Source organism: Bidens hawaiensis, unplaced genomic scaffold (assembly GCF_021521415.1).
Source record: "Bidens hawaiensis isolate Kalapana, Puna unplaced genomic scaffold, B.hawaiensis_p1.1 tig00037936_1, whole genome shotgun sequence".
Taxonomy (NCBI): Eukaryota; Viridiplantae; Streptophyta; class Magnoliopsida; order Asterales; family Asteraceae; genus Bidens; species Bidens hawaiensis.
The window spans coordinates 1-72089 of record NW_027496635.1 but is presented as its reverse complement, the minus strand read 5'-3'; the positions used below and the strand labels follow the sequence as shown (position 1 = coordinate 72089).

General features: G+C 34.7%; 5 protein-coding genes, 1 long non-coding RNA gene and 3 pseudogenes across 9 annotated transcripts in view; 5 read left to right on the top strand and 4 right to left on the bottom strand.

Annotated features, from left to right (window-relative positions):
• The window catches only part of LOC143589849 (beta-glucosidase 4-like), a 7919-nt gene extending 7498 nt beyond the window's left edge, over positions 1-421 (top strand). Inside the window, exon 13 of the mRNA XM_077070489.1 lies at positions 83-421. Coding sequence (XP_076926604.1) covers positions 83-278 — 196 coding nt within the window. The 3' untranslated portion in view covers positions 279-421. The remainder of the gene's footprint in view (positions 1-82) is intronic.
• Positions 422-14961: 14540 nt separating this feature from the next.
• LOC143589847 (putative serine/threonine-protein kinase PBL8 pseudogene) lies at positions 14962-15516 on the bottom strand (annotated as a pseudogene).
• A 7704-nt stretch (positions 15517-23220) lies between these two features.
• On the bottom strand, positions 23221-27566 carry LOC143589857 (uncharacterized). Of its 3 annotated transcripts, XM_077070498.1 has the most exons (8): positions 27457-27566; positions 26140-26596; positions 25383-25500; positions 24953-25077; positions 24721-24806; positions 24107-24216; positions 23988-24017; positions 23221-23389 (listed from the first exon to the last, which is right to left on the bottom strand). In XM_077070498.1, exons 1-8 carry the CDS (start codon positions 27548-27550, stop codon positions 23333-23335), a joined length of 1077 nt encoding a protein of 358 aa, XP_076926613.1. In that variant the 5' UTR covers positions 27551-27566; the 3' UTR covers positions 23221-23332. The 3 variants fall into 3 exon arrangements, with proteins under 3 accessions (XP_076926613.1, XP_076926611.1, XP_076926610.1); XM_077070496.1 differs by having other exon boundaries at positions 23988-24216; XM_077070495.1 differs by lacking the exon at positions 23221-23389 and having other exon boundaries at positions 23863-24216.
• Positions 27567-30383: 2817 nt separating this feature from the next.
• Positions 30384-36180, top strand: LOC143589846 (WRKY transcription factor SUSIBA2-like). The gene is made up of 5 exons (XM_077070487.1): positions 30384-30597; positions 32971-33105; positions 34125-34702; positions 35443-35601; positions 35679-36180. The coding sequence occupies exons 1-5, from the start codon at positions 30388-30390 to the stop codon at positions 36178-36180; spliced, it is 1584 nt and encodes a 527-aa protein (XP_076926602.1). The 5' UTR covers positions 30384-30387.
• A 952-nt stretch (positions 36181-37132) lies between these two features.
• LOC143589845 (inositol diphosphatase DSP3-like) lies at positions 37133-38732 on the bottom strand (annotated as a pseudogene). Its single transcript, XR_013145359.1, has 5 exons — positions 38578-38732; positions 38154-38247; positions 37747-37804; positions 37611-37654; positions 37133-37519 (listed from the first exon to the last, which is right to left on the bottom strand). The product of XR_013145359.1 is annotated as an inositol diphosphatase DSP3-like (transcript).
• A 2670-nt stretch (positions 38733-41402) lies between these two features.
• Positions 41403-44148, bottom strand: LOC143589856 (CRIB domain-containing protein RIC4-like). Its single transcript, XM_077070494.1, has 3 exons — positions 43991-44148; positions 43288-43443; positions 41403-41818 (listed from the first exon to the last, which is right to left on the bottom strand). The coding sequence occupies exons 1-3, from the start codon at positions 44115-44117 to the stop codon at positions 41556-41558; spliced, it is 546 nt and encodes a 181-aa protein (XP_076926609.1). The 5' UTR covers positions 44118-44148; the 3' UTR covers positions 41403-41555.
• Positions 44149-50125: 5977 nt separating this feature from the next.
• LOC143589855 (uncharacterized) lies at positions 50126-52864 on the top strand. The gene is made up of 2 exons (XR_013145362.1): positions 50126-50314; positions 52670-52864. It is a non-coding gene; the product is annotated as an uncharacterized LOC143589855 (long non-coding RNA).
• Positions 52865-64383: 11519 nt separating this feature from the next.
• Positions 64384-67275, top strand: LOC143589844 (putative receptor-like protein kinase At5g39000). The gene is made up of 2 exons (XM_077070486.1): positions 64384-65328; positions 67045-67275. The coding sequence occupies exons 1-2, from the start codon at positions 64384-64386 to the stop codon at positions 67273-67275; spliced, it is 1176 nt and encodes a 391-aa protein (XP_076926601.1).
• A 3885-nt stretch (positions 67276-71160) lies between these two features.
• LOC143589853 (putative serine/threonine-protein kinase PBL1 pseudogene) lies at positions 71161-71904 on the top strand (annotated as a pseudogene).
• Positions 71905-72089: the final 185 nt, after the last annotated feature.

Here is a 72089-nt window from a genome sequence, read left to right as displayed (position 1 = left end):
GGTTGAAATTGCCACCTATACAATTTATGCATACACAATATGTTACCTCATTCTTACACTATACAAAATTTTATTGTTAAAGGGATGGAGCTAATGTGAAGGGATACTTTGCGTGGTCATTAGTGGATAATTTTGAGTGGGCTGAAGGTTATACAAAGCGGTTCGGTTTGATTTATGTTGATTACAAGAACGGTCTCGCTCGTCATCCAAAATCATCTGCATATTGGTTCTTGAAGTTCTTGAAAGGTGAAGATGGGAAAAATGGCAAAGAAGACTAATTGAAAGATACATATAAACATCATTTGTGATCCAGTTTTTGGATGTAAACACAACCAAAATTTAGTATTTATATACAATGTCTCAAAGTTCATTGACTGATATTGTACTATGCTGTACCTTAAAAGACGTTTAAAAGTTGTTTTCGCATATCATACGAGTTTTAATCATTATGAATCCGATTATTTAAAGACGAAGTCCTGAGCTGGTAATCGAAAGATGATGGCTAATTGTGCTAACTAGCCATGCATAAAGCGCTATAAACGAACCGAACGTTTGGTGAACAGTTCATGAACCGTTCGGCGGAAAGTTCGTTTAATAAACGAGCGATCATGAACAAGAAATCTCGTACGATTAGTTAAACAAACGAACATGAACAAAGCCCCCGTTTGTTCAATTATGTTAGTGAATGTTCGGTAATGTGTTCATGAATGTTCATCTTGGTTTGTATGTTTTTAGATGTATTTTATCTAAATGTTTTATATTCTTTAACTTATTACCCTAATATAAAAATAAGAAGCCGTATTCTCATATGTTTTTTGCATTGGTTTCGATTCTCATTTCCTTCTCATTATTCACATTGTTGAATACATTGATCACAATATCTTGGCTCCGCCGATTTCATTTGTGTTTGTTTATTTTCAAAATGAAAACATTCATTTTCATAATAAACGAACACAAACATGAAATCTCATTCGATAAGTGTTCGCAAACACACTATTTTCTTAATAAACGAACATTTACAAGGCCTTGTTCGTGTTCGTTTTCAGCCTTACATGCATCTATTCTTTCTAAGAACATATGTAGTGAGAAAACCCCCAAAAACGTCCCCATCTCTCTCTCCATCAACTGTTTTATACAAAACGCTGTGAGATGTTTTGAAGGCCAAAACGCCCCTGGAGGTGATGTTCCCGGGCGTTTCGAAGGAAAACGCCCCTTAGACAACGACCACTGCATTTGGTCACATTTCATCGAACACCTAACAGGAAAAAAAGCCAAATGAGTTTCAGTATAGAAAGTCTCTTAGACATTTCATCAAACACCTAACGTGCATTACATATCCATAAACATTCAAAACCATCATCACACGCCATAATTATAATAAATCCCAAAACAACAAATAAGCCAACAATCGATTTCCAAAATGCAAAATCTCTCAATTCTCTTGATCTAAGCTTCCATCATTTATAAAGTTACCAGTAATAATGTTATCCGTTGGTGGATTAATATTATCAACAGCTGAAGAAGAAGAAGAGTCTTCAGATGCATTGATGACCTTGTTCATGTTACGTACTCTACTTGTGGCCACATTTGCCACAAGTACTAAATCAATCAAAAACACACACACAAAGGTGTGAGATTAGAGAATAATAATAATAATAATAATACTGGAGAGATTAGTATTAGTATTAGTTACCGGCGGCGGTGGTGATGGTCCATACCCAAAGGATCTTTACTCCGGGGCTCTTGTCTTTCCACATAGTGATTGTGGGTTTGTTTTGGGTTTGAGTTGAAGTGGCTAGCGTGGGATGCTGCTGATGCTAGTATTCATGTTGACCGAAAGATTTACTTCAATATTGTCGTGTCGGTAAAAATCATTAATCGGGCGGTAGGGTGGAGACTAGGATTAATCGGGATTAATTGGATTGAACTTTAATGTATAATTTTTAATTTTATATATACATGCACACATTTGTATATGTAATTTTCATCTTTATACTTACATAAACACATTTTGGATGGAAATTGACTGGAATCTCGTTGGAAAATGTTGGCTTTTTATGGAATCTTGTTGAAAAACCGTTGATTTTGGTTGGAATCTCGCTGGAAAATGTCGATTTTGGTTGGGCTTGACCATTGACCAATTGATTGGTCGATTAGCCCGAAATTAATCAGTGAAGTAAGGATTATCGATTAGTCAGGGATTAATTGACGACTAGTCGGGATTTTTGCAACACTGGTTATAAGGGCTATTTGGGATTCATTTTGGACCAACAGTTTTAACTTTTGGAAAAAGTTATAAGACGTTTGATAGTAAAAAGTCAAGTGGGGAAAACAAAATTTTTGATAGTGAAAATTGTCAAAGTTTCAAAAGTCATAACATTATGAATTTACCAACTTTTGCCAGAAATAAAAGGAGACTTCTGCCGTAATGTACGGTTCAATTATATTTGGCTATTAGCCGAACCAAAGGGGAATTTTTTTTGAAGAGAGGGTTTCCTAAAATGACCATCTATTTTGAAAAATTCTCAAATAACCCATCCCAACTTCATCTTCATACATAAATTTGGAAGTCAATGATGAAGATTCAAATGACCCAATTAGACACTGACACGTAGTTCCCCAATCAAATCTTGATGAAGAGATTTGAGCTCAATCACATTGTGACGATAAAATTTGAAGCCACATGACAGTCCCTCACTCACCGAATCTCATCGTGAAAATGAGATTGAGGAGGGGTTTTCCTTGGGATTTTTCAAAAGGGGCAGGTCATTTTAGGAACCTCTTTCTTCAAATGGGTTATTTTAGGAATTTTCGTTGGTTAATTGAGTTTATCGATTTTATTAATCAATTGGTTTTCGGTTAATTTGACGATTTTAGTTTGGTTCTCATAGAACGATTGTATTTTATGAGTTTATATTTGTTTATGATTGTAGTATATTATCTTTAAATAAGAGAGATACTTGTCATACTTGTAAAAACCCGTTAAATAGGGAAAAGATCAATGGAAACTGCCCCCCCACCCCCACCCCCACCCAACTCCTATCGACTGCTATGATCCTGAAATTTTCTTCTCTTTCAGTTAATTTCGATTTTAGAGGGTACACAAAAATATAATCGTTATGTGTTAGTTTGTTTTCGGTTCAGTTTAGATTAATGGTTCGGTTATAGGTCACACAACAGTTCTACCATTCATTTTCATTATTAAGACAAACTCATTCCGAATGAGCAATTGGAAGCGGGTAGAATCACATCGGCAATATTAACTAGAGGTGCACAAACTGGTTTAAAACTCAAAACCGGTGTGGGTTAAAACCGGTTCAGTTTAGTCAACATAAGTCAAAAACGGGTTATGATCGGTTTCTGTTCGGGTTTAAACCGGTTTCTTATCATGTTACGATCGGTTTCGGTTCGGGTTTTGACCGGTTTTGGCCGGTTCGGTTCAATTAACCGGTTTTGGTGAAGAAAATTACAAATCGGTTATGAACGGTTTCAATCTGTTCCAAACCGGGTTCTACATTATTGGTTTCAAACCGGTTCGGTTTCGGTTCGATTTTCAAGTTGATCCGGTTAACCGATTTATTTGCCCACCTCTAATATTAACCATTAGTCATAATTTAGAATATTAAAATTCAATTTGCAAAGTAGTTCAAATAATGAAATTACCATATTTATTGGCAGGTTCTAATTAAAGCAGCTTTTAAGGCCATGTGTAATGGGGCTACACTTTGGGCGATTTTGGGCGCGAAGGGGCGCGAACACCGCCCCCTGGGCGATTTTTGGGCGAGGTCTTCTCGTCGCCTGGAAGAAGGGGGGTGGTGGGGCCGGCATGTATGGATGTGTGTGTGTGTTATATACATATGTACATATATATTATATTACTAGTTGTAGCCCCTACACCATTACACCCAAAAAAAAATTCTCACCCCTTGCTGACTGGGCGCCACACGGCGCAAAACGCCCCAAATTGTAGCCCCTCCACTACGCATAGCCTAATTAAAGAGTACATAGATACCCACGCCATGTGATATTTTACTAAGAGATTGTGTATGTGTACAGGAATATTTTACAACAATTATCACTCCCCACTTAATAATTTGTCTAAGGTTACCAGCTACCTAAGAGCATACATTTGTTCCAAATTCTGCAAGACTTCTTCACTTGAAGGCCTATCCTTGGGAATCATTGCAACGCATCTTAATACCAATGCAACGCATTCTAAAGCACCTTGTACTGGGTAGTTGTGTTTTAGACGCGGATCCATTATTTCCTTAAGATATTTTCTGTTTGATAGGTACGGTTTTGCCCATTCCAACAACCGCGCCCCTGTTGGCCGAATTTTATCTGTTGCCTTTCGGCCTGTTATACTTTCCAACAACACCACTCAAACCCAAAGATGTCATACTTGGTAGTCAACTGCCCTATGAAATTAAAAAGGTATTTAGAATCACAAGATTATGATGTTCAAAGTTTATAAAGGTTTAAGGTTTCATCTTTGACCAATAGGTTTCAAATTGAAGCATTAACCTTTATATCATGAAAATCAAACGATTGTTCTTCTAATTTAAATTTTCAGACAAAGGGTAAAGTTAAGATACAAAGTGAGACAAAATTGAGAAGTGTGAGAAGAATTTGTGGCCACACAAAAAACCCCTAAAAGAAATTCACAAAAAAAATAAAAAATCATAACTCAATATATAAATAAAAAACGAAAAAAAATTAAAAACCAAAATGTTTCCCCTGTCATTCCCGTCCAAAAAAACCGGCGAAAAGACACTATAAACAAAAAAAGACACAATCGATCGCAAAACATAACACAATGCCGAACAAAATATAACACAATGTTGAGTAATATAACACAATATCAAGAAAGAAAAATAGACACAATCAATGACGAAAACAAACACAAAACACAATGATAAACAATAAGACACAATGATCTTTTTCACTCAACATTGTGCCATTTTCAAGTTTTTTTTTAAAACGAGGAAGACGGTGGAAACAATTTTGTGTTTTTACATTTTTAGTTTTTTTATTAAAATTTGAATTATGTTTTTTATTAATTTTTCATTATTTTTAGGGGTTTTTTTTGCGGCTACAAATCCTTCTCATTTTTACCCCCATTTGTAGAATAACTTGACCATTCAGACAAAATGTGATAAGCAATTGCTAATATATCTTAAAATACAAATTACAAACACACCAGTTGAAAAGATACTCTGGGGCTGCATATCCATAATTTCCCATAACGCTTGTAGTAACATGTGTTTCCCCGGTGTCGGTGCCATATTTCACAAACCCCAAATCTCCTAGTTTTGCTTTAAAATTCTGGTATAAGAAAGAGTAAAATAAGTTGTTAATTTGATATATGACATAAATAGCAAAATATTATTGTGATTTGATCACTGTAAAGAAATGGTTGTAGTGAAGTAATGTTTATTACTTGAAGGTGTAAGAAATACATAAGCAACTACATCTATATATACACAACTAAACCCTAGCTAACAACCCATAAAAGGCCCATGGGCTTTAGCCAACTATATGGGCTAAAACACTAACTAAATACAATTAACACTCCTCCTCAAGTTGGAGCATAGATGTTAATCATGCCCAACTTGTTACAAATAAAATCTATCTGAGCTTTCCGAAGCGGTTTAGTTAGAATGTCTGCTAGCTGAAAATTTGTCTTCACATGAACTGGTTGAATGGAATGAGGATCAATTTGTGTGCCTACTACCCGATCTCTGATAAGGTGGCAGTCGACCTCAATATGTTTTGTCCTCTCATGAAATACTTGATTCTTGGCTATGCGACGTAGTCTGCAAACTTTCGAGGCCTCCTCCTCAACGACGAACCCTGGGGGTTGCTCCATATATACCTCCTCCTCAAGAACACCATTAAGAAAGGCGTTCTTGACATCAAGCTGGTGAAGCGGCCAATGATTAATGGCAGCAAGAGCGATACAAATACGGACATATGGAATTTTAGCAACCGGAGAGAAAGTTTCATCGTAATCAATGCCATATGCCTGAGAATACCCTTTTGCAACCAACCGAGCCTTTAAGCGGTGTAGGGAGCCATCCGGGTGTAGTTTAACCATAAATACCCAACGACAACCAACAATACGCTTCCCTTTAGGAAGTGTTTCAAGATCCCATGTATGATTGGACTTTAGAGCCCCAATTTCATCTTCCATAGCCTGTCTCCATCCTGGGTGAGCGAGAGCGCTCGTCACATTTTTGGGAATCGGGTAGGAATCAAGGGTAGTGGTGTACGCATGAGATTCAGGAAATAGGTGGGTGTAGGCAACATAGTCCTGAATTGGGTAACGAGTACATGTCCGGGGTTCCTTGCGAAAGAAAATAGGTATATCGGGAAGTGGGGCACCAGTAGGATCATAAACGGGTGTATCAGAGGTTGGTGGATCGGGTAAGGATGTAGTAGTGAGAGGTGTGGATTGCTCAGATGTAGGCGGAGTATCGGAGGGTATTTCGGGGTCGTGGCCAGGGTGTGATTCAAGAGTCGCTGATGTTTGACCCCTACCTCGCCTAGCATATGTGAAAAGCAGTGGCGGAGATTCTGTCGGTGGGTCAGAATCAGTAGAGATTGGATCGGTAGAAGGAACTGACACAGGAATGGTGGGGATGAAGGGAGATGTGGGTATATCGAGGTCAGGAAATGGGTCAGAAACAGGAGTGGAACACTCAGGAAAGTAAGGACAGGGCTCATTAAAAGTGACATCGGCACTAGTAAAGTATCGGTGAAGAGATGGGCTATAGCACCGATACCCTTTTTGAACCCGTGAGTAACCAACAAAGATACAACGAAGGGCTCGGGGATCAAGTTTGATTGTTTTCGGACGATAGTCATGAACATAGGCAACGCAACCAAAGACTTTAGGTGCGAGAGGAAAAGGAGTACCAGTGGGATATAGTACAGAAAACGGTGTTTTACCATGAAGAACAGGTGTGAGCATACGGTTAATCAGATATGCAGCAGTGAGAACGGCATCTCCCCAAAAACGATGAGGGACACGTGATTGGATCATGAGTGTGCGAGCAACATCCAATAAGTGACGATTTTTGCGTTCGGACACACCATTTTGTTGAGATGTATATGCACATGATGATTCATGAATAATACCGTTGTTTTTCAAGTACGAAGAAAAGTCGGTGGAAAAATATTCCTTAGCATTATCGGATCGGAAAGATTTAATGGTGGTGTTAAATTGGTTTTGAACATAAGCATTAAATTCTTGAAATATGGAAAAAATTTCACTACGAGATTTCATCAAATAAATCCAAGTAGTGCGAGAATAGTCATCAATAAAGCTAACAAAATATTTAAAACCCAAAGTAGATTTGGTAGGGCAAGGCCCCCATACATCAGAATGCAAAAGTTCAAAACAAAAACTGACTCGATTAGACACTCTAGGGGGATAGGGACGCCTGGTATGTTTACCAAGTTGACACGACTCACAATGAAAATTAAAAGACGAAAGTGATAAATCTGGACGCATTTGCCTCATAACCGCTGTAGAGGGATGACCTAACCGACAGTGGTCCTCCTTGACTGAAGCAGTTGCTGTAGAACATGTAGGACCTGACGGGAAGATTAAGCGGTAGAGGCCTCCAGATTCAAAACCTGTGCCAATCAGACGGTTCGTCCCTAGTTCCTGAAAGATACAGTAAGTAGGATAAAATTTAGCAGAGCAATTGTGTTGTTTAGTAAGTTGGCTTACCGAACAAAGGTTATCGGGAAATTTAGGAACATATAGAATAGACGAGAGGTTTAAGTTGGATGAGGTGTTAATGGATCCAACCCCCAGTACAGGACAGAAAGACCCATCAGCCAGTCGAACAGGTTGGTGGGAGATTTTATTAAGGTTGGACAGAATACCCGAGTTCCCAGTCATGTGATGAGTGGCACCCGAATCAATAATCCAAGATGAAGAAGGACTAGGAAGCGTACCTGAATTGGCCGTATTGGCACATGGAGCAGGAACAGGAGCCTGAGAGGCTAGAAGCTGCTGGAGACGACAATAGTCTTCTTCGCTAACTGTGTAGGTGGGAGTGGCGGTTGGACCTGAAGTCTCACCAGCGGCAGCCAAACGAGCTTTGGGACGAGGAGGTGGCTGACTTCCAGGAGGGCGGTTCGGGCAGTCCCATTTCGTATGACCTGGTTCCTTGCAATAGTGACAAACAAGACCACCGCCCCGTCCAATACTCTTTTTGTGGGTCATATGAGAACCTCGACCAGTACCCCGACCAGTAGATGTATACATAGCCGATGTATCAGTAGGAGGTAGAGTTGCACCAGGACCATACATTTCCCGTAACAGGTGAAAGGTTGATGCAACTGAAGATGTAGCAGCGGAGTTGCTCAACAGTAGGGGTCGGGCGCTTGAATACTTAGGTGATATCCCGGCAATGAAGGTCATGACATCCATCTTGGCGTTTCGCTCCTCCTGAATCTTCAAATCAGTAGTGGGTGGAAACATAGTGCGAAGCTCATCCCGGAGTTTGCAAAATCGTGTGAAATAGTCGGTAAATGTAGAATCACCTTGCTCGGCCCGACCATAGGCTTGAACCACAGAATAAGCATGAGAGATAGACTCCTTAGCCGAAAAGGATGAAGAGAGGTGATCCCACATTTCTTTTACGGTGGAAAAGTTCTGAGCAATGGTAAGGATTTGTGTATCCATAGCATTCCATAGGGCCATTAAGATTCCGCTATCATCAATTTTCCATTCTTTGGTAATCGGGTCCGGGGGTGGTTTAGTGAGATGATCGTCTTTGTCCATACTTTCAAGACCCTTTTGGACAAAGAGACTCCACGAACCCCAATTTTTGAGTCAAGTTTGATCGGAATGCGAAGAACAGCTGAATAATTAATAATACCTGGAGCAATCTGATTTTCTGAAGCCTTTTTATCAGCCATTGGATCTGAAAGTTTCTTATCCGAACAAATACACACGCGAACTGAGACTGAAAAACTAAACGATCCCGAATTGAAAAACTAACAACACAGGGTGGTGCGGAAGCAAAAGATAAGTAACCTGGAAAAAATACGGCGGCCGAAGGATGGTACACGCGCCGTCACGCGGCGGCGCGTGGGTGGCAGCGGCGGTCTTCAGGTGGCGCGTGGGGGCGCGTGCGGCGGCGGATCGGCGTCGGATTTTCAGGGTTTGCTAGTCGGAGGGTGGTGGTGACAGTGGGAGAGGCGGTGACGGCGGAATATTTCTCGAAAAAGGATTACGAGATCTGGACAGGAGGTAGACGGGTTCGGTTTCAGATCTAGGGCCGGCTGGTTCGGTTCAGATTAAGTGGCGGCTAGGGTTTGGATCGAGAGCCGTAGCTCTGATACCATGTAAAGAAATGGTTGTAGTGAAGTAATGTTTATTACTTGAAGGTGTAAGAAATACATAAGCAACTACATCTATATATACACAACTAAACCCTAGCTAACAACCCATAAAAGGCCCATGGGCTTTAGCCAACTATATGGGCTAAAACCCTAACTAAATACAATTAACAATCACCAACATCAATAGTAAATGGCTTAAGAGTACATACATCATCTAGAAGTATATTAGAAGATGTTAACCCACGATATATGACATTTTCCGAATGCAAATATGTCAGCCCACGGGCAATTCCTATCATTATCGAAAGTCGTGTTCCCCATGAAAGTCGTTTAGCAATATCTGATGCATATATGTACAAAAACTATTAATTTCACCCAACTAATCAATTAGAATAATTTAACAATCAAGAGAAAATTTATTGAATATGGTTTAAAAAGATGCTAATATACTTTACCTGTAAATAAAAGGTGATCAAAACTTTTGTTGGCCATGTACTCGTAAACAAGCAAGCGCTCGTGTTCATCTCTGCAGTATCCCAAGAGTCTAATTATATTAGGATGGGCCAGATGTGCTAGAGTGTTCACCTCTGCCTGAAACTACATAATTTAAAGCTAAATTTAGCAAAAGGATTAAAAATCGTTCTATCTACGGAAAAGACTCCTAAGATGCATTCACAAATTAACACCCAGTAACGAAATCATCATGTTACTATGTAGAATATTTCTTTTCGTTTTGCAAATTTATGATTTGTGGGGAAATGCATCACTCCAACACTGAATCACATTGGGCTTAAACCAAAATAGTATAAACAGATTAGTTTGTAGTTCGAGCATTTATGTGGCTGAAAACACTTACACTTCGATTTTTCGTCAAATAGGATGTTCGGTATTAAGGTATGTTTACTCGAACAATATACATGTTAGTGGAACCCGCAAGTAAATTGGTTACAAGATGGTGCTTTAGGTACGTACCGACTAGAAGTTGAGTACTTGGAATATCATGTTTTTCTGTCAGATATATCAAATTTATGGCCTTCATAGTAGAAAGGAGATTGATGAACATTTGGTGATACTTACAAGCAATTCAGCATGCTCTTTTAAGGCTTCTTCATTGAACCTTTTGACCGCAATAGCAATTCCTACACCTTGTTTTGAAGGGGCTAACGTGTTCTGCTCAACCCAACCTAAGAACACCTTCCAAAACCTCCCTCGCCCAATAACAAATCCGGACTAAACTTTTTTGTAGCTTTTTCTAAATCATCAAACGTATACTCTTTCAGACTTGGGTTTGGACTTTGGAAATGAGCATGAACTTCTTTCATCGTTGGAAGCATACTATTGTTCACACGAACAATATTACTAGCAATTCTATTGTTGTCGTTGTTGTTACTTGATAACTTCGAAATGACATCGACTGAAACACATGAACACAAAGAGATTATATACATGAAAGTTTAAGTTTTTGACCGCCACAAAAAGTAACGTTTGTCCAAATATGCATGATTGTTGGAAACTAACTGGATCGAGCAAAAAGAGCAAACAACTGGTTCTTGACCCAATTGTAGGTTATTATTGACCGAGAACCACACAAAAAACATATTGATACTAATTAAAAACCCTATTTATACTATTCCTACCCTTGCAAAACAAGCATTTATTTAACTCAAATACTTACTACTAAATTACCACAACCTATCCCTATTATCTCTATAATTCACTAAGAATTATCTCTTTTTTTTCTTTAGTTCCATTCACCTCCAACTCCTCGGTTCCATTCTTACTAACACGCTTCATATGTGAACAATAAGAATTAACACCTTCATTAACATGTAAAGAAAACACAACGAGCAATATGCTATAGGTAACTATTGTGATTTGTGAATATCATTATACTACACAATGCAATTGAAAGTTATATAACTTTTGTAGGTAATGCAGAGTCTCTATACTAGCATACATCTAACATCCACCTACACTCTAGGCAAACCAAACAGAATGAATCACTAAATTCCGTTACCACGTCCACTAGTTTTTGTATGAGAATTATGCATAAATAGAACACTAAAAGAAAGCATGCCTCTAGAACGTCTTAAGCAAGCATCTCACTGCAAATGATTGCCATATTAATTTGGTTCAATGTTGTAACGAATGAAAATGAGTCTCCAATTGTAAACGCTAACTAGCAACCTCTAAATGCTATTGCATCCTATATTTGGGTAAATCTACAAACCATCACATCCCAAGAAACATAAACATAAAAAATATTTTCACTGATATACAACTAATATTTGCAAAGAGGGCTACACCTAAGTATAAATTTAATGTCAAAGCTATTCAAGAAATACCATAGGTTTCTGCGTTGGAATGAAATGGAAGCATATCAACCATTTTACCAAATATTGTTCTATTTTCTACAAGTCGCATAATGATTCTCTCTTGTATGTTTAGTGCATTCTTAAGACTGGCGACAACCTCGACCATGGTAGGTCGTTGTTTTGGATTGTCTTGCAAACATCTATCAGCAAGTTTAACAAACTCCTTCAAACATTTAGGGGATATTTCGCCCCTTATATCTGAATCAATTATATGCTTTAATTTCCCTTCTTTAATAGAATCTTGAACCCATGCCACTAAACTCCATTGGTCCTCATCAAGAGTTTTATCCACTGCACGCTTCCTGCACAACACTTCCAACAACACCACCCCAAAAGCGTACACATCAGACTTACTTGTCAGCATTCCAGTTTGGTAATAACTGGGATCAAAGTACCCAAAACTGCCTTTAACACGTGTTTTGACGTAAGTAGATGGTTGATTCGTTGGGCATGTTTTTGACAACCCAAAATCTGAAATTTTTGCTGCCCAGTTTTCATGTAATAAAATATTTGAACTCTTAACATCTCGATGTATAATACCAGAGTCAATTCCGGTTTCATTGTGCAGGAAGCGTAACCCGTAACCCGCATCTATGCATATATTGAGCCGTAGAACCCAGGAAAGAGGGGTACGGAGCTTATGGAGATGATCATCAAGTGTTCCATGGGGCATATACTCATAAACAAGTATCTTCTCCTTCTCATAATTACAATAACCGATCAATGGCACAATATTATAGTGGCGCAACGTGGAAAGTATTTCAACCTCCAACCAAAACTCTTCTACCCCTTGACTTGATTCCGGATCCAAACGTTTAATCGCAGCAACCACAAGATTTGCTCCATAGATTACGTTACCTTTGTAAACTTTTCCAAAACCTCCTTTCCCAATTACTAATCATTCGTTAAAGTTTTCTGTTGCAATCAGGATTTCGGGAAATTCGAAGTGACGGCATTGTCCAAACCGGGAGGTGGAGGGTTCAAAGTCCTTGCCAACACCGTTAGCAGAGACAGGTTGTTGTGGTGCCGGTGCCGGTGCCGGAGCTGCCATTGTTGAATGTATCTAAAACCTAACATAAATAAATAAGCAAAACAACGAGTCATTACATACTCAGAAAGCACAAATCTAACAGAAGCTGTATAGCAAATGAATACATAACAAGTATGACTGAATCTGCACCTGGATTTTGTGTAGAAATTAAGCGAATGATTAAGACAGAATCGGTGAGCCGCTTGTTGGATTCGAAATTTTTGTGTTGACTTGACTCGAAGTAAAACTAGAATCTGAAATAGGGCGTAATGGTCAACACTCAACACCTTTTATTGTGGTGAGCAGAGGTGGGCAAACAAATCGGTTAACTGAACCGAAACCGAACCGGTTTGAAACCGATTATATAGAAAATGGTTTGTAACCGATTGAAACCGGTGATCCGCTTGTTGGATTCGAAATTTGTGTGTTGCTAGGGTTTGTGTGTGTACTCATAAAAATCATCTATGAGTTGTATGTATCGGTTTTGGATTATGTGATTAGTAGATTTATGGTCAACTGAACCTGATTGAATCGCATCGGCAACGCAACGGCGTCGGTGAAGATCTCACCGGCGGTAAGTAGTGGCGGTGGTCGTGACAGCTGCTGGTGTTAGTAAAAGTAAAAACTAAGTCAACGCCAGGACAGAGAAGAGGCTTTCAAACGGAGAGAACCACAGCAGGGGTGTTATTTGCATTGTTTTAAAAACCGGTTCAAACCGATTGATAGAACCGGTTAAACCGGATTTCGCACAACATGTCGGTACTTTGAGTCCGGCATTTTTGGCCGGTTAGTTAGTACATTGTACCGACGGTTTTTGTCTAAAATACCGGTTTTACCGGTAAACCGGCTTTATGTCCGAGAAATTTTGATATTTACGGCCCATATTTTTTCAAAATTACTTTTAACCTAACAATTAATATTCAAACATGTAAACTTTATGACTACTTTTAAAAAATTTGAGTGCTTTTGTATTATTTTTTAATATGGATTAACTTTAGATTATTTTTTTGTTATGGAATCATTTACTTTTGGGTTATTTTTTGGAATGAAGTTACATTATAGGAGATTATAAAGTAAACTATTCACCCGGTTGAACCTTACGGCATAACCCGGTTCAACCATTTGTACCATTTTTTAGCCCAGTCCGGTACAAGTAAAATACCGGTTTTTAAAACATTGCCACAACAACAAACCTTTACAAACCTCATTAAAATATTATTATTACCATATATATATAACTAGCTTTTGAACCCGTGTATTACACGGGATTTCTCAAATTACCGAAATTTAGGTATTTAATCATACGTAATTTATGGATTTTCTTTTTAATTTATAGAATAATTTTAATATTATCACACACACACGTACTTCAAATGCTACATATTTAAATTTTTTTATTTTTCTAAGATTGAAATAATGTTTTAAGGTGGTATAAAATAAAATATTGGTGATTAACTAAATATATTAAAGATGTTTTATTTGACCAATACGAATGTAAGTTAAATAGTGTTTTACAAATTATAAGATTATAATTATAAATATTGTGTTTATTCAACGGAATTTGAAGTACACACATAATTAAATATATATTATAAACATAGGTCACCAATTATTATACGATAACAGTTCGTAAGTTATTACTTAACTAATTTAATATTACTTAACTAATTTAATAATTCACTCTTTGATTTTAAACTTATTACATATATTTAATGGTTTACAAATAGCATTAAACTTATTACTTCAAGGACCCATGACCCATGGATAACATGGATTAAGGAGAATTGAGATTAGAAAATAGCATTAAAATTAAAGTTAGGATTGAATGTGGTTATGACAAATCATCATTATTATTTTTGTTTATTAGTATAGGTAGATATATAAGTATATATCCATGTGAGAGGGTGGGGAAATAGACCCACCATCTCTTGTTTGTTTGAAGTTTGCATAAACAAACAAACTTCACCATTCAAACTTTACTTCACAACAATAAATTAAGTCCATATTTGTTTTCCTTTCTTGACACATCTTCCAACTCTTGGGCATTGCACCCTGTTGTGAATGCCCTAGCTTTATATTAGAAAGTACATGCATACCCTGTCACGTCATGTGATATTTTACAAAGAGATTGTGTGTAGAAATATTTTACAACAATTATCACTCCCCACTTAATAATTTGTCTAAGGTTACCAGCTACTGAAGAGCATATATTTGTTCCAAATTCTGCAAGACTTCTTCACTTGAAGGCCTATCCGTGGGTTTCTTTGCAGTGCATCTTAATGCCAATGCGGCGCATTCTAAATCACCTTGTATGGGGTAGTTGTGTTCTAGACGTGGATCCATTATCTCCTTAAGTTTTTTTCTATCTGATAGGCTCAGAAGTGCCCAATCCAGATACCCCTCTTCTGGCCGTATGAGATCTATTACCTTTTGGCCTGTTATACTTTCCAACAACACCACTCCAAACGCATAGATGTCATTCTTGGTAGTCAAATGCCCTGTAAATTGAAGGGTGTTTAGAATCACATGATTATGATGTTCAAAGTTTATAAACATTTTGTCTTTAACCAATAGTTGAAGGTAAAAGGTGACGAGCAATAAAATAAACATATTTGCTTTTATATCTAAAAATACAAATCACTAACGCACCAGCTGAAAGATACTCTGGGGCTATATAACCTAAAGTTCCCGCAAACAGCGTAGTAGTAGTAGTAGCAGTAACAGGTGTTTCCTCGGCGTCATCGCCATATCTAACCAACCTAAACCCCCCTAATTTTGCATTAAAATTCTGGAATAAGAAAGAGTAAAATAAGTGGTTTAACTTTGATATATGGCATAAACATATTATAGTGATTTGATCACCAACATCAATCTTAAATGGCTTATAAGAGTACATACATCATCCAGAAATATATGAGAGGAGTGTAAGTCACGATGTATGAGATTTGCTGAATGCATATATGTCAGTCCACGGGCAATTCCTATCACTATCGAAAGTCGTGTTCCCCATGAAAGTCGTTCGGCAATATCTGGTGCATGTGTACAACTATTAATCATACTTAACTAATCAATTAGAGAAATGTAACAATTAAATAAAAATTTAATGAATAATGGTTTAGAAAGATCCTAATATAGTTTACCTTTGAATAAAAAGTGATACAATGTTTTGTTGGGCATGTACTCGTAAACAAGCAAGCACTCAAGAGGTTCATCTCTGCAGAATCCCAAGAGTCTAATTATATTAGGATGAGCCAGATGTCCTAGGAAGTTCACCTGTGCCTGTGCCTGTGCCTGAACTCACATAATTTTAAGTTACAGTTAGCAAGATTAAAAACTGTTCTATCTATGAAAAAGACTCCTAAGATGCATTCACAAAATAAAATCCAGAAACGAAATAATCATGTTACTATGTCAGCTTTTTTTTTTTTTATAGTTTTTCCATTGTGTTTTACATTAAGACATATACAAGGAGAAAGTTTTCAATGAAATTTCATGAATACTTTGCATGACAGTAGATTTTAGCTATAATTGGAAAATTAGCCAACAAGTTGATGAAACTTGCAAATATATGATTTTATGGGGAGATGCATCACTCCAACACTGAATTACATTAGGCTTAAACCAAAATAACAGATACATACTAGTTTGTAGTTCGAGTTTCTCTGTGGCTGAAAACACACTTCGATTTCCTAGTATATAATATATATGTCTCTCAACTAGGATGTTCAGTATTAAGGTACTTTTTCTCGAACAGTATACACGCTAGTGGAACCCACAAGTAAATTGGTTACAAGATGGTGCTTAAGGTACCCCCCTATAACTAGAGTACTATTTAGAATATTGTGTTTTTCTGTTAAAGATTAAATTTATGGCATTCATAGTAGAGTTGTAAATTGATGAACATTTGGTGATACTTACTAGCCTTTGTGCATATGATCCATTGTGCCAGCAATCGAGCGTTTTGACCGCAATAGCAATTCCTACACCTTGTTTTGAAGGGGCTAACGTGTTCTGCTCAACCCAACCTAATAACACCTTCCCAAAACCTCCCTCGCCCAATAACAAATCCGGACTAAACTTTTTTGTAGCTTTTTCTAAATCATCAAACGTATACTCTTTCAGACTTGGGTTTGGACTTTGGAAATGAGCATGAACTTCTTTCATCGTTGGAAGCATACTATTGTTCACACGAACAATATTACTAGCAATTCTATTGTTGTCGTTGTTGTTACTTGATAACTTCGAAATGACATCGACTGAAACACATGAACACAAAGAGATAATATACATGAAAGTTTAAGTTTTTGACCGCCACAAAAAGTAACGTTTGTCCAAATATGCATGATTGTTGGAAACTAACTGGATCGAGCAAAAAGAGCAAACAACTGGTTCTTGACCCAATTGTAGGTCGTCTCTTTTATTATTATTGACCGAGAACCACACAAAAAACATATTGATACTAATTAAAAACCCTATTTATACTATTCCTAACCTTGCAAAACAAGCATTTATTTAACTCAAATACTTACTACTAAATTACCACAACCTATCCCTATTATCTCTATAATTCACTAAGAATTATCTCTTTTTTTTTCTTTAGTTCCATTCACCTCCAACTCCTCGGTTCCATTCTTACTAACACGCTTCATATATGAACAATAAGAATTAACACCTTCATTAACATGTAAAGAAAACACAACGAGCAATATGCTATAGGTAACTATTGTGATTTGTGAAAATCATTATACTACACAATGCAATTGAAAGTTATATAACTTTTGTAGGTAATGCAGAGTCTCTATACTAGCATACATCTAACATCCACCTACACTCTAGGCAAACCAAACAGAATGAATCACTAAATTCCGTTACCACGTCCACTAGTTTTTGTATGAGAATTATGCATAAATAGAACACTAAAAGAAAGCATGCCTCTAGAACGTCTTAAGCAAGCATCTCACTGCAAATGATTGCCATATTAATTTGGTCCAATGTTGTAACGAATGAAAATGAGTCTCCAATTGTAAACGCTAACTAGCAACCTCTTAATGCTATTGCATCCTATATTTGGGTAAATCTACAAACCATCACATCCCAAGAAACATAAACATAAAAAATATTTTCACTGATATACAACTAATATTTGCAAAGAGGGCTACACCTAAGTATAAATTTAATGTCAAAGCTATTCAAGAAATACCATAGGTTTCTGCGTTGGAATGAAATGGAAGCATATCAACCATTTTACCAAATATTGTTCTATTTTCTACAAGTCGCATAATGATTCTCTCTTGTATGTTTAGTGCATTCTTAAGACTGGCGACAACCTCGACCATGGTAGGTCGTTGTTTTGGATTGTCTTGCAAACATCTATCAGCAAGTTTAACAAACTCCTTCAAACATTTAGGGGATATTTCGCCCCTTATATCTGAATCAATTATATGCTTTAATTTCCCTTCTTTAATAGAATCTTGAACCCATGCCACTAAACTCCATTGGTCCTCATCAAGAGTTTTATCCACTGCACGCTTCCTGCACAACACTTCCAACACCACCACCCCAAAAGCGTACACATCAGACTTACTTGTCAGCATTCCAGTTTGGTAATAACTGGGATCAAAGTACCCAAAACTGCCTTTAACACGTGTTTTGACGTAAGTAGATGGTTGATTCGTTGGGCATGTTTTTGACAACCCAAAATCTGAAATTTTAGCTGCCCAATTTTCATGCAATAAAATATTTGAACTCTTTATATCTCGATGTATAATACCAGAGTCAATTCCAGTTTCATTGTGCAGGAAGCGTAACCCACAACCCGCATGTATGCTGATCTTGAGTCGCATAAACCAAGAAAGAGGGGTACGAAATTTATGGAGATGATCATCAAGTGTTCCATAGGGCATATACTCATAAACAAGTATCTTCTCCTTCTCATAATTACAATAACCGATCAAGGACACAATATTATAGTGGAAAGTATTTCAACTTCCAACCAAAACTCTTTGACCCCTTGACTTGAATCTGGATCCAAACGTTTAATCGCAGCAACCACAGGACTTGCTCCATAGATTACGTTACCTTTGTAAACTTTTACAAAACCTCCCTTCCCGATTACTAATGATTCGTCAAAGCTTTTTGTTGCAATCAGGATTTCGGGAAATTCAAAGTGACAGCATGGTGAGACAGGTCGCTGCGATGCCGGTGCCGGAGCTGCCATTGTTGAATGTATCAAAATCCTAACACAAATAAATAATTAGCAAAACAACGAGTCATTACGGGAGCACAAATCTAATAGCATATGAATACACAACGAGTATGAGTGAATCTGCACCTGGATTTTGTGTAGAAATTATACGAATGATTAAGACAGAATCGGTGATCCGCTTGTTGGATTCGAAATTTGTGTGTTGACTTGACTCCAAGTAAAAGTATAAAACTAAATGGCCAACATCTTTTATAGTGGTGGGGGCAGAAAAAGAATAAAATATTACTATTTAAATACTTATTTATTTTTTTTGGTTGTTTATATCTCATTAAATAAAATATCCAATATAAATTGGATGTGGCTCAATGGCAGAGCACTTACACTTACTAGTGAGAGGTAGGAGGTTCAAACATCACAATCACCAATATATATGGGAGATATGAGGGATGACCTTGACTTGCCAGGGTTCGAGTCTTGATCTCACCCGGTTTACCGGCTCCTCGCTGTCGTGCCGTTTGGCGAGCGTGGGAGTCGGGTTTTATCCAGTGAATCCCTCAATAGGTGGATCGCTAGGGGCTCCGTCCGTCCGGACTAGTGGCCGGCTCGGGCTACCTTTAGCCAATGGGGGTCGCGTACGGAGTACCCGACGTTACTTAGTTGGCCGTTCAAAAAAAAAAAAATCCAATTATAATAGAGGGGTGGATAAGTAGGCAACAAGTTGCGCCGTCATCCTCTTTTGAATGGAAAACTCGATCCTACTGAAAACAAAGTTATAGTCCTTTGGCTGTGCACGACCCGTTGAACCCTTTTAAGAAATGTAATAGTTTCGGGGCCAGGACCCAAATATATCAAAAGCAAAAGGAATGAAGACATGTTGATTTTCGACACGTGTTTCTCATGCTTAGTAATTTTTCCTGATTCCGCCTTCAACACGGTCTGCCTAACAACAAACCCGGTATCCCTAAGGCCAACAAGAAGGATACCCCAGTAGGTCAATACAATCGTGTTTCCCTCTGCCCATCCAAACACAAGACGTCTGTTGGTCGGAGAGTAGACCTCCCTTCAAGAGATTTGACAGGAAACTCACATGAGCTTCTTTTTTGCCGAGATCCCCGCTCGTTTCAACACATCACAAAGGACATCAGTGACCAAATCATGTCTAATAATAAATGTATATTATTAACGAAATTTTGTGATGGTCTAGTATTTTGTTAGTTTTTTTTACACCTTACTTGTGGCCTAGTGGTAGGAGGCTTAAAGACTCAAGTTTGAATTTCACTTACGTCACTTTTGAATGAATATTGGTAATGAATGATTTGAGCTATGCCTTGTGTAAATGTGTCATTTCGAACTTTGAGCTCTTCGCGTTTTTGTCCCACCGTGTGTTACGCTAGAAAGTTATACACTTGTGGTGGCACAACGATTGTCGAATAGCAGTCGGCCGTATGGCTTCCAGGGAAACACCCAAGCCAAACTTTGAAGCCAGCGTGGGCCCGATTAAGACAATATAGTCTGACCAGAGTGAGGCATGAGGGCTCTCCAAATGTGGAGAGTGTGATAACCTAAATACAAAAAAACTGTGGTTCTAAAAAAAATATTTCTAGTTTTTTAATGAAATCTTTTGTGGCCATTCAAATAATAATAATAAATGCATAGAAAAATTTTGTTTAATTGATAAAGAGAGACATTTGCATTAATTTTAGTGTATATTTGAAGATATGAGAAGGTATGTGAATGCTCTGAAACACTTCCTTTACATATTCTGAGTGAGGTTTTTATAATTTTGGGTGTGGTTATGAGTTGTGATTGAAGTTATGAGTTGTGAATGGAGTCTAGAAAATGTTATTCTTCATCTGTTAAACCTTATTAATTTTTTTAAATTGGTTGTGGGTAGAGCAAAGAGTAAATGTAATGATAAAGATATTATAAAAATAAGATTTTTAGTGTAATTATAGGAATAAGGATAGGTGAAAGATTATGAATACTCTTAGAGCATCCATGATAAGGAGGTATAAAAACATGAAAAAAAACATGCCTGGTTAGTTGTCACTTCATAAAATTATCATTTTTATCAACATCCAAAACCACCATATAAAGAATTATAAAAACACCAAAAAACCACATCATCATATTTTAAACCCAAAACCTTCACCTGGGCCACTATTTGCAAAAGGCCCCGCCTCCATCACAATTTTCTAGTTTTTACCCAAGAACTTCTTCTAAAAATGAGTCACAAAAATGATGTCTACAACAGGTAAAAAACTGATGAAATGTAAAAACACCCAAAAATAACCCTTAAAAACTCTTTAGTGTGGATGCTCTTAGTTTATTGGTAACTTGTTTTTATTAATCCCAACTATCATCTTTTGATCGTTGTCGGTCTCAACTAACGAATTGGTTGTTGACGGTCCTATGTTTCAACGTATTTGTTCCTAACGATTTGCCGGAAAACACCACCTGAACACCGCTACCACCACCAATTGACTTACCACCAACCAACCACCATCACTTGAGCACCACCAACCGATTCCGACGATGGTTCTAGGGCTCCAACGACTTCCATAATTAGGGTTTTTGATAGAAAATGTTGAGTTCTTCGGAAAAATATGAGTTTTCCGGAAAAAAAAACGTTTTTCTGGCAACCAACCAACCACCATCATTTGAGCACCACCAACCGATTCCGACGATGGTTCTAGGGCTTCAACGACTTCCATAATTAGGGTTTTTGATAGAAAATGTTGAGTTCTTCGAAAAAATATGAGTTTTCCGGAAAAAAAAACGTTTTTCTGGCGACCTGCAACTAACGGCGTTGGGATTATGTTAGTCGTAGCCGTCTGGACAAATATGTTGAAAGTTGGAACCATCAGCATCCAATTCATTAGTTAAGACCGAAAGCGACCGAAAGATGATAATTGCGATTAATAAAAATAATACACCTATTTAAAAAAACTTTCATTTGTGTTTTAGAGAAGCCATTTTAGTAACCTGTTTCTTATTATTATTAATTATTATTTTATTTCTTTGATCAATGTTGTTGAGCTCTAGAAATACTAGCAAATTTGTAAAATTATCAAATTATTTATCATATAATTAAAAACATGATTTTAATATCTTTTTTTTCACTCGTCACGTCTTAAAATTTTAAGTGATTCACGATTCTCGGGATAGATATGGAATAGGGGATGTGGGAGTTTCAAATAGATGAGTAACATTTAAGAATAAATGTGTTCTGTTTTTAGCAAAATTATAATAAACTAATGCGAATGCTCTAATATGCATGCAAAACACCTCTCCAGTCTCCACATTAACCAACCATATGAAACACAGATCTATTGTCTTGACTTTTATTTTGTTGTCTGTCTCTTCCTATTACATATTTGTATTTTGCAAATCTTATCTTATCTTATCTTACTATACTAATAAATGAAAATATTGAAGCTTAGATGTCAAGCTTACATTTCTTCTAATTTCTAATCTCTCATCTCACTCATTTTAGCTATCCATGGGTCATGGATCAAAACCATTTCGTCAATTGGGTTATAACATAATAATGCCATTTTCATACATAAAGTTTGACTAACTATGCAACTTTAGTACATTTTTTAAGTTTCTTGCAAATCAACACCCGAGTTTCCAAAATCATGCTATTTTAGTACTTTTCGTTAACCTGTTTGTTTTTTCCATTAAGTCTACATTAAATTAATTCATATATTATTTGAGAATCACAATTGAAATAACGCGACCTTATTTACTTTTATCATTTGACAAATCCCGTGTAATACACGAGTTCTAAAGCTTATATGATATACAATAAAATCCTATGATACATGTGCAGATGATACATATTATACCAAGACCAGTGCAAGGAGTGCCCTAAGTGTAGAGGCACACCAGACCGATCAAGATTAAAAACCAATCCTTAAATCGGTTTGGGTGAAACTGGCATAACTGAATCTGATCCGTTGGTTTGTAATTTGGTCGGGGTATATACTTGGAATCCGTCTTTAAACCAGTTTGGGGATGAAACCAGTTTTTAATCCGGTTTGAAACCGATCTGGTCTGATATTCTTTAAAAACGGTTTCTAAAACGATCCAGTTTGGGTCAAAACCTGTTTTAACTTTGTTTGACGTGACCCCAACCGGTTCCAAACTAATTCGGGTTGGCCAAAACCCAGTTTGCCCATAAGGGTATATCTAATTTTCTATAACATTTCAGACAAAATATCTCAACTAAAAAAAAGTGAGTATGTCATAACTACAATAGTCTCATAAATAGAATTATCATATTGTTCAACTCTACACCTTACAAGAACTTTGAAACCAAAGTAAAAAAATAATATTGCTCTAATTATACATTACTTACAAAAATGATTTGACAGAGTGGCCTTCAAGCTTTGCCATCTTCAAGACTTCCTCCTACCAATTAGAGTTACAGTTAAAAAACGGGTCGGTTTGGTTTGCATTATATTTATAACGGGTCAAATGAGTTTAACAGGTCGAAAGTAGGCTTATGTAGGGGTGTGCACGGTTCGGTTATTACTAATTAGCCCCAACCAAATTAACCAACTGACTTTCGGTTAACCAGTTCGGTTTATTCGGTTAACTTTTCAGTTTGGTTAATAACCAAAATCAAACATGGGCTAACAATCTTACTTAGAAATACATGAAACTGATGCATAAATGCATGAAATGGAAAAAAAAAAAAAAAAGAGGGGGGGGGGGGTTGTAAAACATGAAATACATAAAAATGAGGTATAAAAGCTAGAAATATATGGAAATATTAAATGTTCGGTTAACCAGGGATACAAAAAATACACGATAACCGATTCTCGGTTAATTCGGTTCGGTTTCGTCGTTTTTTGGTTCGATTTAGTTCTTGCTCACCCCTAGCCTTAAGTGTACTAAATGCTTACCAGCCATCGACCTATCATATCGTCTTTTTTATTTACAAATTTATAGCTTTCAAAAACCAACAAATTATACATGCCTAAAAACAATAAGCAATATACTTTACCTGGATTATAGCAGTTATGCCTCCAGGGCCCTATTAATATAATAATAAATAAATTTTTCATGAGCAAGAAAGCCTACATGCATCATTAATAAAATAAAATAAAATAATAAATTACAAACCTCAAATTGTTTCTCCTCCCATGTTTCCTCCTTCCAGGTTTTAGAACTCAGTGAGTCCCACGAACTCGGAACTCGAATTGTTTCCACATGCTGCAAAAGCCTTAAGCTGTCTGTAAAAAAGGTATAATTCTTTACTATGTGTAATAATAATAAACACAAAAGGTAGATATTGTATGCTAGTTTTAACTGAAAACTTCAACCCGTTTACGGTTAGATGAGTAGACTCAGGTTATGTTTTATATTTCATTTCAAACGCGTATAATAAAAAAATTGCTAAAAAGAAAACAAGTCAAAGGTAGTTTTAATGCATAAAACCTCCCACGTAATTTTATTTGAAAAGAAAAATTATTACTAATATAATATATATTTGTGTTCAAACCTTGGTTATAAAAACCGCGAGGCGAGAGCTTCACATATGATTTGTTGGAAAATATTATGAATACCAATTGTGTTTTAGAAGTTTCCCATCCCCCCCCCCCCCTGCGTTTTATTTTATCTTTCCACAAAACAATATCATTACATCTATCGTGTTCTACATCATATGTTTTTCAATGCATAACTTTGTGATATATTTTCCCACTTCACAATTAGAACCTATGGAGTAAAGGGCGTACTTGTAATAAACGCTTCTTGCCACAAATGGCGTTTGGACCATGATGGAGCAACTTCTCGTATCGGGATCCCAATTCTCAAACATGCCCTGTAAAACAAAAGTAACATATTCACACGGCCCGTAATGTCAACATATCAAGAAAAAAAACTCATCCGGCTTTAAGTTAAGTTGGAATTATAACATGTTAAAGTTGTAAAACGAAAATTTGTTGATTAAATTAGAAATTAACTTACTCGATGACCACTTCCTGCACTACTCCTGGAAGAACACCATCACTAATGGGAGCTGTTTGTAATTCAAGGGAATAACCATATTTGTTTTTTAGCAGTTTATTTTCTGCAGATTCTTCTATATTATCCTGCATGACAAAAAAATCAGCTAGAAAATAATTTAATAAAAGTTAAATAAGATACCAAATGACCGAAGTCAAAGATGCAGCTTACATTTAGCATGATAACGTGATCTCTAAAGAAATTAAAAAACAGCACAAGCATATATAATAATCTAACTTTTTGATAAAATGATTTAGGAGGTTTAACCCATTTGCTTTTTAGCTTTTTTTTTTTTTTAATTTGGCATGTATGCCCTAGAAAGACCGAAAAACATAGCTCGATTCCTCTCATTTACTTAGAAAGACCGAAATTACCAGTTTTAACATTATACCTTACGAGAAAGAACAAAAAAATTTGTCAAACAACCTTCAAGAATCTGATCTCCATCATTTGATAGCAGGAGCTCGGTAGTTGATGGAGGCCTCAATTTTTCCAAAGGTTTCCTAATCCTGCATAATAATCATATTTTCATATCCTTCACGTCTTAGAAAGTAACACATAAGCTGTGCATGAATCTTACTGCTAAAGGTAGCAATTTCGACCCGTTTACTTATAAATGGGTCATTTTCAGTTATGTAAATGGGCTGAAAATGTATTTTTTAATGCATAAAGTCTCCTAATTTATTTTATTACAAAAAGCAGATAAATATTAAAAATATATAATGGTAGTAGTTTTATCTCACAGTTTTTTTAGTTATTTAGAAAGTTAAGATTTTGTACAGAAAGTGTTTTATGTCACCCGACCCAACCTGTTCATCGAAAATGTTAACATTTGACTTGAACCCATTTCGACCCATTTACATGGGTCGATTCAAGTCGTGTTTTTTTTTCTCTTAACGGGTCAAATGGATAAATTTAATAAAAAAATAACTATACGGAAAACGGATCAAAAACCTTAATAAGTGTATTATTTAAGCATAAACCTTCAAAACCATTTTACTATAATAAAAATATTAAGCTTTTGGACAAAAAGCGTCTCAGATCAAACCGAAAACTACATATTTGACCCGAACCCATATTGACCCGTTACAAAACCGACCCAACCCGCCCGTTCTGCCACATGTACTTACTAGCTAACTTACACTTACCTAACCCAATCCGAGTACTTTGCATTTGCAACATCCCGCCCACGACCCACAACAGCCAGACGAGCACCATTTTTCTTGACCCCAAATACAACCGGAGCATATAAACTAACATGTAAATACACATCAAACCGCCTATAATTATCTTCTTCATCTCCTGTCACGAGAGACGTGAACGCCAACTCTGTTTCACCTTTTCTCTCTTTGAGTGCAAGGGGCATTGCTTTGGTCATTGAGTCGTTAACAAAAGACGGGATCTTTGATTCCCATTCTAGAAACTTCATTTGTTGCAGTGATGATGATGATGATGATGATAATGTTGAACTGGTTTCGGGCTTGAATAGAAGATTTGGTGATGATTCATAAAGAATCTTTGCGGATGTAGCTAGCCTGCGCAAATGTCTTTCGTAGAACACTAATTCTGAACCGTTGTTTTGAGTTCTAAAGATTGTGTATGCACCTGAAATGTGCACGGTTCGATTATTAGCCATACAATTTTTAACTCAGGTATCTATCAATTTGTCGATTCGGATGCAAAAACCAAACAAAAACATCCACCAACGGCTTGGTTTTATGTTTTTGTAAAAACCGAACTATTAATTTGTCGATTTGGGATAAGGGTGTGCGTGAAAACCAAAAAAAATATAAAAATCCACAAACCAAAAAAAAAAACAAACCGAAACATAAACCGACGGTTTAATTTTATGTTTTTGTAAAAACGGAATTTACGATTTGGTTTTAAATGTAATAATTATAACCAAAACGAAACAAATTTTTAGTTTTTATTTTAAGTAATTTATAGGAATTTAATAAATATGTAACTAAAATATTTTAGTCTGTATGTATAATAATCAATTACTTATTACTAAAAAAATGATTTATATTGTTGGTGGGATTTTTTGTTGTTGTGACAAAATGATTTATGCCCAAATTCATTATTTTAACCATTTTTTCGGCCTAAAATGTTCAAACGTTTATGACAAAACCGAACCGAACTCAAACCGAAAGCGAACAGTTTTCAAAAATCCAAAAACCGAAGTTTCCGTTTAAGCCCAAAACCGACACAAACCAAACCGCGCACACCCTAATTCGGGATCCACTTTAGATGTGTGTTTAAAAAAGTAAACTATTTCCATTTGAATCTGTTAACAGTGTTTGGGTAACCTGATTATGATTCTAATTGCTGCTGTAAGTGATTGCTAATATAATTGCAAAATTATAAAATCAAATGTGACATTAATTAATTAATTAATTAATTAATAAAGGTTAACAAATTGGCATATAATATAAAGTTTAGAGAATGGAACAAATTGAACAAACCAGGGTGTGACTGAAGCAAGGTTGTTACTGGTGGAGTGTGTACGGTAGTAGGTGATACGACACCGTTTACCAAAACAAACAACGGCACAGACATCTGCACTTGCAAATTGCATCAAAAACTCATTCAAGATTTATTAAGCGGGAATTGACATTTGATTGATTGGGGTTTTTTCATATCAACATGTTTAAGGGGTGTTTGGGATTGCTTATTTTCATCAACTTATAACTTATAAACATTTTTAAAAGAAATAAGGTGTCTGGGATTGCTTATATTGTGAGATTAAAAGTTCTATAAGTTACACTTTTACCACTTATTAACTTAATAAAAAGTTATAAGTAGGCAAATAAGGAAACCCGAACACTCCCTTAGTTTAGACTTTAGACTTTAGATGGGAAAAATCCCAAAATGTCTATTTTATCACACAACTTATAAGATTATTCATTTGACCAAAAAGTTTAAAGTTAATGTTCATTTTAAAACTGTCGGATTTGTATCATGTTTGTATTGTCACACACCGGTGTATGTTGTGGGATCCGATCGTGTTACACTGTTACATATAAGAACTATAATCTGTTAGACCCGACAATATTATTTGCGAGATCCGACAGTTCTATTAGTAAGTTTGTATTTAGCGAGATCTGACGGTATTTAATGAGAACAAAAATAAATTATTTTTTTTATAAATTATCACTTGTCAAATTTAAATCGTCGGGTCCGATAGTTTTCCGATTAACAATTTAAAAATTGGATAATCTTTTGACTTTAATTGGTTAAATGGATATTGGGGGTTTCCTCTTTTGACTAAGTGTTATGATGCGATGGTGGTGCCACTCTGCGCCGCCTCACGCAACCTTCATTCAACCGAAACACCATGGTGCCACCCTTTTTCTCCTTCTATCGCCAAACAATTAACGCCTGGCCACCACCGTCAAAGCACCATATTGCATACAACCCTATCAACTTGGCCGTGAAAAATAAGAGGTGAAAATATCCTTACTATAAGACAGTGTGTAGTGTATGGAACCCCTATGGTGACGTTTTGCGTCATGTGACGCCAATTCCCCACAGGGGCGTTTTGACAAAATACGGTGCAGTGGATGAAGCCCCCACTAATTATTACCTACTTATTATTTTATTATTATTAATTATAAAAAAACAAATAAAAACCCACCAATCATCATTCACCTATTCCTCCGTTCGGCGTTTTGTGGGAAGCGATCCCTCCCTCCATAGCGCCCCAGAGGGCGATGCTCCCGACGCTATAAGAACTCCATAGGGTGGGATGACGTCCCACTACGCACGGTATAACACATGGTCTTATAGAATAACTTTATTATGTTGCCCAAAACTTTTCTTTTTGCTTGATGGATATGGAAATATGTTTGATGTTTCGAGTCCTTAGAACATGTGTGATTATTTTCAAAATATACTAAAGTAAAACATAGATGAATCATTATAGTTGTAAGCGCTGATACGCTATATATTCATAACTCTCATCCTTAATGTGCTTCAAAACTTTTATTGCTTGAATTATTAACTTTGAATGCAAAGTTATTAACCTAAGTCCTAAGCACACTTAAAAGTTGTACTACATAAATTGAACAAGATCCAAATATTTATAAACAATGGTGATTCACTCAAAACTATTTATCTCAACTATTAGTTTTACAAGTGAACAAGTTATATACAATATTAAAAACCAAACACGTAAACTAACCTTTTCTTATTTCAACTTTTTCTATATCATTATTTCTTTTTTAGTTTTGTTTTTTTTATTAACTTACGTATTTAACTAATCAACTAATAGTAAACACATTGTATCTTTTTTTTGTGTATTATCTTCCATTTGTGGTTAGTGTGAGTGTGGATGTTACAAAATAAAAGAAAAATAAAACAAAAAAGTTTCGATACCCTTTTGATTGATTATACAACTATATTTTGTAGCTTTTGTCTTTCATTTTCGCAAGTTTGGTCATATAAAAAGTAAATAAATAACATGAATTATCAATTTAAAACCAAAATAAATTACATTATTTATCATAAACAAATATTGCATGCATTATATATTACTTGCTTGTATCCCCTTTATTATGGCGTTGTTTATATTAGCCGTTTTTAATATTTATATATTTTTTAATTTTATTTATTATAATAAAGTTAATAATATACTTAGGATTTGATAATGAAAGGGTTTCACAAATAAATGAGTTGTTATAACCCGGTTTAAAAACTATCTAGGCTTGCTGAAACCCATAATCCGCTTATTTTTTTTCCAATAAAATTGTTTCTTAATATAAATAATCATATATTTTTTTAAATCAGATATTAGTTTTTAGCATATCCTTATTTTATACAATTTTCATATCAAATATCTAGTGAGACTAATTTTTAATTGAATGAGATGTTATTTATGACTCATTTAAGGGCTATATGGGTTTGGTGAGACTCATACATGTGAATTCGGGTCAAATGCATAAGAAAACCTTTCATTTACAAATACAACAATCCGGTGACGTTTAAGAATAATGCTCTATTATGTTTCTTTTATTTATAGTTTAAAATTAAAATTATTATTATTATTAATTTATTATTATTATTATAACGTCTAGAGATTCATGCAGAAATCCACCAAACCTCCGCTCAACTCTTCCCGGCCATCCATAACCGCTCCTATTTTCCCGCTAACTGAAACACACTCCTCTCTCTTCTTTCCACCACAATATATTATAATAATAATAATAGAGCAAATCACTTCATCTCACTCCATCAATGGCTGCTGCTGTTTAATCTAAACAGCTTTAAGCCTAGATAGATTGATACTGTGGTCTGTGCATGTTGTACGTATCATCTGACAACAACACAGTGTCACTCACTCACTCAGTCCGTTAGTCAGTCAGTCAATTCATATAATGCTGGCGAAAGAAGAAGAGATGTGTGTTGAAGATGATGAAGATGAGTGGGGAGATCTTATTACCACTCCGAATCGGTTGATTCCGAATGAGTTTTTTGTGTTGAAGGGTGATGAGAGAGTTCGGGTGGGTTCGGGTTCGACTTCGGTGTGGTCGCAGTTTGTTACGGCGCCCGAGGATATTAGTATGGACTCGTTGCTTGGTTCGCCCACTATGCTCTCTAATCCGCAGGTAGAATTAGAATTGTTAACGAGCCGAGCAGCTTGCGAGTAGGGGTGTAAATGTATTAGCAATTAATATATTTACATACATTTTTAATTATATTTATATAGGCGAGCTTTGGATCGAGCTCGGCTGTGCAGTGTGAAATTAATAAATAGAAGCTTAAAAGAGGTAGAACTAAATTAAATACACAAGGCTTGTAAACCTCGATGAGCCTAAACGAGCTTCCCATACAAGGCTGGAGCTCGATAACAAAACGAGCTTTTACTTGAGGCTCTGGATCAACTTGAGCTCGAAAAAGGTTGGCTTGTTTCGAGCTTATTATCGATCTGAGCTCGAGCTCTTGTAAGTCAAAGCGAGCCGAGCTCCGCTGGTGAGTTGTATCTGCGATATCGGGATTGGCTGGTTTATTAGTAATTAATATATTTACATACATTTTTTATTATATTTGTATATTTTGAGTGTAGTATCTTAAACGAGCTCGAGGTTCGGCTCGAGCTTGGTTGTGGAATGTGAAATTAATATATAGAAATCTAAAAGAGGTCAAACTAAAAAATACATAGGCTTGTAAGGCTCGATGAGCCTAAACGAGCTTCCCATACAAGGCTTCATCTCGGGCTCGATAACAAAACATGCTTTTATTTGAGGCTCGGGATCAGCATGAGCTCGAAAAATTTGGCTTGTTTCGAGCTTTTTATTGATCCGAGCTCAAGCTCTTGTAAGTCAAAACGAGCCGAGCTCGAGTCTTGTATGGGAAGCTCGTTTAAGCTCAGCGAGTCTTGTATAATTTTAAGTTTTACCTCTTTTGGACTTCTATTTATTAGTTTGACATAGCACAGCCGAGCTTGAGTTGAGGTTCGGCTTGTTTAAGGTACGGCACAAGTTTGAGCTTCGGTTAGGCTCAATTATGGTTTTTCTCAAATATATAACTATAACTAAAAACGTATGTAAATTAAATAATACCCGAGCCTAGCCCGAGCCTGAAAAGCATTTCAAGAGACGAGCTCGAGCTCGAGCTCTCATAAGTCAAAATGAGCTCGAGCTCGAGTTGAGTTTTGTCTCGTTTAAGGTACTACTACGAGTTCGAGCTTCGCTTAGGCTCGATTAAGGTTTTTTCTCAAAATATACAACTATAACTAAAAACGTATGTAAATTAATTAATAAACGAGCCTAGCCCGAGCCTGAAAAACATTTCACGAGCCGAGCTCGAGCTCTCATAAGTCAAAATGTTTTGAGCTCGAGCCTAGTCTGGTTTAGCTGGGCTCGTTTTCACCATTCTTGAGTTTAAGATTACCAATAATTAGTATGATTTTCAAAGTAATCACTATGAAAGAATTAGAATCAGATAATCAAATAACCAATAATTATTATGATTTTTTTACCCTAAATATTTAGAACAACTGAATCATAATCATTTTCCATTATGAGTTCTTACAATCAGAAGACCATCAAATATACTTCTTGTTTACTCATGATTAATGACATGATACTTTACTTATTAAACATGACAAGAAAAATTGTAAGCATTACATAAATTTGAATCACTATTTGCATGTTTGTTGTTTGTTAAATGCATTGCAAAAAGATGATGTTTGACACATTTGTGATAACATATGTTGTAAAGTTCTGAAGTATAACAAGTTTTTAGAAGACTTGTAAAGGGTGTTAGACAAGTATTTGTGCAGTACAAGCATTACCTATTTATATTAATTAGTGATAAGGTTGCTTTTACCTCTATTCATTTGGATTAACATATTGTAGCATCCAACCCCTCATATCAAACTTACATGGGTCACACTAGACCTGTAAACGAACTGAACGTACACGGACCGAACAAGCACGAACAAGGGTATGTTCCTGTTCGTTTATTTAACTTTAAACGAACACGAACACTTAATCGAACAAATATTTGGTGTTCATGTTCGTTTGTTTAAAAAATGAACATGTTCGTTTTCGTTTATTTAAAATCTAAACGAGCAGTTCACGAACATAAACGAACGTATATGAACTTACTTAAATGAACACAAACATAAATGAACACACTTAAATGAACACAAAGAAACATAAACGAACATAAATGAGCATATATGAACAAACATAAACGAACGTATACAAATGTTCACGAACATAATTGAATGAACGAAACATGTGTTCATGTTTGTTCGTTTAATTAAACGAACACAAACTTTTTGTTCATGTTCGTTCGTTATTAAGTAAACGAACTTTCAACCGAACAGTTCACGAACAATTCACCGAACGCTTGGTTCATTTACAGGCCTAGTCACACACAAAGTTTCTTTTTCTTCTCTTTTTACTCAAAATTACATTTTTTTATATACTGAAATTCTTGATTTACCATTGTGTAATTTTTCCTATTTACAGAACTCTCCTACTGATGGAACTCTTCTTTTCCCACCTATGAATCATGAAATTTTAGGCATGGATTCAGCATTTGATGACAGCAGTTGTGACAGTAATTCTATATTTTGGCCATGCATTCCAGACCTACAAAATCAGGTGAATATTATTACAATTATAAATAATATATATATGTTAATAGTGGTTTATGAAAAACTTTGCATGAGCAGTGCACTTTTCCTTTTTTGAAAACAGATCATCAAAGTTGTGTAATTTCAAGTTTGGCCACTAAGGTTTTTTATAGCAGACTTTTTATGTTAATAAATTGACCACAAAAGTTTTGTGTTTAAAAATTTGGTCACAAAGGTTCTTGTTTTTTTTAATTATTAATTCAAATTACTATAGTTAAATTTTTTTATAAATTAACCATAAAATTTTTGTACTTTGGTGGATAGCCACAAAGTTTTTTAACTTTTGTATTTTAATTTCTTAAAAAAGCTAAATACGAAGGTGTGTTTAATTTTTTTTCTCGTATAAATTATGTGAAAGACTGATACTGATATTTGTTTTCATGGTTTTCAGTTGATGTAAAGCACGCGTCGGTACCATTTTCTCATATCACGACTTTATTCGTTTCTATTGTTTTCGGCATATCACGAATTCCTCTAGTTATTATCTTATCATATAATCCTCTTTAATTCAAATTACTATAGTTTATTTTTTTATAAATTAACCATATTATTTTGTACTTTGGTGGATAGCCACAAAGTTTTTTACCTTTTTATTAAAATTTCTCAAAAAAGCTAAATACGGAGGCGTGCTTAATTTTTGTCCTCGGATATATTATGTGATAGACTAATATTTGTTTTCATGGTTTTTCAGTTGATGTAAAACACGTATCAGTACAATTTTCGTATATCACGACTTTATTCGTTTCTATTGTTGTCGGCTTGATTATTTTCTCGTATATATCATGTGGCAGACTGAAACCGATATTTGTTTTCATGGTTTTCAGTTGATGTAAAACACGCGTCGGTACCATTTTCGCATATCACGACTTTGTTTGTTTTTATCATTTTCGGCATATCACGAATTCCTCTAGTTATCAACTTATTATATAATCATCTTTAATTTCATCTTAAAGTTAATGTTTACATGAATTTGGACCTTTGATGCAGCCACCAATACCATCTGCATTCCCAGGGGCAATTCCGGAACAAACTGTCACAAAAAGCTTTGTTACCAATATGCATGCTTCAGAAGGACTTAAACCTTTGAAAACAGCTGATAAACCATCTCAAACTAATAACCAAATGACACCAATCATACAACCTAAAGAAACAAACATGCGGAATTCAGAAGACGGATACAACTGGAGAAAATACGGACAAAAACAAGTAAAGGGTAGCGAGTATCCTCGAAGCTACTACAAATGCACGCATCCGAGTTGTCAAGTTAAGAAAAAAGTGGAGCGTTCGCATGACGGTCATGTGACTGAGATCATTTACAAAGGTGCTCATAATCATCAAAGTAAACGCAGTGTAAACGGGCCAACAGACAGTAATGCTGCAAACTATCAAACACCAGAAAGCGTGGACTTGTCGAATTCGACATCAATGGTTACTGATAGTTCTGATTTATTGTCACATGCTCCAGAGTTTTCGTCTTTGAATGGTAGTTATGATGTTAGTGAAGATGGGACCCACATTGGAACAGGAGATGATGCAGATGAAGATAAATCAGATTTGAAAAGAAGGTGGTTTTTCTTATCCCATGTAGATGCACTTTCTAAATATTGTTTTATTAAAAGATGATTTTTAAGCACATTTTTTTGTTTGGAAAATAACATATTTTCTGTTTTTTCTCCTAAAAGTCCCGCAACGGTTAGTTTAGCACATGTAGTTTTTTTTAAATCATAAAAGTCTCTTAACATGTTAAATTTGAAAAAAAAATATCTCTTAATAATGATTGAATGAAACCATGAAAACATTATTTGACAAGTTATATTAATAATAGCGATAAAAATTATCTGTTTATAACTTTTTAACAATTTTAAAAGTATACAAATCATTTTATATGTTTTTAGTTTTTTACTTTGTTTTCAGTTACGTCATCCGCGCTCATGTACCTTTATTATATTGTTTTTGAAAGATTATTTGTTATTATCAACTTAGTGAATTAAAAATGAAAAAGAAAAAACGTACATTGAACGGGCATTGCCTTGTCGTGTTTCCAGTTTAAAACATAATTTGTCTCAACTATTTTTTCACGTAGGATTAATAAGTAAAAAAGGTAAAATTTTGTTCAATTTTAACATGCGGAGGGACTTTAACGTGTAAAAAATTGTTGAGGGACTTTTATGCAGATAAAAAAATATGTTAATTTTGTATTTGCAGAAAGTTGTTACTTTTATAGGAAAATACACAAACTATGTTGGTATTTTTTTTATGGTATTTGCCCTTCCTTTTCTATTATTCATACTTATATTAATTTCAGGAAAAAAGGAAACTTTATACTGGATACAAGTTTGGTATCACGAGCTATGCGTGAACCGAGAGTGGTGATTCGAATCGATAGTGAGATTGATATACTGGACGATGGTTACCGTTGGAGAAAATACGGGCAAAAAGTTGTTAAAGGAAACCCAAATCCCAGGTAATAATTAATTTATTTTAAGTTTCTTTTTTTAATAAATTTAACACATTTGACACGTTAAAGATAAAACATAACAGGAGCTACTACAAATGCACAACTACTGGCTGCCCAGTGAGAAAACATGTGGAACGGGCATCTGATGATTTAAAAGCGGTTCTTACAACATACGAAGGGAAACACAACCATGAACTACCCGCAGCCAGAAACAGCACCCACGGTTCAGCTGCCAACGCACCTAACCAGCCACTATCCAAACTCACTAACATCCCCAAACCCGAACCACTAGTCCAAGATCTTCATCTTCGTTACAACGAAAAGTTTAACACCGGTCATATTCCATCAAACTTTCTTGGGAGTTTTGACCCGTTACCTTTTAATCCTATTCTACCCGATTTCCCAATGCCACTACCGCCTTCTGCAACCATGGTTCATAACGGTTTTGGTTTTAATAACAACGGAAAACACGCTCATGATGGTTTCCTTAAACCAAAACTCGAGCAGGATCACGGCTTTTACGATGGTTTTGATGCATCGTTGAGGTATTGTCGCGCGCTTCCAAATTTTCAGTCTCGAGTTTGAGATTTTTTAGAAATTATTTATTATTGTTTTAGAGTAGGACTGAGTTCTAACTCTAGGTGTTAAGACTTAAGAGGCCCATTGGTCTTGATTCATTTGTTTTTTTAGTTTGTTGTTTTACTTTGTAGTGAAGGATTTTGCAGCCCTTCATACTTGGCTAAGACTGATTATGCGATCGTTAGTTCGTTTTGAGTTTAAATAACATTGACCCGTTCGATATTATATCGTATAACTTGTTTTACTACATTCGATTGTTTGAATCTTGTTATTCGTGTATCAGACAATCTCTTAAAATGCCATTTATCCAAACAGAGATGAAAAATCGATACCATGTGTTTGTTAACGCGTATTTGATTATCTTAAGATTCTAGTATTCTATGCACTTCACATGTGAACCAACCAAAGATAAGGCCGATTATGTTATGGTGATCATCTCGTTAACATGAATGTCAACGTGTGCGCGTGTTCTAGAGGTCAAAAGGCTCGTTTTGAGTTGCGAGGGCTAGAGCTAGAGCTTGGCCTGTGAGTTGTTTTTTCAAGCTCGGGCACGACTTGTTTACTATTTATTAATTAACTTATATAAGTTTTTAGTTTTTGTTAAATATCTTTGAGAAACCTTAAACAAGCCTAAGCTCGGCTCGAGTTTGCGTAGTACCTTAAACGAGCTAAAGCTTGGCTCAAGCTCAGCTATGCAGCGTGAAATTAATGCATAGAAGTCAAACGAGGTAAAACTTAAATATACACGAGGCTCGACGAGCCTAAACGAGCATCCCGCACAAGGCTTGAGCTCGGGCTCAATAACTAGTCGAGCTTTATTTGAGGCTCAGGCTCAACTCGAGCTAGAAAATCTCGGCTCGTTTTGAGTTTTTTATCAACCCAAGCTCAAGTAGCTCACTAACAGCTCGACTCGTTTGTATCGTTATTCATATAGACAATTCACAAAGTCTTTGTTTTCCCCAAAGTTAGAGTAATCCATCCAATTACCTTCATTACAACTTAAACCAATGGTTGGATATAATGTTCAAATGAAACTTATCATTAAACATCATCATCATAGTTTAACCAAATGAAAGAAGATGGATCTAAACATAGGTTATCTAAGATTTGTGTGACGCATCTTCTCTCTATAGCAATCTTCTTCGGTTTTGGAACCGTATCCATGATATTGATAGATAGACGTTTGAAGGCTTTGTCATAGGTGTGATACATCATATGTTTCCAAGAACTTTATGTCTGTGTCTCGTGATTTCACGCCTGCGTGAAACTTGTATTCATCCAACACCAACGATAAACACCAGTTTTGTAACTTCCTTAACGACCCCACAACACAACCCGTTCGATGCTGCCATCATAATACATTTATTCGAATTTTTAAAAACCGACACTTATTAAATGATTTTTGCAACTATGTGAAGACATGACATGTTACATACCTTTCCTTGTTTGCAATGTATTAGAACCGGATGGATTCGTACATCTGGAAAAAGAAAACATGCGTGTACTTGATACGACAAATATTTTCTATAACGATTATAGTGAAACTTTGTATTTAACTTTCAGTATATATACCGATCAAAAGTTTCAAGGTCTCCGTTATAAAGTTCCTTAAAACGTTTGGAGAAAGCTCCTGCGTGTTTATATCATACCCAAATCAATATAAAGAAGACTGTCAAAACATATAGTTTGGTAATGAAAATATATATAGAATGACATTCGTTTAAGAATCAATAATATGTTGAAAACCACTGGATACACATAATATAATTGTATCTACCGCTTTAATGTGACACCCAAAACAGTTTATTTTTATGCAGTGCGGTTCTCAACTTATTATTCATTATTCTTTTGAAATTCGTTGTAGAACCAATAACTGAGAACCACACCATGCAATTGTACTCTTCTTATTCTTAACATATTATTGGTTTTGAAACAAATACACATTGTAACTTGTTGATCACATTAACAAAGAAACAAACCTTTGTGCCATCAATCGCAAATTGATATAAGCGAATATTATTCGCTTTTAGGAACTCTAAATTCTCCTTCGGATAGGGTTCCGGGCACAAATATCTACATCATCAAACACCAAATTTATATACCATAATAAAAAAATAGGCCCCTAACATAAATATATATAGAAAAAACTTAAACTATATTAAATAATAATAATTTCGGGCAACGTAGAGCGCAAGGCCTAGGCGGTCCCCCACCAGGCCACCATAGACCTTACCCCTTAATATAAATATATAAAAAAACTTAAACTATATTAAATAATAATAATTTCGAACACCGTGGAGCGTAGGCCTAGGTGGCCCCCACCATAGTACCTTACCCCTTCTGCAGGACGGGGCCTAGGCGGACCCTAACGAAAAAAAATGTTACAAAAATCAAACGACTCACATGATAGATCGAAGCTGTAGGGTCTTAAGAAAGGCGAAATTCGAAGGTTGAGGGAACCCAGATCGGTAAACCCGATCTTCAACATTAGCAAAATTAACCGGTGGCACGAGTGGTTCTTCCGTGCCACCGGTTAATTTCGAGACCATCAATACCATCGTTAATAATATTATAGTATTTCGTTCAATCAAGAGGAAAAAGATGATAATCAATCCATGATGCTGAGTTTTATGATTATTGGGGTTGGGAAGATCAAAGGAAACAATATTATTATTCCTCCCCCAATATTAATATCATTTGTGCTTGCTCTTTCCTTTTAAATTGCATTTTATTTTTTGGAAGTTGTTTTTTTGGATCCATGAGAACGATTCATTTGTTTCGGATTTGTTCTAGCTTGATTAGTTGTACCCTGTGCATTATGGTTGTACGGGTTTTTGACTTGTGTTGATAGGTAACATGTTTAACGAGATTTAATTAAATGTTTAAACCTAAGATTATATTTAAATCAAAATAATGTGTAAAAATGGATTACCACTTTAAATAAAATTTCAAATTTTATAATTTAATATTACAAAGGGATAAGTATGGATGAGCATGAGACACTACCTGGATCTATACATGTCCCGATTATACTCGTATCAAAAATCAATAAAAACATGTACTAATGCTCGTACCGAATTTTTCAGTATGGTGCGAGTACGGGTATTTCGGTATGGTATCCGTTTTTTTACCACTTTGCCTTTTCATTTTCAAATATTCGACCATCTTGAAACCAGTACCAGTACGAGTAACAAACACCCTGAATTAGTCCAGATATCGGTAGATGCACATGTATATAACAGGTACCAAATTAGTACAAGTATCAAATTGGTCGCCAATTTAATTATAAGATAGTATTGAAGAACCATAATACGGTTGCTGATTTTAAGTGATTTGTTTGATTATTCGAGTCTTGGATGTTATAATATTTAATATTAAAGAAACGTTTGGTAGTTGTTCAATAATAACATGGTTGGAGAATTTATTTATATATTAAATATGAAAAATTCCAATTAAACCCTATTCCTAACAGGTACAAAATACCAAACGTATCAGTACCGTATACGTACATGTATCCAATTGTAGATGTATCAAAATTCAATAAAAATGAATATCAATACCCGTACCGAATAGACAAAATCGGTACAGTTACAGATACGTGTACAGGTACGATACGAGTACGAGTACAAGTATTTGAGACAAAATAATAATCCCTAACGATAAGTAGATATGATATATGCTAAGGATAATTGGAGCCTTAAGGTGTACACAAATGATACTTTACATGGAGGGTTGTAGATGGCATTGTATGCACACGCACTCGTATACGACGGAGGTGTGCATGAAATAATATATCGGAAACAAACAAAATAACGGTAATAACGGTTAGGTTTTATGTTTTTATAAAAACAAATTTTTCGATTCGGTTTCAATTATCTGTGTGACCAAAACCGAACCAAGCTTATAGATTTCTATTAGCTTTGGCTTGTTTTATACGATGGCTAAAATATTGGTCCCCTTAACAAGTGACTTGTTTCACAAGAATTAATTAAATGTTTATACCTAAGATAATATTTAAAATCAAGATAATCATATTTGTTGTATATAATGGATCACAACGTTAAATGAAATTTGGACTTACGATATGCACAAGCTCGTATTTGGTAGAGGATATGCATGATACCGAGAAAACCGATTTAGGAAATCGAGAAAACTAGTAATATCAAATCGAAACAAAAATCAACGGTTTGGCGTAAAAACCGAACTTTGGGTTCAATATCGGTTTTGCGTGTGACTAAAACCGAAAAAACTGAATTAAATAGTTTTTATTCTAAACTTTTAGTGATTTGTAATAGTTTAATATAGAGTTTAGACCAAATGTATTATAATCAATTGATTATTGTAACAAAAAAAAATTAAGGGCCAAATTCCATTATATTTGGCCCACTTTTTTTTCAGCTTAAAATTTTCAAGCCCAAATGGTAAAACCAAAGAAGAACGAAACAGACCGATCCCAACCAAAAACCCGATCCCAACCAAAAACCGAATGGCTTTTAAAAACGAAATTTCAGTTTTTAATTTGGTTTCAGCCCAAAACCAATCTAAAAAACTCCATGCACACCCTTAGTATTCAATACATTGAATGGCGTCTTAGCTGATGGCATCTAGGATTTGAGGTTTCAAATATTTGTAATTATTAGTTATGAGTCTTATGACCTATGGTTTATTGGAAGAGAGTTTGATGTAGAAGATAATAAGGGAGTGTTTGGCCTAGCTTTTTTATTTTAGCTTATGCTTATATTTTAAAGTAGATTATAGCTTATTTTTTATTATTTGATAAACTATTTTTTAGTGTTTGGATTAGCTTATATTCTACAGGTTAATTATGTATCTTAATAAGTTGTTAAATCCATCATTATTTAATTTGTTAGAGCAATAGTTGCTTCAATAATTACTAATCCATCACCATTTGAGGGAAAATGAGTAACATACAACCTTAAACAAATAAGTTTCTTCACATAAGCTAAAAAACCATCTTCACATAAGCTTCTCTAAATGAGCTTATATAAGCTCATAAACATAAGCTTAAAAAGCTAAACCAAACACTAAACTAAGCCTATTTTGTAAAAAAAAGCTAAAAAGAATATAAAGATTTTCCTATGGTTTATTTGTAGTTATGAGTTATGTATAACTATATGGGCTTTTTTATATGTATATGTAGAGAAACAAAGGACATACAAAATATGTAAAAACAAATACAACCTTTTCAAAGCTACACATGAATAGTTTGAATCATGTCAAATTTTCTGAAATGAAACATTATCACACACAACAACAGCCAACTTGGTTCACACAACTAGTCTTCATACAACTTTATAAAAGTATATAGTATCCTATGTACACTAGTGTGTTTCATATATGTCATCTCGTATACACTCGTATCATTTTTCTTTAACTTCGGGTGACTTACACGATGTATTTTGTGTATCCTGAGTTACATTTGTTGGTACAACGGGAGCACGTTCCTCAAACCGAGACATGGAATCAGGACAGAGTGAGAGAATGTCAATGAATGCCAAGTGGTTGCAACCATTGGCAACTTGGGTCAAGGGTCCATCGAACCCGATGTGTGTTACATGTTTTACATTCGTTGGAAGGCCAATTTCAAGCTCCATTTCTTGATCATCCACATCCTCCTTGTTTACTAACGCCATAATTCAAATGAGTAAAACAATATTGATAACTTTATATGGGTAGTATAGGTTAGAACTCTTATATCATACGGGTTGTATAAAATAAAATACTAAATAAAGAGAAATTTATTAAATTTTTCAAGTTATAAATTTAAATATGAGATATTGAATTTTAATAATCCAAACTTTGGCCTATTGACCGATAATAATCTCAACTTAAGAAACTCTTTAAGTTAATATCAACTTTCACCATGAACGAATTGTATTTATATTCGTTAAACATTTTTAAATTATTCACTGGCCAAACCGTGAAATCAAACCGTATTGAACGGTTTGGTTTAAGAATTCAACGGTTTGGTTTTGGTTTACAAGAATCAAAAACCGTTACTAACGGTTCGGTACACGGTTTGACCCAAAACCCGCGAAAACCAGACCGTGAACACCCCTAGATATAAGGATAGAAGCGAGCCGACCTCGAGCTATGTGTAAGTTAAACGAGCCGAGATCGAGCATAGTAGATCTTGGCTCGTTTGCAGCTTGCACCCTAGTTGGAGAAGAAAGTTAATCATGGTTTATAACGGAAGTTTTGTTTTACCCTCTCAACTTGGAGAAAATGACATATTTTGCTCCAAAACTAAATGGGTTAGTCTCTGCTAGGAAAGGACTCGGTGGAGGCAAATATGATGAAAGTTGGGATTAACATACGGAATTTCTTAAGTTGAGATTAATGCCGGCCAAAAGACCAAAGTTTGGATTATTAAAATCCAATGTCCCTTTAAATAATAATATAAATATAAATACGAATGAAATAAACCAATGTTGCAAAAGTCACTAGGTAGACGACTGAGGGGAGTTGGGGGGGGGGTACTCAGAGTGCTCAGGGAGTACTTAGAGAGTACCCATACATGGTAAATATAGAGAAAATTAATTTTTGAATATTATATATGTGTCAAATATCATAAGTTTACTAATATTTATAACAAATATGTGAATAGCAATATAAATAAGAGAAATACACTTTAAATAATAAATTATTCTAAAATTTGCTAATCACTAATTAAAAAAAAATATTTGTTCTTTCATATTATAGAAATACGAATTATGTATTATTTTTTTAAGTCAAAATCGGGCCAAGTTCACTGATTAGATGCGATTTTGGCTTATGTTGAAAATTTTTGATCGATTCTTACTAACTATGCGGGGTTAAAGAAACTCCACTCGGTGACATACCTTGTAACGAATATTCGAAAAGTACTCGGCCTTATAAACCTACTCTTACAACATTGATATAAATAAACTAAAAAAAAGAAGAAACAACATAACGTAAAGAACCACTCCACGTTACAACCATGTGTTTTCTTCACCGGACATATTCGGTAGGCTAAGTTTAAAGTCACAAAAAGCTACATTTTTTTCTATATATTATAAGTTTATAACTAAGCCTTTAGAAAAGAGAAGATTATTATTATTCATGACTCACCAAGTGATTGAGACAAGCTTTTAATGGTTTGAGTGATCCTGTGAAACCCAATGTATATATTAGGTTTTGATAGTATGGGAAACTTGGACATACCCTTCACCATTTCATCATTTGATGTGCCTTTAGCTTCTTTAATAACTTCCAATGACCTACCCACTGTATAACACACCAAAAATCAATTATACCCCTTATTAGGAAACATGTCATCAATATCATGTCTTCATGATTCTATAAGGGATGCTCATAAACGGATTAAACAGTTAAAACTAAAGCAAGCCGGTTGGTTCGGCCAGTTTGAGTAATAGAGTAATTAGTTCATGGTTTGCTTAAGCATCATTTTATTTTTTTAAATATGTAGCTATGTTACCTATGTATATTATATTCATCATTTAAAAAAAATTAGTGCATACTATACTAACAATTTTGAAAAATATAAAAACAAAATTAGCCAAACCCATGCCAACCAATCCAACATGGCTGGTTTGGTTAGTCATTTCTTGATACCATAGTTAACTATTCAGCCTAATTTTATTATTTTTCAATCCGATCGAATGAACAATGAACACCCTGATTCATATTGATCTAATTATTTCTCCTTTTCTTTGAAAAAGACCGGGATTTTAGTTGGATTTTCACGTGTTATCCAAAATCCTGACCTAATCATTTTGCTTCTTACATGTAGATACAAAATATGTATGCTTACCTGTGCCAGCGGAGTTGATATGCTCCTTTAGTCGTCTTTCATGTTGTATACAAACGGATACACTCGAAGAATTGACACAACCAGCGGTGAATGGGAAGATCACAAGGCGTTCCATTCGGTCTTTCATTATAAAGATGGGTGAGAAGTTGATGAGGGAGTTATGAAGGTAGATTATATAATGGAGTATTGTGTATGCTTTATAGTTAAGATATACCATATAATCTTTTTGGACATCAAATGTGATTTAAGGATACTTAGAATATTGTACTTGTAATGCAAAGTCAAAAACCCTTTTGAGTTCAACTTTGAGTTTAAAGATTTGAGTTAGGTGGAGAGATTAAAAGGTCTTGCCAACTAAAGTAGTGCATGCAGCCAAAAGTTAAATGTTGATTTTCTAAGTTAATGAAACATTCAACAACTCCACACACATCTTTAGATTTTATGGCATTTCATGTTTTAATAGGATTATATTTGTTTGATATAAAACATATAAATTAGTGAAAAAAGTTAAATAATGGCATCACAAATTATATGAACATAAAGATCTATACAGTTTATTAGCTATACTTAAAGTGAAGATATATTATAAAAAATAAAAACAAATAACATAAAGAACTTAGCCCGGTAGATTATATATTATTACTTATTACAAATTACAAAACAAAGTTTGTTATCATCCCATTTAAGAACGAAGATAGATCGATAGGTCACGGTTAGGGCCGTTCCCGATAATCGTTAAGAATTTTGGACCAAGGGCAAGTAAAAATACGGGCCCCTAAGTTATTTTTTAAATGAGTTATAATATGGACTTAAGCGTGCATAATTATTTTTTTTCCTATATAAATGACTTGTGCAATTGTTAATTGGTTCTCTTTAAATACACAAGTCATGCATTCTAAAATTACTCGCCTTCCTATGAGATCAGGCCTAGAACTGTCGCCCACCCCGTCCCTCCCCAAGACCGGCCATGATCACCATCTATCTTTTCGTTCTCAACCAATCTTATTTTAAAGAAAAACAACGATACATAATATCGAAAAATGGGTATATAAATTTAGTGAAACTTGGAATGAAAGTTATGATATGATGTGTATATTGAATCTTTCCTTTTGAGGCACTTTGTAATCCTATTATAAGAAAATAAGTAAGATAAAAGGAGCCAAAACACTTAAATTGGACGCCACTGCCATCACCACAACTCAAAGAGTGTTTCACTAGCAAAACCATGGAGAATGATTGTGGATTTGAAAGTGATTTCATGGTCCATGACTCCATGCACTTAAATTAATTTATTATTAGTTTTAGTTATACATGAAATAAGTTTAGTGATTAGATATGTTGTCTTAGTCATTATATGACATATATCGTATGGAACAAATACAAAGTGAGTTTTGTCTAAAATATGTAACAAGTATTTTGCATGCTTGATAAAATTAATTTAATAGTTAAGATTTATCTGAAAATTATTAACGACATACAAATACAATGATACAAACACTTGACTTTTTTTTCCCTTTAAACACCATTTTGGTCAATTTTTATTAACTCAAGCAACTTTTATATGATTTATTATTTTAAAAAAATAATATTATAATATCAAGAATTTTATTCTTTTTTATATAATTATATATGATATTGTTATGTATATCTTTCAGAAATGACATGCAATGTGTGAGTGTTGTTATACCATCGAATTATTACTTTTTACCTAGGTCATATACCAAACGTAAACTATGATTTATCTTATCTCATTAGCTAACAGGTCACTCCTTGTTAAGAGGGGAATAGGCACTCATGGGTACCCATTCACCGGTCAATCATACATTGTTATTTCATTTTTACCATCAAGTACTCACAAACCAGAAAATAACTGGAAACACCTACTCATAACTACCTTAAAACTTTTCTTGTAATATATGTAATAAACTGATTATTAATGGGTATTTTAATTTCTTCAAAAGTCATATAACCACACGGTAAACCTTTGACACAAATTGTAATTTGGCAAACTACTCATATAGTTAGGGGTGGGTTCAGTGCGGACATACCTTATGTCGAGCCGTAGCCTCCGCTACGGCTCAAATTTTTACGGGTAGTGTAAAAAAAAAATTGGTCGATTTTCGTGTTTCGTTACGGCTGGAAAAAAAATAACTTTTCGGCTAAGATTTTAAGCCCAACTAATATATGTTTTAAACCCAATCAAAAGATAAAGCCCAAACAAAAAAAAAACCATTAACCTAACCAACTCATTAACCCACCTTTCACAACAAAAAAAAACAGAAAAATGATTAAATCAAGAGATTTCCCTTGCACGAGCAGGAGACACGAGATGGGGTTCTCATCATAGAACAATCACAAGTTTGTTAAAATTATTCCAGGAAGTTGTTGAGGTGCTTCAATTTATTTAATTAGAGGGAGATAGTGTGCAACAAAGATACAATGCGAAATGTATTATATCATATTTTAAGACTCTTGAATTTGTGTTTTATATGCACTTGTTGGACGAAATTTTAGGCCTCACAAATGTTTTATCAAAACATCTTCAAAAAAAGAGTCAAGATTTGTTGGAAGCGTCTAAGTTGATAAGCGGGACAAATTGAGCATTGAATAATCTAAGACAAACATGATTTGAGAAGATGTTGGCAATAGTTACATCTTTTTGTGAAAAAAACAAGATTAAGATGTTAGATATGGAGGAAAATTATGGTAATCAAAGAAATCAGAAGTATGTCATTACTAATCGACATCATTTTGAGGTTGAAGTTTTTAATACGGTCTTGGATATGCAAATTCAAGAAATTGGAAATAGATTTAGTGATGTCTCAACTACTTTGTTAGAAAATATGTCGGGTTTAAATCCTTGTGATTCGTTTTCCAAGTTTGACATATCTAAGATAGTGGTTTTTTCAGAGATGTATCCGAATGATTTTACTAACGAAGAAAAAGGGTGTATTCCGGGTTATCTTACGAGATGGGGTTCTCATCATAGAACAAGCACAAGTTTGTTAAAATTATTCCCGGATGTTGTTGAGGTGCTTCAATTTATTAAATTAGATGGAGATAGTGTGTAACAAAGATACAATGCGAAATGTATTCTAATCATATTTTAAGACTCTTGAATTTGTGTTTTATATGCACTTGTTGGACGAAATTTTAGGCCTCACAAATATTTTATCAAAACATCTTAAAAAAAAGAGTCAAGATTTGTTGGAAGCATCTAAGTTGATAAGCGGGACAAATTGAGCATTGAATAATCTAAGACAAACATGATTTGAGAAGATGTTGGCAATAGTTACATCTTTTTGTGAAAAAAACAAGATTAAGATGTTAGATATGGAGGGAAGTTATGGTAATCAAAGAAACCGGAAGTATGTCATTACTAATCGACATCATTTTGAGGTTGAAGTTTTTAATACGGTCTTGGATATGCAAATTCAAGAAATTGGAAATAGATTTAGTGAGGTCTCAACTACTTTGTTAGAAAATATGTCGGGTTTAAATCCTTGTGATTCGTTTTCCAAGTTTGACATATCTAAGATAGTGGTTTTTTCATAGATGTATCTGAATGATTTTACTAACGAAGAATGAGGGTGTATTCCGGGTTATCTTACGAGATGGGGTTCTCATCATAGAACAATCACAAGTTTGTTAAAATTATTCCCGGAAGTTGTTGAGGTGCTTCAATTTATTAAATTAGATGAAGATAGTGTGTAACAAAGATACAATGCGAAATGTATTCTAATCATATTTTAAGACTCTTGAATTTGTGTTTTATATGCACTTGTTGGACGAAATTTTAGGCCTCACAAATATTTTATCAAAACATCTTCAAAAAAAGAGTCAAGATTTGTTGGAAGCGTCTAAGTTGATAAGCGGGACAAATTGAGCATTGAATAATCTAAGACAAACATGATTTGAGAAGATGTTGGCAATAGTTACATCTTTTTGTAAAAAAAACAAGATTAAGATGTTAGATATGAAGGGAAGTTATGGTAATCAAAGAAACCGGAAGTATGTTATTACTAATCGACATCATTTTGAGGTTGAAGTTTTTAATACGGTCTTGGATATGCAAATTCAAGAAATTGGAAATAGATTTAGTGAGGTCTCAACTACTTTGTTAGAAAATATGTCGGGTTTAAATTCTTGTGATTCTTTTTCCAAGTTTGACATATCTAAGATAGTGGTTTTTTCAGAGATGTATCCGAATGATTTTACTAACGAAGAAAGATGGTGTATTTCGGGTTATCTTACGACCTTTAATTACACTTTAAAGGAAGATGGTAAATTTGCAAAACTTGGTGGAATGAGTGATCTTGCTCGTGTAATGGTGGAAACCGGATAACACGTAACTTTTCCTTTGATTTATCGAATATTGAAGCTAGCATTGGTTTTACCGGTTGCAACTGCAACCGTTGAAAGATGTTTCTCTAAAATGAAGCTTATCAAGACGGATTTGCTCAATCGAATGGGTAATGAGTATTTAAACAATGCTTTAGTTTGTGCGGTCGAAAGAGAAACGTTTGATAAAGTAAATGAAGAAGATTTAATGGCTCGGTTTCAAGCTAGAGGAGATATTTACAGCCCAACCTAGATCCGGCACTGTTGGTTCGTTAACCCGGTTAGTTTAAATTTATTTGTTGTCGTGTTCTTTATATTTGTTTCATTAACATTGTATTAAATATGGGGGAAAAAAATTTGAGCTCTCCGGTTCGGTTTCGAGTCTAGATCCGCCACTGGGTGGGTTTGCCATGTGAAAAACTACCCATGAACCTTACCCACACTAATTCTCCGGCTCATCTAACTAAATAAACTAAATATAGATGAACTAATCACATTAAGTAATTTTATTTCATTTTACTTTCCTTTTCTCTTTTTAGTATGTATCTAAATTGTCAAAATTATTTCTTAGCCTATCACTTATGACTCCATTAACGATAGTCTTAGATAAAACTTAAACTTAGATTGCATGTAATGAACGTTTTGAAACATTCATATGTAAAGACTAAAGAGGAGTTCGAAGGAGAAAAAAAAAGCGAAACTCTGTCACCACACATGATCTACAAATGGCACCGACTATTTTCGTGAGAGGGGAATACAAAGAAGAGAAGAGGTTCATGGATAAGACGAGAAATGCTTGTGCTACATGAGGTCAATTCCGAACAACTCTAACGTTGCCTTGTTTGTTCGTCGCATCCCTCCCCAACTACAAATGACCTAAAAAAACATACAAACGTTGACTTGTGAAACTATGTGAACCAACCAAAATACCAAACGACTTGAGAGTTGAGAGATTATTATTTTTTTAATTGTGAAATTATTATGATTATTATTTTTGTAAAACTATATCATGTCTCGTATTAAAATGAAAGATGAAATTCGTGACTTCAAGTGCATTCAAAGAATCTGAAGGGGTGTGTTTAACACTCCTTCGAAAAATCGGAATTCGAGAGGTTCTCCATCAAGCATACATGTGTCACACCAGATGTGCCACAATTACATATAAATTAATATAGATATATTGTCTAAAAATCTAGTCTTTCTCACCCTACCAATAATATCTAGGTGTATAATTGGTGCTCCATCATTTAAAGCTTGAGTGTTTAAATCACACTAGGTATACTAGTGGATATATGAGTAGACTAGGAGTCCTTACAATTTTTTTTTCACAAAAATAAAATAAAATAAAATAAAATAGAAATTAAAAAATAAAATGTGTGTTAAGGATTTGAGCTAATATGCAAGGTTATCGGATCGAATCTCGAGTTCACTCGGGTTATCGTTCCACCGTGTGTTACTCATCGTGACAATAAAATGATTATCAAGTGACAACTAACGATATGGTTTCATGGGGGTTCGCACAAGCCAGGCTCTGAACCCATAGTGGACCCGGCTAAAATAACATTGTCTAGCCAAAGAATTCTCCAATTTAGGAAGTACGGTGGCCTAAAACACAACGTTTAAAAAAAAATTAAACAGTAATTTACCAATTCACCCCTCCTATTTTGGTCCAAGTCTAAACCATTACCTGTGAACCTTCTTTTCCCCCAAAACTGATCTCAATTCTACAAACATTTTGTCCAAATTAATAAATAACCAATATCATATCAATTACACCAAACAATCAATCAATCAAATCCAATAATTAACTAAATTCTTCAGAAATCACATATGGCGAAACGATCAGGATCCGTTAGAAGACGAGACGACGACTCGGTTCTAACTCGGGCCGTTGACTCAGTCTTTCGATTCGTTCGATTCGCTGAGTTTGAGATATTATTCGTTCTCTTCTTCCTCGTTGCCTTCATCATGTTCAAAGATCTCGTGAGTTTTTTTTTATTTAATTCTATTTTTGAATTTTAATATTTGATGATCAATAGTTTTTTTATTTATTTTTTGAATTGCTAAAATAATTGGTGAAAATTATCATGTTGCTATGTAGTAATTATATGAAATTGACATGCTAATGGTTTAACCCTGATTATTTGGAATTTTGTACACAGTTAGGTTTTTAAAAATTGCCACTTGGAGTGTTTTTTGTGCTAAGCAGTTAATGCGGAAAAATATCGGGTATCGTTCGAGGACCAATATTTGAGATATCAGTTATCGCGGTGGGATATCTTTAATTTTAATACTAATTTAAGTAGGAAGTAGGAACTGAGTTAAGACTCAAAACACTAACATTAAACACCAAAATTTGAAAATTAAGACTTAACCGAGATCAATATCGCCGATATTATTTCATATGAGGATTGATAACCGAGATACCACCGATTTTAATTGCATATCAGTAATGTCTAACAAACACATTTAAATTAGTTTTTACTTTTTAGCATAGAAATGGGATATGGATATGGGTTCTTATTTACATAACATGCTTATTTATTTTTAAAAGCTATAAAAATTACATAGTTAAATGGGTTAAACGAACATAAACAAATGGACATAAATGAACGAACGTTCGTGAATGTAAATGAATGAACGAAACATGATGTTCATGTTCGTTCGTTTGTTTAACAAATAAACGAACGTCCTGTCGAACGGTTCACGTGCTTTTCACTGGAAGTTCGGTTCTTTTACAGGCCTAGATATATGATAACCATGTTTGAATATGTTAAGTAAGATTTACATGTGTTTGATAAATAATGTACTGAATTAGGATTTCAATGAATGATGCGTTTCTCTTCTTTGATTCTAGATGGAGAAGATGAAATGTTTATATTGTTCCGGCTTGCTTATTTAAACAACTTATCTGCTTTTTGCTACTTTTAAAAGCAGATAAAACTTTTGTGTGTTTGAATGAAAAAAATGGTGTTTATGCCTATATAAGTTGTTTGGTATAAGCAGTTTAGAATATTGTATGTCAAACTGATACTAGGCTGTGTTGTCAAGAGCCCTTCGGCCATGCGCCTAGGCCCTGAGGCCTGAGGTGAGGTGAGGTGAGGCGAGGCGAGGCGGGATGAAGGCGACCTTTGGGCGGCTGTTGGCCAGATTTTGGTCAGATTCCAGCCAAATCCTAAAAGTTCTGGAAAAATTTGAAAGCCACATAAAAAAACGGTCTGGAATCAGCCTAAACTAGCCTAAAACATGTCTAAAACCCCAAAAAATGGTATGTTTATGCATAGCGTCTTGCTTATTCAAGAACCTCACTTTTTAAGTGCTTTGCGCCTAGACCCAAGGCTCAACCTTTGCGCCTAGGCCCAAGGCTCAACCCTTGCGCCTTTGACAACTGTAATTTTCGGTAGATTCAAAATTACAAGTTTTCCTTTTTTAGGTCAAATAAGTTGGTTTCTGTGAGTTGATTATCTGCTTCTGCTTATAAGTTATAAGTATGAGTAGTAGTTTTAAATAAGATTATAATTTATTCTTTTTTGCTCTCATATATGATCATTATTGGCCTATTCTTTGGGGTTGATAGTTACCAATTAAACAAAATCTTCTTTAAATTTTTAAAGCCATCATATTGTTATGGAATGATCTAGATAATGAAATGGGTTATTACATTTCTTTATCATGTTTGGTCGTCATGTAGGAATTGAGTGAATCATTCAAGTATATTGTTTGTACTTTGTAGGCATGAATAAAAATTTTATTTAATGCACTAAGTATCAGTTCTGGTGTCTGCATGCTATTAACTAAGTTGCATATGAAAAATACTGTGTTCAGTTGATATATTTTGTAATTTTTAACAATAGTCAAAAAAATATATAATTATCATTTATTAAACATCATTTTGAAAGTGATATCCTTTTGTTGTTTCTTATTTGGTAGGTAGTGAGTTATCTTGTTTATGCTATATTTTTATTTAAATAAATACTAGTAAAGTTTTACTTCTAGCTAGTACTGTTTGATAAAAAAAATGAATAATATACAAACATAAAATAAAAGATTTTACTGATAAAGATATATTTCTTGTAATATAGACTGTTAGAATAAAACCCACAAATATTCAGGGTGTTTGGATAACTGGATATCTGTTTTAGTATGTATCTTGAAATTTGATGTTTTCCAAATCATGTTATAATAAACTGACATTTTTGTGAAAGTAAAGAGATGGTTTTTGAAAACGTAAATAAAGTTCTTAATTAGGAGCGCGTATATAAGTTGATTATTCAAATCTGTTTATTTCAAGAAGCAATTATTTGTAATAAAATGAATCTGACGACGAATGTATTGCAGACATCGAGACCAGAGTATAATCAGATTCTGGTGAAGAAACCAGGAGGACCAGATTGGTGGTTGTCTTAGAAGATGATGCAATCAGACTGGCCTTTTGTAAGTTGTTTTATAAAGCAATATATTGAAAATAAATACTAGTTTTCTTGTTTTTTTGATGAATATGAACCATGTAGTATTTGAAGAACTTTCAAAACATGTTTATGAGTGTATTGGATTTATGAACTACTTGCCAAATTTGGTTATATTATTCTCTCATTATCTTACTAACATAAGGTTGGGATCATTTGAAAACACCCGGAAAAATCAAATCACCGTCGAGCATTCACATCTTAAAATTGCACTAAAAATCACTATATGTTCTCTTTCTTTTTCAATTAAATAATTTTTTTTTTATATTTTTATCATTATTCTTTCTAAATTCTCCACTCACTACCAATTTCAAAAAGTATTAAAAAACATAGGGGGTGAACAATAACTTCTCAAATATACAAAAAAATCACTGTATTTTTTTTCCTCCTCACACAACACCCTAAAGTCCTAAATCACTCTGTACGTTATAAAAGCATCCCTCACAAAATATTGGGGATAAGATGTGAATGCTCTCACATGTGAAGCATATCTATCGGCGTCTTTCTATTTTAATTTTTGACCAAGGCAAAACATGTATCTAAAATTATTGAGCTAGTTACACAAATGACCTATGTGGTCTACTGGTCTAGTGCATGTTAAAGTCTAAGTTTTAAAGCTGTAAGTCTGGGCTGTGTGGTTTTTAATGTTGTAACAAGTTCGGGTCTGGTACTAAATTTCGTTAAGTTTTATGTTAAGTTTGATAAAACTACTAGTTATCAGTTTCGTTGTCACTTATTGTGTCTTGTGAGAATAGACCCAATAATATTTTCTATAATTCATAAATTGCTCTTATGCATAAAGCATGAGAAATAGTGGTACCATGGTTTGTTTAGACCGATTTCACCAATCCGAAACCCCACATGACCAACCAATCTTCAGAATGGAAATGCCAAATGAAGTCGATTCATAAACTGAATCTGGATTTGATTCATATGAATTAAGCTAATTAGTAGAGTAAATTGGCAAAAAGTTATTGTGACTTACGTTCAAAAAAGGTTTATCCAAATCACGAACTCCGCTATTTTTCATTTATTTATTTTTTTGCGTTAAATGAGGGGTATGTTGATCCTTTTCAATTGGCTCCGGTCACAAAAGTAACCAAACTTCATGGACGATTTTACCATTTTTATTCTTATTTATTTGTTTAACTAATAGCTAAAAACAACCTAATCAACCAATATGAATCAAGCTAAATAGTATGTATTTGTTGAATCAAGCTAAAAATCAACAATTTGTGACATATTGTGTTGTGAATCAACCTAATCCGCCAATATCTTGATTCCGCACATGCTTGCTAAAATTGAATGTGATGAGGATTATTATTACTTTATTTACAGTTCAGTTACATTTAGATTCAAAAGTTTTAAAGCTATGTTACATACGTAACTAGGCATGTCTCGTATATAATTGGGAAATGTTACATAGTGGATATCAAGAAAATAACACATTAATAACATTATTCCAACAGTCTTCTTTGTGTTTTCTATAGCGGAGAAATCCATCCAACCTATCATCCTGGTAATGTCAACCCATCTACACTGATTTCTTACATATACTAACGCATAACCCTACAAAGTGAAAATCAATCAATAGGAGAGACTGATTAGTAGTAAAATATATGATTTGATTTATCATCCTAACTCCTTCTTAAAACTTCTTAAGTTTTCTCATGTTTCTTTTAAAAGATGGTTATTAGTTGGAATAATAAATAACAAAACATGTTATTACTCTAATTTTATCTTATTCTGATAAATGCAAAAATTATTAAAATGAATAAAACTCATAATATTAAAACCATGATTAAAAAAACATATTTATTATAATATATATATATATATATATATATATATATATATTGATAGTTGTAAGCTATTTTACCCCCTAAAAATAACAATAATAACATTTATCTAATAAATTAATATTCATAAAGTAGAAATTAACTCAGTAAGTCAGTACTAGTCTATTAGATGGTTTGCTATGGGCGGTATGGAAGGCGGCTTAGGGGGGGGGGACACCGCCTAGGGACGGTAAAGGTAGGGGCAGTGTAGGAGGAAAGAGGTGGTGTCATGTGTTTTTTTCTCTCGCTCCTCTTGCCAACACATACATGCATAACATGCATCACATGTGTTTTCTCATTCTCTCCGTCTCTCACCAACACATACATACACGCACGCACGCATACATACATGGTAATGGGGCATTAAACCACAATGAGCGTGATGGAGAGGGGTTTCGAAGCCCCGTTTTCTATATAACGATGACATGGAGGGACGACGAAATCCCTCCGCAAAGAACAGTCTTAGGGTCTACCTTGGTTGGCCACATCATACAAAAACAAATCATTTATCAATCTCATAATATAAAATGAATCGCAAATTAGATTTGATGAAGATGAAAAAAAAGAAGGAAATATCGTACGACATATTTAAACTAATAGAAAACAAACAACTTATAATATTTTTGAAAGAACATGAAATGGTCATGAATTGGATGTCTTGTACTCTTGATAAATTTCAAATCATATACGACTTGTTTATTGGATAAAAATAAATATAAAACTTAGTTTATGATTTTGATTGATACCAAATGGATACTACCGGCACTAAATATATTAATATTTTCTTTTATATATTTCTATAAATCTTAAATATATATAAACGAAACATTTAAAAATTTTCAAGTTGCTCCTAATATTTTCTCAAGTCATCGGATTATTTTATTTGTAAATGAAGGCTTCTCATGCATTTGATCCGAATGCACGAGTATGAGTCTTAACAAACTCAAGATACCAACTAATACTATCACCATTTATATAATTACTAACCAAATTACAAATTTAACTTTAAATGTTATATTAAATGAGATTTTTAGATATATGTGAATTATAAAATTTTATTTATCATTATTTATATCTTAAGAATCGATAACATATATTATTACGTATTTTATTAAATTTAAATTTTTTATTGTATTTTTTTAACCAACCGTTTATTACATCGGCTATATCCTAGTATTCTAATATGACAAAGCCAGAGTAGTCTATTATTCTGTTTCTAATAGTCTATTATTCTGTTTCTAATTTGTCTTCAATGCCCCCCTTCAAGTAGTAAATTAAATTGCCGCTATTAAGTCAAAGTTTGAATAAAATCTTTTCAAGGGATTTTTTTTTCTGTCGTACTCCACTTTCTACACACTAACTGCTGAAATATACAAGTTTTTTTTTTTCTTTTACAGAGAGAGTTCAAATCTCGCCGTTTACAACAATGTGTAATTTAGAAATAAATATTTGATAGTGTGAATTATTGTCCTAAAAAAATAAGACGGGGACAAATGAAAATACGCTATGCAAGTATTGTTGCTAACCAATGTGTTGTTATGATTAGATTTATTTTTATAGGTATTTGTTGCTATTTTTTGTTCGTATTTGCTAATTTTCGATTATAAGACGTTATAAGTATTTGCTTATTTATATTTTGTTGTTATTATTAGATGTTTTTTTTGCTGTTATAAGTATTTGCTGGTATATGCTGTTATTATTTTGTTCTTGATTTTGATTCTTTTGTTGTAATTTTTAGGTTCTTTTCTTTGTTATTATAAGTCATTGTTTATGTAGATTGATAATGTAGTTGGTATTGTTTCTTGCGTTCACATTTTTAAATATATTGACATTATTTCCTACGTACTCATGTTAAGATCAAAATGTACATGAACCTTCCCCGCATATTAGAATAAGCTAAATGTCTTTTTTTGTGTATTGTAACAATTGGAAGAAAGAATTGTGAAACCACACCAAAATACGGGTTTGATCGGAAAGATAAATGGGATTGAAGTAACGTATAGAAAGTTTAATTTGTAACTAGTTTTTATTTTTAAAGCCCGAGAATTAATCAAAAGTAAACATATTGCTGACTTAATTTATATCTAATTATCTATATTTATATCTATATCGTATGAGAGAATGACAAATTAAAACACATTGGTTTTAAAATATTTACAAATCAATCAATACATAATACAACCTTTTAAAATAAGAGCAAACTTGTCCACTATTAAATAATAGTTACAACATTAACCTCTTCACTTTGCTTAACTTTTATAAATTTTAAAAATAATTATAACTATGATCCTTGATCTTTCACTCATATGTGATTTTTAATTTCATTTTAAACTCAACCTCCCTTATGATTTTAAACATTAATAGATTTTTCACGTGCTAATATTTTTTTTAAGAAATTACATCATAAAAACGAGCATGTTTTTCTCTTTAATTTGAGTATCATATTGTTATAGTTTTTTTCATTTAAAAAAATAACATTTTACGTTGGGGCGTTTGTGGTCTGGTTTTAATGGTTTTTAAATTAAGCCGTCAATCAAACCGCTAGTAACCGTTTTTTATCGTCGAAAACCGAAACGAACCTTTGAAAATTGAAAACAATTAGCTAAACGTTAATGAAAAAAATCAACGGTGAAATCAAACCAATGATCGGTTTGAATGTTTTTTGGTTTTAAATCGAACAACGAACACCCATAATCTTGTTACATGATTACAAATGTATGTGTTTCTCATTGCATTGCGCGGGCACCCATCTAGTAGATTCAATAACCATAACTTTAAGGTATTATAATCATCATATCAGCTGCAAATTTTAGAAATGTGTTTTACGGACATTAATACTACCTATTCGTATATATCATATAATCATATGTGACTTGGTATCGTTGTTTAAAAAGCATCAAATGCGAAACCGAAGGGTCATAATGCAAAATCTTTTTTTTTTAACGGCCAACAAACATAGATAGCCTAGGTATTCCGTACGCGGTGATCCAATGGCTAAAGGCCACCGCCAGCTGCCCTTAAGCGCCTCCAAGTTATCTCTAGTTCCGGGAAAAACCCACCCACCCGTAGGCCTACTAGTGGTCTAAACCGGATGCCCTCAGGATCGAACTAGAGATCACAAAGATTTCAGTTTTTCCTTCATTGAGCCACATATGTCCCCCAAAATATTGCAAGTGAGTATTGAACTTGGGCCTCCATTAAGAAACTCAAACTCTTCACCACTACACCACATTGGAAAGGAGCAGTTGATATATTGGTTTAATGGAAAATTGGATTTACATAATAACTATTAATTATCAGCAAATAACAATTCCAACTAACGATATGTTTGCTAGCGGTCCCACCTTTAAACATATTTTCCACCAACGAACTCTGACTCAACAATTTTCTAACGTTGTTAGTCTTCGTTTGTTTTTTTTGCCGAAAACCTCCTTTTCCCCATAAAACTCAGCATTTTTTTATCCCAAATGTTTTTTGTTACCTTAGGTCGGACCTTTAAAAACCTTTTTAGTAAAAGTTCGGTTATTGAGGTCACTATAATCCTTAAACCACATCGAAGTTAGTTGGCGGTGCTCAAGGTTTGTCTAGCGATACCTCTACAAACTCCAGGTCCATAGAAGCAAGCCCTACAACCAATCCAGCAACAATAACGAAAGCGACATAGATAAGTGTATTCATGATAAATTTCTCGTACCAAAAAAATGGTTAATGAATACATCCAACCAACTAACTGTGACTTTATTATTCCATTGCTATGATTCATCTAGTCGAAGTAACAACAAACTTCAAATTCAAGTAATAGTATTATTGAATCATCAAAATTATTTTGATCTCTTTTTTTTAGTTTATCTTAATAAATTATTTTTGAATCCACACAACTTTAGTGTCATATGTGATTGTGAGTTGAATAAATAAACGAATTAAGTCAATAAAAAAATCGAAGAATTCAAAGGGAGAATTGAAAAGGAAAAAAAGGTACTATTTTATGAGTTAGAAGATAACGATTTTTGTAAGAAAATAGAGTAAGAAGATGATGTTGATGTGGGCCATGTTTTATTTATTTTTTACTTTTCCTTTCTATTTTTGACTAGCTAATGTGGGCCACGTGAATGCTCTCTTTTTTAATTTTTATTTTTAATTTAAACAACTTAAATGATATAATAATAATAAGGAAAATTGGTTTTAAATAATCCAAACTATGACCTGTTGGCAAATAATAGTCCCAACTTAACAATTGGCTGGTGGCGATCCCAACTAAATGTGTGTTTGTTTCTAACGGTCCACGACTAACGGATGGTTAACTCCGTTAGTTTGGTGCTTACGTGGCAAGCCTGGTTGTCAAAATTTGCTTATGTGACGGTCTACGTGGCAACAAAGCATAGTAATAATAATAATAAATATCAAAGTCTAATATTTTCATCACCAGCAACAAGTTCACCGGCCGCCACCCACCTCAGGCTACCATCGTTTCGGCCGCTACCCGCCTTCACCACAATCATCATCATTGATTCATTGTTGGCCACCACCCACCTCCACCACAGCCCACCATCTCTTGTAGCACAACAACTCAGTCCCATCTCCCCTTCTTTTCTGTCCAATATCGCCGCCGCCATCACTTTCTTCTCCGGCTAGAATCCACCACCTTCTCCGACGAACCTTATAATCTCTATCCGACCCGGTGGTGATGGTTGGAACATTTCAAACCATAATGCTAACTTTTACTTACCCACTCCATTGATACACATATGACTCAACAACATATAGGCGACATGTATCGATGGCTAACCAAATTTATATTCAATTTCAATTTAACTCATCACCATAATATCACCGTTCTTCCTCGGGTTTCAATTTCATGTTCGAGAGATAATCATCGATTGAATAAGTTTATGAGATTAATCGAAAATCAGATATAGATCTGGATGTAAAACTTTATTACCGGCGTGTTCAAGGTTCGTCGGAGAAGGTGGTGGAGTCTCGCCGGAGAAGAAAGTGATGGTGGCGGCGATATTTGACAGAGAAGAAGGGGAGATGGGACTGAGTTGTTGTGCTACAAGAGATGGTGGGCTGTGGCGGAGGTTGGTGGTGGCCAACAATGATGGTGATTGTGATGGAGGCGGGTAGCGGCCGGAACGACGGTAGGCTGAGGTGGGTGGCCTGAAGTTGTTGCTGCAAGTAATGAAAATATTAGATTTTGATATTGATTATTATTATTATTAGGAAAATTGGTTTTAAATAATTCCAACTATGGCCTATTGGTAAATATTTATCCCAACTTTACACTTGCCTGCTGGCAGTACCAACTACCTGTGCATTTGTTTTTAACGGGCCGCGACTAACGGATGTTAACTCCGTTAGTCTTTGTCTGACGTGGCCATCCCAGTTGGCAAAAACTTGATGACGTGGAACGCGACGTGGCGGCTGACTGTGTATTATTATTATTATTATTATTCTTGGTCCAGTACCCCACCCCCACCCCTCGTTTCCCGGCGAGCCACCACAACCACCCCTCCCGGCGAGCCACCACCACAACCACCCCTCGTTTCTCGTCCGGTTATGGTTGTTTATGATTTAGAGCTTCAAAATCGTCCGGTTAGGGTTTGGTGACCAAAACATGGAGATTTGGGTGTTTATGATTTGGAGCTTCAAAATCATATTACGGCTTATAAACATTGAATTGGGTCTTCAAAATCCAACTAAGGCTTCGTGAAGGTTGAACTTCAGTATTTGAAATCTGATTAGGGCTCCGTGAAGGTTGAATTAGGGTGCTCAGAAACTGGGTATGGGTGGTGGTGGCCGATTGTGATGGTTTTAGGGCAATAGTTGCTGGGGCCGGAGTGACAACGTGGTGGCGGTACGAGTAAGGTAATGGTGGGGTCATGGGGTCCGGTGGTGGTTGTAGGGATGGACATGGTAGCGGCCGAAACGATGGTAGCGTGAGGTGGGTGGCGGCCGGTGAACTTGTTGCTGGTGATGAAAATATTAGACTTTGATATTGATTATTATTATTATTATTATTATTATTATTATGCCTGGTTGCCACGTAGACCGCCACATAAGCAAATTTTGACAACAAGGCATGCCACGTAAGCACCAAACTAACGGAGTTAATCATCCGTTAGTCGTGGACCGTTAGAAACAAACACACATTTTGTTGGGACCGCCACCAGCCAAGTGTTAAGTTGAGACTGTTATTTGCCAACAGATCATAGTTTGGATTATTTTAAGACAGAATTACAAATTTTGTCCTTTAAAAAAAGCCAAAATACGGTTCGTGTCCTTTTCTAAGTTTCCTTGCAGGCGGTGTACTTTAAACTTTTTTTTCCTACAAGTTTTGTCCTTTACGCTAACTGGGTTAGAAAAAGTCAGTTAAATCCCCTCACGTGAAACGCATGTGAGGGCATTTTGGTCTTTTTACCTACCCTGCAACAACTTCTTCTTCTTCCTCTTTCACCGGAAACCCACCACCACCACCACCAGCGATGGACTTCCGCCACCACGCCCCCGGCGGATCTCCTTCCTCCTCTTCCGCCACCACGCGCCGGAGGTTATGTAGAAGCTTTGAAATCCAATCAACAGACAAGAGTTCATGCGAATCAGCCAATGATAACTCATGAAATCTTTCAGTTACCTGCCGTTGAAAAGCTTCAATATCGGCATATTGATTTACGGTTTCGTGATCAACAGAATGAACGGCTGGATCACGCTTCATACTCAGAATTGAACGCCCAAAATCGGTTCTCATCTTTATAACATCAATTACAAGAAACCCCACTAATTTGGATGGTAAAAGTTGAAGCTTTTTTGAATATTATCAAATTTGGGGGTTTTGGAAATTGGAAACAATTTGGGGAAATTGATGAAACCCAGATGATAATTATGATTTTGAACAAAACCCAGAAAGGAAAAGTGGAATTGAGATGGAATTGTGAAAAAAACCCAGAAAGGAAAAGTGGAATTGAGATGGAATTGTGAAACTGATGGATTGGATGGATGCTTGACCAATGTATTAATAGATCAGACACACTTTATTGGTTGGGTTGTTTGAATAAAGACAGAATTTGGCCATGGATAAATATATCCTTCTGCTGCTGCTTCTGAACATCATCATCATCTCGTTCCTTCTTCAGATTCATAACCTCCGGCGCGTGGTGGCGGAAGAGGAGGAAGGAGATCCGCCGGGGGCGTGGTGGCGGAAGTCCATCGCTGGTGGTGGTGGTGGTGGGTTTCCGGTGAAAGAGGAAGAAGAAGTTGTTGCAGGGTAGGTAAAAAGACCAAAATGCCCTCACATGCGTTTCACGTGAGGGGATTTAACTGACTTTTTCTAACCCAGTTAGCGTAAAGGACAAAACTTGTAGGAAAAAAAAGTTTAAAGTACACCGCCTGCAAGGAAACTTAGAAAAGGACACGAACCGTATTTTGGCTTTTTTTAAAGGACAAAATTTGTAATTCTGTCTTATTTTAAACCAATTTTCCTAATAATAATCATTTACAGGGATAATGATTTTAATAATTAAAATTCGGTCTAATACCAACTTAAAAATTTCTTTATGTTAATCTCAATTTTCACTTTATTGACGTTTACTGAATTTTTTTTTTCAAACAAAGATTAACTTGATTAGTTTGGGGCAAATCATTTCTCCAATTTTGAAGAGCAAATGAAAAAATAATAATTAAACTTAAAAACCCATCCTCATCCCCTATTTCTTTCCCTCACCACTACCATTGACGATTCTCCACCCTACCTCCATAGCTTCGTCACCACAACTCCATGATTAAACTTGAATTTTGATTATTTTTGCTATGAACAATGGTGGTTGTCAGTGGTGGTCAGCTGGATGATGGTGATGGGGTGGAGATGTGGTTAATTTTTTTCATCTTTTCTTTGTGTTCGACTGGCGACAATGAGGGGTGGAGGCTTTCCGGATCAACTTTGTTTTACCCGATCAACTTGGAGAAATGACATATTTTGCTCCAAAACTAACCGGGTTAGTCTTCGTTAGGACAATGCTCGGTGGAGGCCAATAAGATAAAAGTTGAGATTAACCTAGGGAATTTTTTCAGTTAAGATTAATATTAACAAATAGACCAAAGTTTGGATTATTAAAATCTATTATCTCTAATTAATATTATCATAAAAATTACTATAACAAATAAAATAATGATAATATACATTTTTATATATAAAAATGCTATATGCACAAACAGTATTAAACAAAAAGTACAACATATGAGAATGATGAAAACTGAAGTATTTAGCTCAAGATAATGAGATAATCAGAGAATAGACAATTAAAACTAATAAAATGAAAGTGTTAGAAATAAAAAGTAGATCAAAGCAGTGTAAATGGATATTAGTTTTACTTTTTACTTTTAAAAGCTAATTGATATATAAAAAAACAAAAAAAACTAAGTACTTCATATTTAACCTTAAAATTTAAGACTTCTTATCTCTAAAATCAAAATATTAACTTCTTTAATATTGCTAAACGGGTTAACAGGTCAACCCATTTTTTAATGGGCGGGTCCGGGTTGACCTCTTTTTTAAACGTGTCGGGTTCGAGTTGACCTATTTAAGAAAACGGGTCGTGTCGGCCGACCCAAAACCTATGTATTTTCGTGTCGGGTTTCGGGTCGTGTAAGAAATAGGCAACCCTAGTCATAAGAAAGAGCATGAAATAAGACTTTAGGGAAAACATGGTATGTGTACTAACCAAAAGATATGAGTTTGTGACTCATTGATGAATTTCGATCAATATGGCTCATAGTGGAACTTTATGCAAAACAAACAAATTGTTTGATTGAAGATTGAATTAATCCATCAACTCACTAAAGTAACTGATTTAGATAAAGACCCCTGGGGTTGCTTGCAATAAACCAACAATTATGAAATTTTCACAAAATAAGGAACTTGCCTAAAAGTGATATAAAATGACAATTTGGTCAATGATTACTCAAATTGGTCAATAACACTGAGTTAAATGAAAAAAAAGGTGTAAATGGGAATTACGGTCGAGGTTAGTTTTTTTCTTATCCTGTGTAAATGGAAATTACTTACTGGTTAAGGTCTTTTATTTTATTTTTTATTATGATCTTAGGTTTGAATCCAAAATAATTAACTAGGTTCTTCTTACTGTTGTGGGTTTCTTGGACGAGTCAGACCTTGAGGCAACTCAAACGCCAAAATCAGTATGTATAGTTGACATCCCGTCTTATAAAGGGCTCCCTAAGGTGTTGAGGGTATTTCCAAACGTTGTTAAAAGATATAAAGAATTATTTACACTTTATGTGTGGATGCTCTTAGGCCTTATCATAACCCGGGTATATCTATTGCTAATTCAAATAGGGCCGTTTTATCAATCGCGGTTCAAAAACCGGAAGTTCCTAGTTCCAACTTTGGCATATGCTTTTTTCTTTTTTTTTGAAGTTACAAGAGCATTCACATTCATGGTTACACTAAAATCACTACATTAATCTGTCATTTTCAATTAAATAATACTTTTTAATACATTATCATTATCTTTTTCACTTTCGTCAACTTACAACCATTTTTAAAAAATAATTGGAGTGAACATTGTATTCTATTTGATGGAAAGTGACATTTTCATTTTGCTCTACTTACAACCATTTACAATCACTCCTACAATATTTAGTTTCCACTCACAAGCATTTAGTTTCCATTTAAAACTATTGACAAGTGTAATATTCTTGCTATATATCGTTTTATAAACTTAAACACACACTTATCATGTCTCAAATTCAGGAACTAGCCCACCTACAAATCCCACTTCAGAGCATTAAACTGGCCACAGACAACTTTGCCGACCAAAATTTCATCGGGCAGGGTGGATTTGGGAGGGTATACAAAGGCCAAATTCCCCACCCCATCACCGGACAAGAGACCGCTGTTGCTGTAAAGCGGTTAGATGTAAATAATATGATCACTGGCCAAGGACAAAATGAGTTCTTAAAGGAGATTGTAACGCTCGCCAGTTACAAACATGATAACATTGTTACCCTCGTTGGATTTTGTGACGAAGATGACGAGAAAGTACTTGTTTACAAGCACGAAGTTAATGGAAGCCTTGATAAGCATCTAGCTAACAAAGACCTAACATGGGAGCAACGTCTTCATATATGCCTTGATGTGGCACGTGGACTTAAGTATCTTCATGAAGATGTGGGTGTGGGCCACAGGGTGATACACCGCGACATGAAGAGCTCCAACATACTTCTGGACGAGAACATGAAAGCAGCAAAAATTTCAGATTTTGGATTGTGTAAAATAGGACCTAGAAGTGAGCAGTTCTCGATTCTTGTAACTAAAGCTGCTGGCACTTTGGGATATGTGGATCCGCAGTATTCAGAGACTGGTGTACTTACAAAAGAATCTGACGTGTATGCGTTGGGCATAGTATTGTGTGAAGTCTTATGTGGGAGGTTTGCTTGTATCCCAACTTATGGTGACAGGCGTACATTTCTCTCTCTTTTGGTAACACATCATTATGAAAATAGAAGTATAGATAGAGTCATCTTCCCATGTCTACAAAAACAAATGAAACCGTATTCTTTAGACACATTCGTGAGAATTGCTTTTGATTGCATGAATAAGGATCGAAGGCATCGTCCAACAATGGGAACAGTCTCGAAAGAACTAGAAGCCGCTTTAGAACATCCAACTGTTTTAAAAATTGTAAGTATAACAATTCCTGTAAATATCTAGTTAGCATTCACAATAAATACTCTGTCTCAATCTCTATAATTACATTTAAAAACACTACATTTTTTTCCTTTTCAATTAAATAATTATTTTTTACTCACGAGCAATAATTTTTTCTTTTTCCGTCATTCACAACTACTATGAAAATATAGAAAACATAATCACATATTTATGGATTAGCCGTTGTGAATGCTTTATACGTTATATATTCATTGAATAATCATAAAGATTGATATGGCAAGGGTAAACGAACCATGTTATGGGGATCAACCTCTGGCGGAACTTTGTGGACGTTTATGGTTAACAACAATCAAAAGCTAACGAATATAACCATAAACTACCACTCTTGGATTCATTCAATATCTTTTACGAAGAAAGATCTCGATGGTGAATTGAGTTGTTCTCAAACACACGGAGGAGACTCCCGCCGCAAGGGTAAAATTTATGAGGTAAACGATTCTTATCGGTTTAATTATTATTATTATTATTATTATTATTATTATTATTATTATTATTATTATTATTATTATTATCTTTAATGAAGATAGTTACAATAAATCGGATCTGTATTATAAATCCTATACTTAGTTGTCTGAAATGTGAAACTTGGTGCAAAACCAATTTGAAGGACCTTAATAGTTAATAAGAATACAATAAGCTAGGGTGATACGAAAGATCTTAAGAGATGGTTATGATGGAGATATAAAGTTGAAGGACCAAGTTTAATAACTTAGATGCCTGAAATATCTTTTTATATAAATTTATTTAAACTAGAAGTATAGTTTGATTGTGTTTTGCGATTTAAATTTCTTGTTGAGTAAATTATAAGTTGCCTATAAATCATGCCTAGAATTCATTTTTAGTTTGTATTATGTTATGATCTTATGGAGTAGTTGTTAAACCTTAGACAAGTGAATCAAAAATACCAAACCCGATATTGCATAAATCGTTTATGCGACTTTTTTTATTAATAAGAAACAAAAACTGAATTACATACTACTACAACTAAAAATAAAACTTCTGATAAGTTTATATAACACCCACAATTCTAATCATACTCAAATTAGGAAACATAAACAACCTAAACTTCTAATTTATTTAATAGTAATTAAAACATAACTTTGGCACCAATTTATGTTCATGAACTTTAGATCTCCACCAAACTGCCTATTGAGATCTTATGTACCACTCTTATACTTTTTCGTATTAATCTTTCGGGTCCTTCAAGTTGGTATTGCACCAAGTTTTACGATAGTTTGACCTTGGGAAAGAGACTATTGGGTATTGGTATGGAAACAAGTACCGTTGGGGTGGGTTCGGGGTAGTGAACAAGTAAAATAATTTGTTTACACTAGGGATGAGCAAACGCCGGACTATTGGGTATTGGTATCGAAACAAGTACCGTCGATACTGATCGAGCACCAACTATTTCAGGTTTGGGATCGGTAAGGTACCAATATGTATGGTTCAGTTTGGTATCGGTATTTACCAAATTTTTGCCTATGACACCGGTATCAAACTAAGAATTTTCGGTACCGGTAACAAGTTTTTTGGAAATTTGGCATCTGGAAATTCCAGATTGGTACTAGCCAGTACTGGTTCAACATATTAGTTATTATTATTATTATTAGTTTATTGAGAATTGAGAAAGGTTTTAACAACTTGATATGATTTTTGTTGGTTTGACAGATTAATTTTGATGATGATGAAGAAATAATTGGGATATCCGGAACAATTGGAACACATCATGATCATGAACTAGTCTCATCATTATGCTTTGTGACGAACAAAAGGGAGCATGGGCCCTTCGGTACGACGGCAAATACTGGTTTCTCAGCATCATGGGATGTTGGTTTATGTGTCGGGTTTCATGGTCGTTGCGGCTGGGAATTGGATGCGATTGGTTGTTATCTCGTTTGAAAGCTTTCTTCAATTTGTTGGTTGTTTCGTTAGAAACGTTTATTTGCTATGATTTACGATAACCAGGATATTTGCATGTTTGAAAATTGTAACATGGTCTGCAATCTTATATTCTTAATGTACTTTTACTTATACTCGTTAAATTTTATTTATCTAAACGTATGTAACATACTAAATACGAGTTGTATAGGCACACATGAGCCGTATGAGTGGCAACTTTTGTCTTAGAGACAGTTGCCCAGCCTAAACTAGGTGTTTCCTCCATCATACGAATCGTATGAGGCCATACGGCATCCAGTTTTGATCCACACGGCGTAACTTAATACAAACTGAGGTTTCCATACAAGATCGGAGATCCATATTAATCCATACGAGGATTTGTCATACTACTCGTAAGAGTCCATACAACTTTCAAATTCAAAATCACAACTGCCACTTCCAATCCACAATATAAAACTCCATCTTTGTAACCCCATTTTTTATAAAATAATTTTTTATATTCCCTTCATGGTCAACCGGCGAAACATTTTTTTCTCGCCTCCGAAGTCAACTCCAGAAGTAAAATTACTTGTCAATTTCATGTTGGATGCTATGAAAGATTCAAGATTTTTAACTTTGTACGTGTTTATAGGTTATGTTTAGAGGGGTAATTTTATTTGATACCAAAATATGGGTGGATTAAAGAGTTTTTTTTATTTTTATTTTCAAGGGATGTTTTGTATGGGGTTGGGTTCGTTCTATTGATATGTTCCCTTCTATTTGGGTGTATGTTTGACTCGGCTAGTGTGAAATGAACTTGTTGGTCTTTTATATATATTTTTTTTGAACGGCAAATTTCAATAAAATCATAACCAAACCCCTCCCAATGAGAAGCTAGCAGGGGTGGTAATACAACAAATTAATTATCAGAATACAAAATCGATTTATTCCAACTAGCCCAATCTACGACCAAACCTTTCGCTCTGTTTCTAATCCATAAAAAAGTTAACACCTTTATCTCGCTAAGAATGTTAACGATCTTTATGGGCTCATTCTCGGAGATTAGTTTATTTCGAACTCTCCAAATGCTCCAAATTACCACCATAAAAATTGAACTCACCATTTTCCTCTTGTGTTCAATCTCTGGCACCTGATTAAGAATGTTTAAAACCCCATTTACTGTGGAAGCAACAAAAGGAGCTAAATTGCACAATTTGCTAATGTTGTGCCATACCACAGATGCCACATAGCACCTTGCAAACAAATGATCAATTGATTCTCCTACTGATCCACAACAAATGCAAAAATTTGGCCCATACACAACCTTTCTTTTTAACAAATTATCATACGTAGGAAGCCGATTAATGAGCGCTCACCACACAAACAAATTCACCGTCATGGGTATCCAGCTATTCCAATGCATAATGCAATCACGAGGGCTTGACACAACCCTATAACGCTGTTTTTTCATTGAAGCAACTGAATAAACACCTGATCGTCGCCTTCCCAAATCCATTTATCTTCTTCCCCATCGTATCTAAAATAATATAGTTTTTTAGTAGTTCCATCAACTCTTTTACCACCTCCCCATTTCCAACGCCACCTTAACGACATAGACCCATTCGACTCAACACAATGATCCGCCACTAAACAAGATTTAGCCTTTTCTAAGGAAAAAAGGTTAGGAAAACGATCTTTTAAAGAATCTTCTTCTAGCCAATTGTCTAGCCAGAATCTCAATTTCTGTCCATTACCCACCTTCGCTTTGAAGAACCTTCTCAAAGAAATTTATCGATTAATCACCGCATAGGCACGGATTCTACAACCATGATTTGGTTAAAGGTTTATTAGACTAACATAGTAAAACCCACAAATATTATGGTGTTGGACAAAATGTTGTCTGGGTGTTTTCCAAATTATGTTTTTTTGAACTCAGCGCATAATTTTATAAAAGTTTTTGTTAATCAGGTTAAAAGAATGCGTAAATAATTAAATTTGTTTTAACTATGAATCATCAGTGCAGCTGGTTTAAAACTCGATATCCGAAACTGATTATCAGAAAAGCAGAATGTGTTTATCCAGACACTAGAAACCGTTTCATGCGATTTTAAGTCACTTAAATCAGGTTTTTAGCTCCTAAACGCACATCCAAACACCCCTTTAGTTCATATGGGATTAAAAGGGGCGTTTGGGATTGTTTATCCAAACTGCTTATCTACTTACTCTTGTTTTGATGCATCATTGAGGTGTTTCGAGGGTGTTTTAGATTTATTAATTATCCAATATGTTAATTATTTGATTATATTTATTTCAAGAGGCAGCAACATATAAACAATTTTAATGTACACTTCCGAACACCCTTTAGTCATCATACTTCAATAATCAACAGTCATAAATGTTTCGATTGATGCATGTATTGCAGACATCAAGACCGGAATATAATCAGATTCTGGTGAAGAAGCCTGGAGGACCAGATTGGTGGTTGTCTTAGAAGGTGATGTAATCAGACTGGTATTCTGTAAGGTGTTTTATAAAGCAATATATTAAAAATAAATACTAGTTTTCTTGTTTTTTTATGAATATGAACCATGTAGTAGTATATGAACAACTGTCAGAACATGTTTATGAGTGTGTCGGATATATAAACTACATTTAATTACTTGTCAATTTCATGTTGTCAACCATGTAGGATTCAGATATTTTTAACTATGGTATGCTGGATTCAAACCATGTAGGATTCACATTAGGTTAAACAACTTTGTGTTTCGAATAAATTCGATATTTTACAAATTTTAGAGAGAGGTATGTCCGAACTGTGGTGATCAAATTGATTAATGCTAAATTGGATTGATTAAATTCAATTTTGGTTATTATTATCTCATTTTCTTACTAACGTAAGGGTGGGATCATTTGAAAACATAAAAAAATAAAAATAAAAAAAAATCACCATCTCACATGTAAAGCTTTGACCAAGTCAAAACATGTATCTGTAACTATTGAGCTAATTACACATATGGCATGTGGTTTGGTTAATGCCAAATTTCTGATAAGTTAGTAGTAAGTTTGGGTTATGTGGTTTTGATGTTCTAACAATTTTGGGTAAAATTTTAATTATTAGCAACGTTATTGTGTTTTGGATGCATAGACTCAACATTTTATAAATTCTATGTTAAGTTTAATGTTCTCTCCTTTTCAAATCATATCCAACTAGTTTATTGGATTAAACAAACAAAACCTAGTTTATGATTTTGATTGATACTAAACAATATGGATACTACCGGCGCTAATTATGTACGTTAATATTTTGTTAGAGCATGTTTGTTATTGAGTTTGAAAAATGCTTATTTGCTTTTTGATGTTTTCAAAAAGCCAATAAGCCAAAATGTGTTTGGCAATCACAAAAATCTTTTTTATTTTAGTTTTAAACGGTTAAAAAACAGTTTTCTAAAAGCCTCAAATTCAGGCTTTTCAAAATGGCTTTTTGAAAAAGTCAATAAACATTTTTCAAACTCAATCCCAAACATGCCCTTAATATATATTTCTGTAAATATTTCAAATAAGTTAAGTTATAAGTTCAAATGGTTGAACAATCAATAGTCAGGGAAGGTAGGAAAATTGGGGCATACAAAGCCCCCCTTCAATTAATAAATTCAAATAAAAATATAAATAAGATCTTTTCCGAAGACTTTAATCGAGTAATTCAATAACACTATTAGTTAATGCAACCAATGTGAATAATTTACATTTGTGTGCGTATGCTACTATGACCAAGCGCCGGTCAAAAACAGGAACCTGCCAGTTCCCACTTTGACATATATATAATATATATGCCATTTTTGAAGTTGCAAATAAGCCAAAGACTAGTTTCCATATACTTGAAACTATAACCTTAAACAAACACTAATTATGTCTCAAATTCAGGAACTAGCCCACCTACAAATCCAACTTCAAATCATCAAGCTAGCCACAGACAACTATGCCGATCAAAATTTCATCGGGAAGGGCGGGTTTGGGAGGGTCTACAAAGGCCAGCTTCCCAACCTCACCCGCGGACAAGGTACCACCATTGCTGTGAAGCGGCTAGATTCAGATCCGAAGGGTACTAGTGGCCAAGGACGGAATGAGTTCTTAAGGGAGATCATAACGCTCGCTAGTTACAAACATGATAACATTGTTTCTCTCATTGGATTTTGTGACGAAGATGACGAGAAAGTGCTTGTTTACAAGCACGAGGTTAATGGAAGCCTTGATAAGCATCTAGCTAACAAAGACCTAACATGGGAGCAACGTCTTCGTATATGTCTTGATGTGGCACGTGGACTTAAGTATCTTCATGAAGATGTGGGTGTGGGCCATAGGGTGATACGCCGCGACATGAAGAGCTCCAACATTCTTCTGGACGAGAACATGAAAGCAAAAATTTCAGATTTTGGATTGTGTAAAATAGGACCTAGAAGTGAACAGTTCTCGATTCTTGTGACGAATGTTGTTGGCACTTTGGGATATGTGGATCCGCAGTATATAGAGACTGGTGTACTTACAAAAGAATCTGACATTTATTCGTTGGGCGTAGTATTGTGTGAAGTCTTATGTGGGAGGCTTGCGTGTATCCCAGATTATCATGATAGGCGCACTTTTCTAGCTCGTTTGGTAAAACATCATTACGAAAATAAAAGTGTAGATGAAATCATCTTCGTCGGTCTAAAACAACAGATGAAGCCGTATTCTCTAGACACATTCGTGAGAATCGCTGTGGGCTGCTTGAGTAAGGATCGAAGATATCGTCCAACGATAGGAACAGTCTTGAAAGAACTAGAAGCCGCTTTAGAACTTCA

Coding starts and splice junctions, on each gene's coding strand:
- LOC143589844 (XM_077070486.1), top strand. CDS start 64,384: ATGTCTCAAATTCAGGAACTAGCCCACCTACAAATCCCACTTCAGAGC. Junction 65,329..67,044: donor ATCCAACTGTTTTAAAAATT/GTAAGTATAACA, acceptor TTGGTTTGACAG/ATTAATTTTGATGATGATGA.
- LOC143589856 (XM_077070494.1), bottom strand. CDS start 44,117: ATGAAAGACCGAATGGAACGCCTTGTGATCTTCCCATTCACCGCTGGT. Junction 43,444..43,990: donor TATCAACTCCGCTGGCACAG/GTAAGCATACAT, acceptor TGTGTTATACAG/TGGGTAGGTCATTGGAAGTT. Junction 41,819..43,287: donor AAGCTTGTCTCAATCACTTG/GTGAGTCATGAA, acceptor TTATGGCGTTAG/TAAACAAGGAGGATGTGGAT.
- LOC143589857 (XM_077070496.1), bottom strand. CDS start 27,550: ATGTCTGTGCCGTTGTTTGTTTTGGTAAACGGTGTCGTATCACCTACT. Junction 25,501..26,139: donor AAGTACTCGGATTGGGTTAG/GTAAGTGTAAGT, acceptor ATTATTATGCAG/GATTAGGAAACCTTTGGAAA. Junction 25,078..25,382: donor TTTTTGTTCTTTCTCGTAAG/GTATAATGTTAA, acceptor TTTGTCATGCAG/GATAATATAGAAGAATCTGC.
- LOC143589846 (XM_077070487.1), top strand. CDS start 30,388: ATGTGTGTTGAAGATGATGAAGATGAGTGGGGAGATCTTATTACCACT. Junction 30,598..32,970: donor CTATGCTCTCTAATCCGCAG/GTAGAATTAGAA, acceptor TCCTATTTACAG/AACTCTCCTACTGATGGAAC. Junction 33,106..34,124: donor TTCCAGACCTACAAAATCAG/GTGAATATTATT, acceptor CCTTTGATGCAG/CCACCAATACCATCTGCATT.